This window comes from Musa acuminata, chromosome BXJ3-7 (genome assembly GCF_036884655.1).
Source record: "Musa acuminata AAA Group cultivar baxijiao chromosome BXJ3-7, Cavendish_Baxijiao_AAA, whole genome shotgun sequence".
NCBI lineage: Eukaryota > Viridiplantae > Streptophyta > Magnoliopsida > Zingiberales > Musaceae > Musa > Musa acuminata.
This window is the reverse complement of record NC_088355.1, coordinates 9,801,357-9,864,119: the sequence shown is the minus strand read 5'-3', so window position 1 is coordinate 9,864,119 and position 62,763 is coordinate 9,801,357. Positions and strand designations below refer to the sequence as shown.

Below are 62,763 nucleotides of genomic sequence, written 5' to 3'. Positions count from 1 at the left end.
CTTGTATATTTTCTTAAGAGCAATTAGCGATTGCTATTCGGTTTAAAGGTGGTATACTTGTTAGAATTGTTTGGACTGTCATACATAAGCCCGCCCAGTTGCTGCTGGTTAAACAATAATGACTTTGTGATTAATGTATGTATGGCCTTATATGTGACAAAAGATTGGATTATGTTTATGTGAAATTGCATGCTTAGTTTAATCTAATATGATTTGGATGGGTACATTCTCACTTGTGCCTTATAGGCAATGCCACTAGTAGGAATGAAAGTAACTTAAAGTACTAAGATCTAATCGACCTAATTAAAGAGGGTTCAGGTAACTTAAATCAGGTTCGAAAGGGATTCAAGTGGGCTTTGAATACAGATAATAGATGTCTTACTCATTGCCATTCCAATCCTGAACTTTAAATGATAGTGTGTGAGATGTTTCATGTATATGGTTTATTGATATAACTCGAACTGTTCCGAAAAAATCTTGCTTGTAAATTTCAACAGGACACAGATTCGTTATATGTATGCCTTCTTGCAGTAGATGATGGTATGAGTAAATCTCGAACGAGAGTTTACTTGTGATGTTTCCAATGATTCGTTGGTCTGTAATGCAATGCATAAGGCAAAGGTACTACTTTGCCAGGCTCATACTGACCGTATCGACAAGGTGAAATGACAGGAAGAACATCTTTGTTCTCGTGCGCACAGAACTCACCCTCTCGCTCCACGTGACGCGGTCTCAATATTTGTTGAACATGATACGTTGGACCGGAACCCTGACGTGACTCCAGGCATCGTAGATGGGTGCTGCGTGTTAAGGCCTTCGCATGTGCTTTTACTTCTTCTTTCTCGTTTGACATCATTCGGTCTCCCCATAAGTTCCCTTTCCTTTTCTTGTTCTTTTGGGCGTCCATGGCACCGAGAAGGCCGCCAGCCTACATGGAGTCCACTCCCAATCTTTAATCTGGTCAACTTTAATCACCCCTTAGTCCCTTTACAACATACGATAAAGCGGGTTGGCGACAGGTATTGCGTTTACGGCACAAGGCATTCCCGGGTCAATGGCCCCCGTAATTGGAGCTCGGGGCAAGAGAAAGGTAAAGAGGAAGAAAGCGAACCCAATGAGCCCACAAAGAAAGACTCGCGGTATATCATCAAAACCTTAAAGGTGGTAGAAAAAGAGGCAATGGCGTGTTGCTGCTCCAGCAAGGACAGCCTCCAACTTCACACTGCCCGACAGAGTATGTGATCTCAACCTTAGTGATGATTCATTGCATCGCTAGAAGCTTCAACTGGAGCATGGGAAAAGAAGGGAATTATCCGAAATATATGGCTTTAGAAGCGTAGAAATAGTAGCACGTTGTGTGTGCAGTGTGCATCGTGCATCGTCCTCTTCATGGCAGCGGCCTCAAAATCATCACAGCCATCGATCGTTGCATGGGCCACACCGCGTTCTCCCTGCGCGTTCTTGTTGCTTTGTTCCTTGTCATTTTATGTGGAGAAGCAAGTGGGTCAGCGTGCAGTCTGTCTGCATGGCAGCACGAGGACGGGGAATCTCTGACAACGATCACGTTCCCAGTAGTTTTGAGCAAGAAGAAGAAGAAGGAGAAGAAGACACCGTTCTCTTCTTTCTGCTGCTGCTTACACTTCTCTACGGCTGCCCATCCATGCTCCAGGTTTCTGGATTGGATCGCCGATTTAGACTGCTTTTTCCTGGATTTATTTTTTTGTTCCATGGCGTCATGCTCTGCTTGACCAACTCGGAGGAGACTGTCTCCCTCAGACACTTCACTCGCTTCTTTTCAGAGGTCAAGAAGAATAAGTTGCTTTCATGGACTCGACTCGTATACAGTGACGTGAAAAGTACACCAAGTCCATTAGATCGGATTATTTACATTAATTCTCGACAGCAACTGAGAAGGCAACTACAAAATTAGCGAAGCTGGAAAGAGAAACAACGACAAGGAGTCTAGAGCAGTAGATGATGAGAGAAGGGATGGGATGGGATGGGTGTGTTAACAGGCAGGGGGAGAAGATGGCGTTAGATTGAGACTCAAGTCCTCCTTGTCTAACACCAAACGCGGTCTGGTGAAGGGCGAGGTTGGCTCGTGGAGATGAAATCCTCGCTTGTTGCTGCTGCTAGAACAGCCGTGAAGTGACACCCCAAAGAGCTTGGGTCTCGCACTGCTGCTCTCTTCGTTGCAGCCAATGTCCTTGTCATTTGTTGCGTTGTCGAGTGGAGAAGGCGATGGATCCTCGGCAATGGTGAGCGAGCTGCTGGAGGTGGGACTGCCGGAGTTGTGACACCCTCTCCGTTGATAGGCTGAGGACAGGAAGAAGTTGGCAGAAGCTGCGGCGGAGCTGGGGGCGACGGGGCGGACGTGGTTCTGCACAAAGTAGATGATGTCGTTATAAAGCTTCCGCATGTGGAACAACTCCGACAGCAGGGCCGCGTTGCTCCGCCGCAACCTCTCGTTCTCCTCCAACAACGCCGCCGCAGTCGGCTGCCCTCCTCCTCCGCAGCCGCCGCCGATCCGAATAGCATTAGTAGAATTAACATCATTGCCGCCGAGAAGGAGGAAGCGCGACGAGGAGGCGTCGTGCCAGTGTGGGGAGGCCAGGCGGTAGTCTTCCAAGTGGTGGAAGGGAGGGAACAAGGGAAGAGACGAAGCCAATGGAAACGAGGAAGAAGAGGAAGAGCAGGTCTTGCGGCGGTGGATCTCGCACAAGAGCTCCTTCTCGCCTTTCCTAAAGAACTCGTTCGCGAACTCCCATCTCTCCGGCACCACCTTCCGGAACCCCTGTGCCACCGTCGTCGCCACCAAAGTAAAAAAAAGGAGAGTTCAGTCACAAGCACTACAAACAACGAAACGAGGACAGAGAGTCGGGGAAGAGGACAACACGTACATAGGTATTGAGCTGGCGGACGAAGCTGGAGAAGTTGTTGTGCTTGAAGTAGTTGGGGAGGACGTCCCGGGCGAACTCAGAAGGGCGCCACACCACGAAGGTGGAGACACGGTCGTCACCCCAGGAGACGATATGGTCCGTGGCGGGGTCGTCCACCAGCTGATACGTCTTCGTCAGGAAGGGCGCCGGGACTGGCTTGTGCGGCTCCGACACCGCCGCCGCCACTCCTGCTGCTGCTGCTCCTCCTCCTCCTCCTCCCCAACACCTCTCCATTTTACTGCAGACTACAGCGGACGGTGTGGGAGTGGGAGTGGGAGTGTGTAGGTGGAGTTTTAATTGGCGAGGGGGTTTAATGCATACTTCATAGCCTCGAGGTGTGAGGGGGAGAATATGTGTCGGTCGGTGTTGGGGGGTAAGCAAAGACGAAATGTTATATGGACTTGGAGGTTTTCGTTTCAACTTTCAAGGTAAACCCGTGACTCCCTCCTTTCCATCTTTTGCTTCATTCCTCTGTTCCCTTCTCATCATCTACTCGACAAATCATTACCATCACTATACCTTTCAACTGTTTCATTAACTTACACATCAATGTAATATTTTTGTTCCAGAGAAAATTTAAGCTTTATGTGTTATCAATATATATATATATATGAACATGATTGGCAATGGGTTCCCCTGTCAGCAAGGGCATGCACTGACCATGGGTCGTCGTCCTGGCGTCTCTGTTCCTCTTTTCTATACCCTGCAGTGAAGGTATTCCGTCAAGCCATTGATATCTTTCCTGCAACCAAGGTCATCATTGCCTCCAATCACTGTGCCTAATGATCGAAGTGATGATTCTCGGAACGTATACATGACTCTCGAGCTGCAGCTGCTGCTGCCTCATCCATCCATTACTTCCACTGGCAGGACAGGCATGGAATGGAAAATGCATGGAAAGATTTGCCGATGGTTATATCGAGGATTGTCTTAGACATACAGAGGTCGTCATCAGAAAGACAGACTATATTTCTCTTCTCGTCGCCATTAATTCATAAATCCATGTAAACAGCAAGCTTTGCTTGCACAACCGCCGTCGCATTGACAAATTTCATGCGGTGGAAACCTGGCGCAGGTGACGTGAACTCATCGCCAAAAGAAAGAGAAAAAGAGAAGATAGAGAATTGTGGTGCCGTACTGGTGCGAGTTCAACAACTGTAGAGTAGGCCGTCTTTACCAGCGTTTCCTCTGCCGTCGTCAGCGTTGATGCATCGAGAAGGGGGACGACGGCAGAGAGCGCATAGGGCGAGAATTTTGGTGATTGGGTGGCCAAGGAAAAGGACGACTCTCTTTTCCATGGTCAAACGCGCCACGTTACGCTCCACAGACCAGTTAACATGACGCGGGTCCCACCCATCTCCTCTGCGCTTGCAGCAGCACAAGTATTAATGGGTTTCCAAAAACACATCGATCCTTAGTATACTTCCTTTTCCAGAGTCATTAATAAACTGTCATCTTAATATCTCGATGATGATTGTTACGAACAGGTCATCGATGTGGATCTCCATGAAGCCATTAATGAGTTCATCTCACAAACTCCCATTTCGATAGCGATAGAGAATGTTATGATGACAAATCAACGTACTTCTATATTTAGTAAAATTTGGTTTTTACCAAATTAGGTTAGTCATGAATCGACCATAATCTATAGAATTATTTACGTACACTGTTCTTCATGTTTGCATAATCACTATCGATCTCTATCTTATTGTTATATGCATATTAATACCATTAGTTCTTCGATACCTCAGGTTGTATATGGATAATGCAACGACCGATACATAATTAGTCCAAGGTGAATAATCAACATGTAAAATATCCTGATGAACAAGAATGTCTTTATTTGCTACGATACAAATTAGGTCATTTTAGAGAAAGAAAAGAAATCAAACAAAACTTGCTTCCAGAATCTTTCTATCATTCAGTTCATCGTCATCTTTTATCATCGTTATCATCGTCATCATCTTTTATCATCGTTCATATTCTCGGCAGATGTCCAAAATCAAGGAGTACCATAAATGTGCCAAATGCAACTTCATTCATTATTCTTAAAATTTAATATTCATGATTTTTCCATAGGACCGGCGATGATGGGATGCTTTTTTCATTGTTATGACTGAAACTGGAAATTATCTCCTCGTGTGGATGTCTCTTTTTTTTTTTTGTGTTTTATAAAGATGATATTAGATCACAAGAGGGTGTTTTATTGAAGTCTTTACAAGCTAATAAAGGTATTATGTTTCATGGATTATTTCTGGGAAAGAAATAACAATTACTATAATAAGCTAATGACAATCAAGATAGTTAAGGATGATAAGTATTTTATGAGGTTTAATGGAGTTCTAATTAAATTTAAATTTCTTGACAAAATATAGATTTAAATTAGTAATTCAAATAGAAAGAGTTCTAATTAGGGTTTATTCTTATAAATAAAGTCTCAAAGTTTTAATGGGAGAAAGAGATATAGAAAGATATTTTGAGCATTTTTGGATTTTTTTTTCTAAGATGTCGAAAGTTGTGAATGAGCGAGGATAACTCAAATATCTAATAATTGATATCATATATTGAAATTTTTAGTTTTCTTCATGGATCTAGGTAAGAGTTGTCAAACCACATTATATCTAGCATCAATTTTCTAATATATTCTCTTGTTTGTAATCTTTGAGTTATTAGGTTTATGTGAAAGGGTATATAGGGGGAGTCATAATTGAGTGTGAATGTCTTGTAATCGATCTCATATATTAAAGAATCTATATTATTTTTCGTTGATATAGGTAAAAGCTACCAAATCACGTTACATTTTGTATCAATTTTTTAGTGTGCTCCTTATTTATTGATCTTTGAGTTTATTCTTTTGATTTCAATTTTTCTCTCTCTTTCTAACTAAGTGTATTATAGTTCAAAACATCTAGTGATCCAATATTCAACAAAAAATCATTAGTTGTATTTGTTGATTTTAATATCAAAAAAATTAATAGAAATAATAGTATCACCCTATCAGAGAAGTACGACAAAAATCTTCTTATTTAGTAAAACCTAACAAGAACATTAAAAGAATAAACAAATAAGCTAAAAAAGATAAACAATAAAAATTAGAAAGAGCTTGAGGCAAAGTAAGTGTATTATCAATAATGATATTGATGATGACTAAGCTATGATTATTTGGGATAAATTAAAAAAATTATTTGGCTAAGAACTTAATTAACAAATTGTATCTAAAAATGTTAGAGGAAGACGAAGACTTAGTTTAGCATCTAAATATATTCATATCAAATGAAGAAAGTTGATATGAAGATTGATGAAAATGATAATGCGTTGTTACGTCTTATATTGTTCGTCAACTCTTATAACAATTTTGTAAGACGTTATTATATGGAAATGATACAATAACTATGAAATAAGTAGAAGAAGATTTACTATCTCATGCTATTAGGAAAAATGATAAATATGAATTATGAGATATTAACATATCTTTGTGCTACTAAGAGTGAATCTCAACATGACAAATCCAGATCATGAGTAGGATCTTTAGATAATATGGGTGTTCTCTTATAATATATAATAATAAAATTGAATCATAATATCTAAAAGTAATTATTTATCTTTTCAAAAGGCTTGTGTTACTCATGTTTGTATGTGTTTGAAATGATTATTTTAATTTACTAAATGACAAGATGACTAGTAAATTTAAATATGGGTGAGGATTTGACGATGGTAGTCATTCATGTCGGTAAGATGAAGATCAAAATATTTGATGGAATAGTCGCTTATGTTCCAATGATGCAAAAGAATTTTTTTTGAGTTTTTTTTAGATATTAGGGTTATGGCTACAACGCTGAAGGTATAGTTTTAAATGTTATTCGGAGTTGTATAGTCTTGATAAAAAGGAGATTGCATCAAGGTATCTACCATATGGAAGAAAGTACAGTGAAGATCACAAAGGGTTGAAGAGAGGTTGCATATGCAACGAATGGTAGGTACCTATTATAGTAAGCTTCATTTGTAGCGTAAAAAATAAAAAACTAATATTTATGGTTTCCAAGATACAAATAATAATAAGAAAAAAAATTACGCTAGTGATAAGATGTTGAGATGAAAGTTTCTCCCCATAATCAAATAGCATCATTGATTCAATTACAGCAATGCAAGATGTATTGACAAATTTGTTAAAATCATTTATGGGATCATGAATTGATTCAATTTGTGTAGCTATCGTCAATTCTTTAAGCCAATAATTGAAAGAAGCACAAAGTAAGAAAATACTGAACAAGGTGAAAATTGTTAAGATTGACAAGCAACATTTTATAAGGTTCAAACTATTTGAAGAAGTTCTAATTAAATTTAAACATCTTAATGAATTTAAATTTAGATTAGAGATTAAAGTAGAAAGAGTCATTAGAAAATTATGATTTGTTCTTATGAATATATATTGATTTTTAAGGTCGTGGTGAAAGGTAGAGACATAAATAAGATATTTTAGACGTTTTTTAGTTTCTCTTTAGGATGTCTAAAGAAGATATTCTTCATCCGATATACAAAGGGTTAAGACGAGAAGAGTTGTTATGATAATTTTTTGTTCGAGTGAGGATAACCCAAGAATCTTATAATTGATATGATAAATTAAAAAGTTTGATTTTATCAATAAATATAAATAGATGTTATTAAATTACCCTACATCTTGCATCAAATTTTGAATATATTTTAAATTTATTAATCTCTAATTTATTCTTTTAATTTTAATTTTTTCTTCACTTCCTTCCCGACAAACATGAATTTCCGTATACGCTTTTGAAAGGCAATCATGTTGCAGTTACTTTTTCATTCAATAGATTCGATATAAATAAATAAATAAATTCATGTTGCAATTGATGATTATTTTTATTATTTCTAAAGTTACTCTCATCCCCTTATCGCTTATTATTTCGATATCTCTTATGTTGTAGAGGAGGAAAAATCATTGTGCTGATGGGTTGCATTAGATCAACCAAAACTTTTCCTTTTTTTTGGTTTCAGTCGGATCATTGGTTTGATCCACTTATGTCTCGTTGAGTGCTAATACTTTGATTTTTTTTCTTAATAGATTTTTTTTTCTTCTTTTTTGAAGAAAAACTTCGATTTATTTGAAGCTCAAATATGTTTAAGTATCACGATAATGTTTACGATTTCCGATCAACTCCCAGCTTGACCTCATCCGATTCGGTCTCAGATGATGGCATCACGGCGACGGACAAAAAAGGTTGCACGAATTTTCATGCACCAAAGCCAAGGGGAAGCCGCTCCTCCGCTTTCGTGCCCAACAGGACAGGGATCGGCATCCGCTTCGATGACCACGTACGCCTCCGATGATGCTGGCAGGGATTCGGCACACCGGACGCCACGGATCGGTGGGGGCAGCAGACACAAGTGGCTGTGGGTGATCGCCAGTGAGCATTGATTACGATACGAAGACAGATGCCGAGCGAGCGGAAGCTGGGCGGGTGGGGGGGGGGATGGCAGAGGAGCTCCATCTCCCGATGGATGCTTCCTATGGATTCCTTTTTCGAGAGCTGTATCAACGAGACGTAGACGTATGCATGTATCTTGCGCACTTGAGGAAAGGAAGGGCGCCATTTCCAAACGGCTCATGCGTCCCTTTTGTCATTGCGTGTATCCATCCGACTGTTCTGCCTCATGTGTGCTTTCTTCCCCGGCAGTAGCCTGTCGATGAGATGTATGTAAATGTTCCACAGATCTCTGACAAGCGAAAGTGACCTTTTAAGGGCTAATGCTCATGCATCCATCCTTACTGTCTCGCTTCAGGCTCAGTACTACAGCGCGGATGAGATTGAATGCACAAGAATAGTGGTTTTGGAAAGGGTTCATGCATTCTTCCTACTGTCATCTGCGGTATTTGCATCTACAGCACCGCAGCTGCAGGTAGTACATTTATGTATCTGACATCCCGTTGGCAGCATATGCTTGGCTACATCATTCCCCTCTACTATATTCAATTAGAATATAAAGCTCAAAACGTTGATGTGATGTTCTGATCCGATCGTATACCGATTCTCATTTCCAAAGGTTAGAATGTTCAATAAACTTAAATATAGTTTTTTTTTGCTAGATTTAAATATTTTGTCTTTATTTTACGTATAGTTTGGTTATTATATTATCTTATCATGTTAATAACAAGATTATATTAGCATATAATTATTAACCTGTGGGACTAATCTATCCCTACATGTTCCAATAGAATGCGAAGTTCCATGTACAGAGTCTCCAAACACGACAGTATACTACGACACTCATCGTCTCTGTCGTCACTGTGAGATAGAAGAGAAGATTTCTAGAACCCAACAAAATTGCCTTCCCGCCTCTCTCTCTCTCTCTATCTATCTGTTTGTGTGCTGCAGGACACAGTGAGTGACAGAGATTACTAGAAAGAACAAACGCAAACAAGGTGGTAGAAAGCATCAATCGAAAGGAGGAGGATGAGTTTGGACTGTGCTGAAAAGGCTGATTTAGAAGGATGATGGCTCTGTTGTCGTGGTGGCTGTGGACTCACAGTAGGTGGGAGTGGATGGAATCCCACCAGGGATATCTTTTCCGCCACGGAGTCCTTCACAGGTTCTCATCCCTGCCTTCTTCCCCACTCACCTCTGCTCCCTGCCCGGGCGCGGAACACGAGATCTGCACCAGTTTTCTATATAGTTTGTGTCGTGTCTGCATCGGTAGATGCCCACTCTGTGTGTTTGGTATCTGAAGCCGCGCGCGCGCGGAGGGAGAGCCGAATAATGGATGGTCACGAGATCAAAAGTCGCTCCGATGGTTCTCGTCTTTCATTGTCAGGAGGACGGAGTGGCATCAAAGCAGAAGGATCTGTTTGATGCGGTTCTCTTCTGTTTGTTTGTGATGGGAACGATCCTTCTCATACGGTTCATACTTCTCGTGATCACGATGAAAGATTCAGACGTCGAGAGATCATGTGTAATTAAGAACTTGCTCGTTTCAGAGTTTGGTTAGCATAATCTTTTGGGTGTTCTCCGAGATATAAACAGTGAGATGATTGGAACATTTGGCGACCACTGTGGTGTCAGATCCAGCATTAAGAGGCTAGTAGGAATGCAGAAAAGAAGAAGGAAATAACAGTCGAGATGCTGTGGGCTCTGATGCCGAGGGGACACAAAGGCTGTTCCCATCACATGCTCTCTCCACCTTGTTCTCGTCTTCTCTTCTTTTTATTCTGTCACTCGAGATGATCCCATCACCAGCCCCCCTTCCCTTTGGATCAAAGTAGGGAGCTTTTGCATGTATGGATGGTCCTTATTCTGTGAAACTGCTTATTTATGTATTGGATCGCCTCTCCAAAATGTCACCTCTTCTCATAACGGCACGTCCCAAGTCTTTCCATCAACCTTCTCTGACGCAAGAGGATAAAACGGATTTATTTTTAGTACAGCCTCACAACTTTGTGGTTCACAATAAAAATGGTTAGGATTGTTTGAGTTTTTTTTTTATTATATTTAATTTTTTTTGATAAATTAAAATTATTTATTATAAATACACATTGAATCTTTAGGTTTTGACGAGAGACTAAGACTAACATTTTTTTATGATGCTCCTAAGAGTTTTTTATAATATTTTAAATTTTTTTAGGATTTATACGATAGGATATATAAAGGAAGTCATGTGGGATGTTTTACGTCAACACCGGAGGATAAAACGTATTTATTCTTAGTTCAATCTCACAACTTTGTGGTTGACAATAAAAATGGTTATGATTGTTTGAGTTTTTTTTTAAATTATATTTACATTATTTTTTTGATAAATTAAAATTATTTATTATAAATACACATTGAATCTTAAGGTTTTGACAAGAGACTAAGACTAAAAAAAAAAATTTGATGCTCTTAAGAGTTTTTTATAATATTTTAAAAAAAATTTAGGATTTATACGATAGGATATATAAAGGAAGTCATGTGGGATGTTTTACGTCAACCTTTATTGGTTCGGGAGGATAAAACGTATTTATTCTTAGTTCAATCTCATGACTTTGTGGTTGACAATAAAAATGATTAGGATTGTTAAATATTTTTTTAAAAATATTAATTATATTTAATTTTATTTTTTTTATAAACTAATATCTTTTACTATAAATACACATTCGGTTTTAAGGTTTTGATGAGAGATAAAGATATAAAGAAAATATTTTTTGATGCTTCTAAGAGTTTTTCGATAATTTTTCTAAAAAGGATAGAAATTTTTTTTTTTCAATATTTCTATAGGAGGATAAAAAAAATCGTTCAGGATAACCCAAGGATCTTGATCTTTATGTATTGAAAATTTTAATTTTCTTCGATAAATGTAGATGAGAGTTATTGAATCACATTAATCTTATGTTGATCCGTAAAAGTTTTATCAAAATACTAATGCATGAGATTGATTTATCATTAGTTATTATAACAAAGACTTTCCGACATTACCACAACATCTATTAAGTGAATGTGACCATGTCAAGCTCAAACATAAGTTCATAAATCCCAGACTACATTAGACGTATGTAAAGTACGATAAAGAGAAGTTGATTACACTCTCATTTCCATCATCAATGATCCTTGAGAGAGAGAGAGAGAGAGAGGTTGGGATGTCCTCATGCTATTGTGGTTCTCCAAGCTGTGTGGAGGCTTCTCTCCCTCAGTGACATTGGGCCTTGGAAAGATCCCATCTCCGACTCATCATCCCCCACAATGGCAGTGAGATAGATAGTCTTGCTAGTGAGTCGAACGAGTTGTCTTGCTATTCCGGCATGGATGGCTGCAAAAGAACTTACTGATGGATCGAGTGATGTCTCAATCACACTTCACATCAAGGATGGACCGAAGCCTGCAGGTTCGATCGGGTGCTGATGACATAATTCTGTCTCCTCCATTTTGCCAATCAAATCAAAACTTTAGAGAGAAGAAAAGGAGGGACTGTTTCCCACTATTGGATTCAGTGGTTTTAAGTCAGATAAAAAAAAAGGGGGGCAAAAATATCTTTCTAACCTTTTCTCCCTCATCAATAAATAGCTGAATACATATAAAACAGTACTATTTAGAACCACTACATGATTGGATAGACATTCTCAATTTTTGATGCCTTCATTTTTGTATTTAATTGGTATCAGTTGGATGGTATAGTAGACAATCTGGCAAGACATATGCAACACATAAAGCCCAGTGGATTACAGTGATAACGGCCCAATAAAGGCAATCAATGTCGACGTCTAAAGTGGGTAATAAGTGCAAAGCCTGCTTGTGTTAGGATGGGTAAATATTTGTAGATGCTTTACTATAAACCATATTGTTTAGTGTGCCCAAATTAATTGAATAAGAATTTTAACTAGAAACATGTCTTACGAATCTCCAAACTTTAATGGAGGGAGAATGTAAACACTCGGTCAACTCAGGCTTTAATTTGAATTAATTTAAGGAAGAATTTTATTTTGATTCTAATAAATTGAAGTGTTCGACCAATCTATCGCTTCGTATTAATCAGACTTGGAGAGCAAGCAAGCATGATGAGAAAGGTGTGTATGAATGATGGAGCAAAGCATGAGAGAATCGGCAGTGTTAGAGGGTTCATAAGTAAAGATCTGATCTCTCTCTCTCTCGTACTTATCATGAGATCTATGTGCTGGTATCCGTGGAACCTGCAAGATTTCTTTCTGTCGAGGTTCCTGTGAACCAAAAAAGAGAGCTGCTGATCCATGTTTAGGTGAGCTTGAGCTGCTGAGGACGCTGCTCGCTCACATACTGTAATCCTTGGACTCGGAATCAGTGAACATTTGCTGCCGCCTATCGAAGCAGTGGCCCAGGCGACAAGAGTAACCAGTGGGAGTCTTTCCCAGTGTCCTCCTGTCATCATGCTTTATCCTACAACACAAGGAAAAAGTAAAGGCTTCTCTTCTCTCCCATGAGGCATCATCAGACAAGCAAAATGCGTTGGTTCAACTTTATATTGTGCCTTGGAGAAGGCATCATGTTGCATCTCCGCACGAACGCACAACCCTCCCTTTTAATTTATCAGTAGCCCCCCTAAAGGTAACTCGGCATCTTCCTTTGTCTTTGATCAGGTTTTGTTTTCTCTGCCCGATGGTGAAGTCTCTCTTTCCCATTCGTAAGGCTTGTTCGATGTGAACAGTCCCTGGTACTCACTCCTCAGACACCCCCATCTCCATCCACACCTTTTCTTGGATGCTAACATAATTTGGTTTGTAATGGGGTGCTGATGATGCCCCTACTCTACTGCACCTTTAGTAGGGATATAGGCTTCATGTTCTCCTATCCTCGCCGAAGTAAGTAGAACAAGGACAAACGAATGGTGTCGAATGTCCACGAAGAAGTAAACTTGGAAAAGCCTTTCGACTCCCATTAAATTTTAGCGCTGCCCATAACACGTTCGAGGAAAAGAAGAAAAAGAAATCAAGTGATGTTTTCTTCAACCTTCAAAAGCTTCATGAGACGTTTAATTACCCGACTGCGAAGAAAGTGGAAGAAGGCAATCGAGAATCTGCAAGCTTTACTGCGAGATGCTAAAGTTCTGACGCCACAAGCCCGGGGTAACTTGATCTTCTCCGAGGAACAAAGTGAAATGATGCTGTTGGCCTCACTTACAACCGGTGCAAACCTCCGTCTCTCGCTATTTGTAAGCGGACATCAGTAGCTGCATGGAATTGATGACCGCTTCATCTTAGAATGAGAAGTTGCTGTCGATCGTTTTAGTAGGTTCTATGTTTGCTGCATGCATGTTCGGTCAATATATGGCCACCACAAAGCTCAAATTCCTCGGCTTTCCTGTAGCACAGCCCATTCTTCTCTGTAGGATCGCCTAAGTGAGAGTATCGAAGCCCTTCTTTGCTTTAACATGAGAGAGAGAGAGAGAGAGCAAGCAAGTTTGTCAGGTGTCATCTCGGGAAGATTGCAGCCTGTTTCCACCAACTCGTTTTACCTGGCCACAACATTTTCCAGACATCTTTTTCAGTGCCTCAATTCTGATGGGGGAGAATCTATGGAGTACATTTTATTTGTTTTGTCGACGGTTCATTTTGAAGAGCTTGAGGTCATTAGTCGTATTAAAAATTATTTCAAGCTGGCATGGCATATAGTTAATGCGATGCTGTTGACTATATGAGTGCAACTGAGTAATCTCCCACAAGCTAAGCTCTTCTACGAGTCATGCTTTACCACGTGAGTTGAGTTGGAATCCTACTGTGTGTGTGCGTCGATTACTATAACATTTTACTTTCTTGGCTGTCACTCTTTTAGGAACTAAGGGGAGACAACATATTGATGGGTGCTTGACATGCGGCAGACATTTAATGTCAACATCAAACGTCAACATTAGTATATGATGCTATTGTTTTCATTTTAGTTGGAACCATTAACGAGTTCAACATATAAAATCGAGCCATTAACGAAGCATCGCAGCAGCAAAAGCCATAATGATGAGTATTGACATATGACATTTTATTCTCTCTCCCTCAACTTGAGTCAGTCTCTTCGAATGGTATCCACTTCTTCCCTACTTACTGTACATCGAAATTTGATTTAAATATCGATAAGGTTGTGCTTCACACCGATCCAAATCAAGGCCTAGTGCCTTACTCTCTGCAGTCTTTTGCAAGGTCGAGATTTCAATATGTATATACACATACATGGGTGGTGATGGCAGAGGAGAGGTGCTAAGTTGGGGGTTGACTTCCGAGGGTATCTGAAAAGATACGAACCGTTGACTTGTTTCTATTTCAATCATTCAAAGCATAAATTACACCAATTAGATGTCGCAAATTCTAGTTCATTTCCTAAATATCACTTCTTTATCTACCGACTTTTGCATACTTAGCTAAGTCAAATTTGCATCACGCTTTATAGAAGAAAATTGGTGTTGGAAATTCTTGATAGAAGTACTAGTTAGAGGCCATGTCGAAGTCCAATGTTACTAGGGCTAGGGGTGCTTAAATCCATTTGAACCAACCCGTTAAGGTTAAATCGATTTGAACTGATTTTTTTATTCCAAAAATCAATTATGTTTAGTTAAAAAGTAAGCTAAATTAAACCAAAATTGTTTCATATATACTTAATCGAATTTATTCAAAACTGATTAATCGATTTATAATTTTAAATATTATATATATATATATATATATATATATATATATATATATATATATATATATATATATACATTAATCAGCTCAATTGAATTGAATCAAAGTTTTGGTCCAATTGTATCGATAGGATAATATTTATAAAATTGAGCTCACATTATTTATAAAATTATGACATTGAAATTATGCTAACGGGGCCTTTCGGTCGATTTGATTAATCTAATTTGATCCAATAAAAACTTAAGATAGTGAATCTGAGTGAGTTAATAATTTTTAAATTAAGATCGATTTGATTTGATCCGAATTGATTAATCGAACGAAAGAAGAATACTCTAATATATTTATAGTCTTCAAAATTAAAATATTAATGAATCAATTCAAATCAAATCAATTTTAGATTGATTGAGCTCTAGTTTGACTTTGAGTCCAATTTAGATTTTTGATTCAATTTGAACATCTCCAATTAAGGCTTAGAGATTTAATTAAAAATTTATTTAATAATTGGAGTAATGATGTAATTTACCGTTCATATATTTATCATTATCCACTGCGTCTGATGACATATAAGATCTCAAATTTTCAATGTTTAAAATGTGATATTCCTGCACAATAATAGCATGTAGAGTGGGAAACGGATTTGCAATGGGAGCGCCGCTCCCAAAGCAAAGGGCGTTTCCGTGGGAACATGTCTTATCGTGTCATTGGAACCCATTCATGGTCCCAAACTACCAAGTCACTCCTGCACTCGCTGCTTCCTTGCCCTCCTCCTGCTCAGCCTATATAATGCCACACTAACGACTCTGGCTTCCTCCTCCACCTGCGCCCCCTTCAGAAGCCTACACTAAAGTATCGCCATTTGGTGCTCACCCGAGCAACAATGGCGGACGTCGACCGTTGGGTGCCAACCCTGACCCCGGCCAACGCCGCAGGCCTCCGCCGCCTCTCGGCCCGCGCCGCCGCCAGCCCCCGCGCCTCCTCCTCCTTCCGCCGCCTCGGCCTCCTCTCCCTCCGCCCCCTCGCCGAGGCCGTCCTCTCCCACCTCCGCGCCGCTTCCGTCACCTTCCGCCCCGGCCTCTCCGAGCCGGAGCTCGCCCGGCTCGAGGCCGACCTCGCCTTCTCCTTCCCGCCCGACCTCCGTGCCCTCCTCGCCCTCGCTCTTCCCTCCGGCCCTGGCTTTCCGGACTGGCGCGCCCCCCGTCCCACCCTCCTCCTGCGCCTCCCCCTAGCCGCTGCCGCCGTCCAGGTCGCCCGCGGTGCCCTCTGGCCCCGCTCCTGGGGCCACCGGCCTGCCGACGCCGCTCGCGCCCTTCGCCGCGCCCGTGCCGCTCTCCGCCACGCCCCGCTCCTCCTTCCCCTCTTCGGCCGCTGCTACCTCCCCTGCTCCCCGTCCCTCGCCGGGAACCCTGTTTTCTATGTCGACGACGCCCGCGTTTTCTGCTGTGCCCTCGACCTTACCGACTTCTTCCAGCGCCACTCAGCCGTTCTCGGGCACCCGGAGCCCTCCTCGCCCCTCCGGAGTCTGGACGCCGCCTCCGCCGCCGGCATGAGCCCTCGCTGGATCGAATTCTGGAGCGACGCTGCCTCCGACCACCGCCGCCGTAGCTCTTCTTCTTCGTCGTCCTCCTCCTCCTCCTCGTTCTCTTCCTCTGCTTCGGAGACAGCTTCCACGTCCTCGTCATCGCCTCCGCCGGATCCGAAGCGGTTCGTGGAGATCCGGTCACCGAGGTTGCCGGACTGGGTCGGAAGCTACCTGGACCGCGTCGGATCAGTCCTGAGGCAAGGTGGGTGGCCCGAATCGGAAGTCAGGGAGATGGTCCACGTTCCGGCATCGCGGGTCTTCGCCGGCGGCGACGAGCTTGCCGCAACGGCCGAACTGGTCGACGCAGATGCGGTGCTGGACGCGCTGCTTGTGAAGGCGGATAGGTGCTCCGACTCGCTCCGCCGGGCTGGCTGGACCACCGACGAGGTCTCCGACGCGCTGGGACTAGATCTCCGGCGGCGGCGTGGGAAGGACCACCGCCCACCAGTGAAACTACCCCCAGGGATCGCCCTTAAGCTCGCGAAGCTCGCGGAGGCGGTGGCCCGATCCTGAGTGGCGGTGTCCAGATACAAAAGCGCGTCTGCTTCTTTTCTTTTTGTTCTGTTTCTCGAGTGGCTTTTGCAACGTTCAATTTAGTATAAAGTTCGGGAGGGCGATATACAAGAGAGTGAAAGGGGGTATAGCGTACTCAATATACATATGTCAGCTGTGTATGTGATCGTAAGTGGACAATAAAATGTTTCACGTTACGGAGTATGTTACAAATGCTACAACATTACTCGTTGCTGTTTTCTTGTGTCCTCCTCGAGGTATATATAATCTCCAGACGCTGATCACTCGCTCCATCTCATGAGAGAAAACGATATTCGTATATACTTCCATATCTATTATATATGTTTCTATGAAAATCCCAATCCATCAGCACACCATATGCGAAACATAATGTTGTTGGGAAGGGAATTCATGTACTCAATTTTGTTAGGAAGATGGTGTGCTCTGCTCGGTGGTAGTCTGCACTTGTTTTACTTGTCGTGGCTGGCAAAGGCAACCACACGCGCGGGGATCGCCTCATCTCCAAAAGGCGGAGCCCCCAAGGAAACCCCACTTTGTGCAAAAGCGTGCGTGTGGCTGCCGCTGCTTTCCTTTTCCCTCTCCTCCTGTGTTTTCTGATGCACCTGTTTTCTTTGTTGGGGTGACAGCTTTGGAAGCTGTGGAGGATACTCGAAGTGGATGGGAGCGCAGTGGCACGCTGTCCGTGAACTAAACAAAGAGACAATAGGGAGGGAGGGAGGGAGGTAGAGAGAGAGAGAGAGAGACATGACAGCGAGACTTCATGTTGTTGGGTCATGGGTGGTTGGGTGTGCTCACGCCCGAATCAAAAGCTCTTGCTTTGCTTCAACAGTGTTGGCTGCTGTACAAGACCGATGTACTAAAAGTTTCTTTATTGCAAGTAGAATGAATCATAGGCTCTTTGGATTTGTTGGCCGGGAGCTAACACTATTTGGCCCGGCCAGTTGGACATGTAGATGACATCGAATTCCATTTGAACCATGTTGGATGGGAATTATCAAGCAAGCCATGCACTGTGCTGCCACAGAATGGTCTCCTGGGTCCGTGGAGATGATTTCATGAATGTAGAGGCAACACTGTTGTCTTTTGTAATGACCGTACTCTTGTACTTCCTATCGAGAAGCTTTTAACATGTACTGAAACAGATAACGATTGGGAGAGGTGGCCTCTCCCTCTTCTGCAGTGCCTCTCGAGCGTGCTCCTCATCTCCTCCGTCTCCCTTCCTCCTGCTGTGGATGCCGAGGACCCTAAGGAGGCAGTCAAGACCGCTTCCGAAGGATAGGAGAGCATGCACGAAGGCTACAGCAGCCCTAGGAAAGGTGCGATAGGGCAGGGACATCATCAGCGACCCGTATAGCCAAATTATAGTACACGGCATGAAAAGGAGCGGATGGAGATTGGAATCTGTGGAGTAGCAAAGCTTATTCACATCCACTATGCATTGGAAGTGGGAAAGAGAGATTTCACCATCAGACAGGCAAAACAAACCCGATCAGAGACAAAGGAAGATGCCAAGTTACTTTTGGATGGTTGCTGATAAAATTAAAGGGGAGATGTGTGCCCGTGCGGGGCTGCAACATGATACCTTCTCCAAGGCCTGAGATAAAGTCGAACGGAGGCATTTTACCTTCTGTACGTAATGATGCTTCTGGGAGAGAAGAGAAGCTTTTTCTTTTTCTTTATGGTCTCGAGGATAAAAGCAAGATGAGGGTAGGACACTGCTTCGGACTCCCACTGGTTACTTCTGTCACCTATGCGAAGGCCCACCCATTCCAACTCCTCCATGCATGCTTATCTTCAATTCCCAGGATAAAACCATGCGAAGAGGGTGAAGACCTCATGACACCGGCCGGTTTGAGGTCCCAGCAAATTGTCAATCATGTGTATACGTAAACTTCGATCAGTAACTTGGCTAATTTGGATTTAGAAAGATAAATACCGAAATTAAATTACTTTAATTAACATATATCCATAAATAATTTCGCCTTTCTTAATTGCAAGATTGCATGGCTACCTTTCGGATGCATTGAGACCAATGAACAGCCCTCTCTTATCCGTTCGTTGCTCTAACAGCAGCCGCGGGAAACATAAGCAGCAGATAGGAGTCGGCTTTTGGACGCCGCAAAAAAAAAGCCATGGCATTCGCAGTCTCGACCACAGTCGCCGGAATCCACGCCGGCAAGGCTCCTCTCGCCTTCGCAAGCTCTTCCCTCAACTTCCCCGCCGGAGGGAGAAGAAGAGGCCCATTTCATTCCACCTTCTCCTCCCGTCCACCACCGCGACCAGTGGCGACTCGGCTCCTCGCCCGAGCCCAGCTGCAGCGCGCGACATGGCTCCCCGGCCTCGACCCGCCTCCCCATCTCGATGGCACGTCTGTTCTCATGCTCCTTCCCTGCCTGCTCTCTGGGTTTTCATTCGAGTAGCTCCTCCGTAGCTCTACGTGATCAAATTCGTGGTTCAGGCTCGTCGGAGACTTCGGTTTCGATCCGTTGGGGCTCGGCGAGGATCCACAGAGCTTGAAATGGTACGTCCAGGCCGAGCTTGTGCACTGTCGGTTCGCGATGGCTGGCGTCGCCGGCATTCTGGTCACAGATGTATGCAACTCGCCATCTGCACCTGTGCACTTCAGATTGTTTCGTTGCTGTAGGTTTTGCACAATCAAATCGAGGTTTGTTTGGATGGATTAGTTTATGGAGGAGTCTTCTGCGGGTCTGTGGTTTGGGGGTGTATCACTGTGTCAAGTTTAGCTGACTGTGGGACACTAATAACAGCATTTTGCAATAGGCGATAAACACTGCAAATGTCTAAGGTTTGCATTCTAATCCATGACGTGCTGCTTCTAGCTACTACGCGTGACAGGATTCGGCAACATTCCAGTATGGTTCGAAGCAGGTGCCGTAAAGTTCGAGTTCGCCAGCACAGAGGCACTCTTCGTTGTCCAACTCCTCTTGATGGGGTAAGATTCACTGACAAATAAACAAAAGAACCTTTTCTTCTGTGATCACAACATATAAATCAATAGCCATCTATTGTTTTCAGATCTCATGTTCCGTCCTCATTATGATGCAGATTTGTTGAGACCAAACGGTATATGGATTTTATTAAACCTGGATCACAAGCCCAAGAAGGCAGCTTTCTGGGGTTGGAAGCTGCACTGGAAGGCTTACAACCTGGGTGAGTGTCGAAATCTCTGATTCCTCGAGCAGCTGCTATTATACCTTGTAATTAAGTGTCATTCGTGCTTGTTTCACACGTCTGTTTCTATTGCATCGTTTGAAGTAGAAGTTCTAGCTATAAGCTTATTTGATCGGTCTTTGAGAAAGCTATCCAGGTGGACCACTGTTTAACCCTCTGGGACTGGCCAAAGATATTGAGAATGCCAGTGAACTGAAGCTGAAAGAGATCAAGAACGGTAATGGTGATCCGCAATTCTGTTTGCTTCCGAGTACGAGATGTGTTGCTACTGACGGGGATTTGCTGCCACAGGGAGGCTAGCGATGGTTGCGATGGTGGGCTTCTTCGTGCAAGCGAACGTCACTCACGTCGGACCAATCGACAACCTCACATCACACCTCGCGGATCCATTCAAGAACACCATTATCCACAACGTTTTTGACTCTGCTTCTTGAGAAAAGATGTTTGATGTGGCCCTTCATGCAAGCTTGGGTCGTATAAGAATCCCACTGATTGATTCAATGGCACTGTCATTCATCATGTTATTATTTCTTGAGTTCACCAAACCTAAACGATCATCTTCTTACTGCTATGACTGTATTGATGTCTTGGATACTCGAGGTTTCCTCCCCAAGGAGTGGTGCCTATTTGGGTTACTTTTGGGTCAACGATGAGCTTCTATTATTAAGAGAGAGAGAGAAGAATTTATGATGTTTTTCAATATTTTAGGGAATAAAAGAAACAACATATTATTAGCACTGATGAGGTGGCAGAGTCTTCACAGGAACGGACTAATTAAGGTCACCTATAAACGAACAAATCAGAGAAAGCAGAGGCTGATAAGAACAAGCAACAAAAAGATAAAAAATTGATGGCTCAGAGGCAGAGAGAGTTTCCAGAATAGGGTTCTTTACGAGAGCGGTGCCAATTCTGGACATTATTTCCTCCTCTCCTCCCCCTTCTTTTCTGTTCCCTCCGAAACCATTGCATCCTCCAAGTCTTGAAAGGGGAATCAGAAAAGAAGAGGAGAACTATCTAATAATGTAAGTTCTCTTTGTTTCCTTCAGTATCATTCTTCGTTAACGTATCGATCGATTCAGCAGAGGTTTTCTTTTCGGATTCAATTTCTCCATTGTTTTCTTCTCTCTTTCCTATCTCGTTTGATATAGGAAATGCCTTTTATGATGTTTCTTTCAAGTAGTTTTTGGGCTTAGGAAGATATGCATGTTTCTCTGCAAGTTTCTCACCTTTAGGTAAGCATTTATTTGAGATGTAGCAAAAGAAATGATAACAAATGAAGAAGCTCGATGTTGATATATGATTGGGAGACATCGACTATGCTGAATTTTTATTTTCTTCATAAATACAACAAGAGCATGGTTGGCATAATTGAGAATTCGAATGCTGCACCAAACAATAGAAATATTTTGGATCAGTGATGAGTAGGATTCTCCTTGAAGTGTTGGTGATGCTTCAGAAGAGTAGTTGTTCTTTGTAGCGTTTTCACGTCTCAATCATTTGCTTCTTGATCTTCTATTTATCTCGCAGAGGAAGTAGCCAGGGAATTATATATACATCCATTCATGGAGGAAGCACATATAATCGAAGAAAGCTCTTCCCGTGCTAATTCGTTTTCGTCGTCCGAAGGTTCCTCTGATCTAGAATCCATGACATTCCCTATCATCGAGGACGGCAGTCATCACCATGGAGAATCAGAGAAGGATGACGACGCCTTGTTTCTCGTTGATGTTCCCAACGCTCCACCAATCATCGACCAAAAAGGACTGGTTGTGCCGGAGAAAAAACTGGGAGCCGAGCTTGAGGACGCCAACTTCGACTCACCAAAACTGCAACGCATTCTGACGCCTCATTCTTTCGACGAATCAAAAGAGCTCGGAACACCCAAAAATGAGAAACAAGATGACGTGAACAGAAGGCTGGTTGACACTGCAGCACCTTTCGAGTCTGTTCGGGCGGCCGTGACGAAGTTTCGAGGTATTGCCGACGGAAAAACTGAAGACTCCAAGACCGTCGAGGTAAATCTTACTTTTCTGGGTTAATTTTTCTGTTCATTTTCGCATGAATCCTGTCATTTTCCTGTTGAAAGAAGAGTAATTACATGCTGTGTGAAATATAGGACCTCGTTACTAAGTAGATCTTTTATATACACAGAGGCAAAAGAGTGTCCAACTTGAACTCAAGAAAGTACAAGATGAAGTTCTAAGGTATCAAAAACAATATGAAGATGCCAAGACGCTGGAAGGACGAGCGCTGAAGGAACGAGATCGGGTGATAGGACTCGTGGAAGAGCTAAAACTTCAATTGGAGACAACAGAGGCTGAGGAGGCACAAGCAAAGCAAGACTGCGAGCTCGCTAATCTAAGGTTGAAAGAAATGGAGCAGAGAATCGCTGACAATGCAAGCGCCGCAGCCATGGAACAAATGGAGTTAGCCAAAGAACGACATGCGAGCGAGACTGCAGAATTGAAATCGGTCAAACAGGAGCTGGAGTCCATGCAAAGACGGTATGTTGCACTGGTTCTGGAAAGAGACATCGCGATCGGGAGAGCGGCAGATTCTATTTCTGCATCGAAGCAGATCGAGAAGACCATTCAGGATCTGACCCTCGATCTGATCACGACCAAGGAATTGCTCGAGTCAGCTCATTCCGCACGTCTTGCAGCGGAAGAACGAAGAATCGGTGCAGCCTTGAGCTTGGAACTAGAAAATTTGATCTGGGAAATGTTGATGAAGCAAGCTGAAGGAGAACTACGGCAAGCTAGTGAGCAAGTCCTATCGACGAATGATGTGAAGTCAAAATTAGATAGAGCTTCAACATTGCTAGCCAGTCTAAAAGCTGAAGTAGCTTCGCACATTCAAGTAGCAGCATCCACGACCGGAGATGAACTTGAGGAAGTGAGGACTAACATTGAGAAGACTAAAGATAGCATCAAATGCTTGAGAGATGCGATTTCTTCACTCACGTCTGAGCTAGAAAGGGAGAAAGAAGCCCTGACGACGGAGAGACAGAAGGAAGCTTTGACATCCGCAGTAGTCTCGTCTCTTGAAGCTGAACTCGAAAGCATCAACAATGAGTTGCAACTGGTTCTGAGGAGGGAGAAGGAGGCCAGAGAAAAGGTGGAAATACCGAAGGCACTAGAACAAGCAAATGCGGAAGCAGAGCAAGCCAAATTAGCAGCTGCCTCGGCACGCGAGGAGCTAAGGAAGGCAGAGGAAGAAGCAGAAGTGGCCAAGGCAGGAGCCAGCAGAGTGGAGATGAGATTAGACGCCGCTCTTAAGGAGATTGAGGCAGCTGAAGCCTCGGAAAAGTTGGCTAGCTCAGAAGTCGAAGCATCGAAAGAGAGTGAACAAGCGAGAATGGAGTGCGAGGACCCGTCGAACAGAGTAACGTTGCCACTCGAAGTGTACCGGAGACTTCGCAAGAACGTCGACGAATCAAAGGAGCTTGCTAACAAGCGACTGATTTCAGCCACCGAGCAAATCGATGCAGCCAAGGAGTCCGAGTCGAGGAGATTACAAGAACTGGAGGAGGCAAACAAGACGATCGAAGAAAGGAAGAAAGCACTGAAAGCCGCACTAGAGGTGGTGGAGAAGGCCAACGAAGTGAAACTGGATGCAGAGCAGGAGATGCAGACATGGAGAGGCGAGCATGGACAACCGAGGAAACCGACCGGCACGCGAAGCTTGTCTGACTTTTCTGATCTTGGTGGTGCCATTGGAGAATCGGAGAGCTCCGAGAGCGACTTAGATGCTGCAATCGAAGAGAGCTTCACTCCCAGGTCCTGTATGGGGCGGTCAAAGACAACCAATGCCGTACCCGAGCCAAGACGGAGGAAGAGGTTGTTCTTCGCACGGATAGTCATGTTCTTGGCGAGGAAGAAGGTTCAGTCCTTGAAGTAAGAGAAGCGCGTCTTGCAGTGTCCGTATAATTCTCTGCGTTATACCATGCAGAACCACAAGTAATCCTGCTGTTGCTGCTGGGACTTCTGCGGTCTACAACTCACGGAGCATGGTGTTTTAATCTTTTTTTCCTTTGATTGATTCATATCGTCATTTCCAATGTAAACGTTTATAAGCTTTCAGAATAATCCTTTTAATTCCCTAAGAACCTAAATGAGTTCTTTCGTCATTTATGTTGTTCAGTGTTGATGGACTTTCTGCTACTAATCGAACTATAAACCAAGGAAAACTATTATATGACGCAAAGTTGATCTTAGTAGTAATGGACCAAAGTTTGGGCCATATGAATCTGTTGAATGCTGATTACAAACATGCAGTAGTGTTCGCCTAATCAAACAACCTCACACCACGGGGGAAATCTTCGCAGTGTCTCAGGTACGGGGCCACCGATCCTATATCGACTTTCTTTCTTGCTTTGCAGTCGTAAGACGGAGGAAAATGGAAGCAGGGCTCCATCGACATGGAGTGGAGGCAAAGATCATGGTCATCCGGCCTCACCAGAAGCCACGGCCTCAAACCGCCCAGCCCCTGCGCCACATACCCGAACGTAGAGAATGGGCTGGTGATCAGTGCGTCGCTCAGGCTCAACAGGTAAATCTCTGCAAAAGCTTTCATGTTGTGGTTGAGCTTCTCCGAATGCTGCTTCTCTTCATGGCTTGGTTGGTGGACGCTGATCACTTCTCCGGTGGTCGTCGCGTGCTCGTAGTACATGTTCCTGAGCTTCTCAAAGTACCCACTGCGCAAACTGGTCACAAGTACTGATCTCGGCTTCGCCCCGGTGATGGTAGGAAGAGCAGTATCTGTTAGATTAACGTTGGGCAATAACCTTTTGGTCAGTGCGCAGTCGATGATGTAGTCTGAGTGGCTATCGAAGTCAGCCTTTCCGAACAGTCTGATCTGGATTCCCAACCTTGATTTTGCATTGGCAAGATAAGCTTCATAGTACCTCGTTATGTAGCCCCAAACGGTGTTGGATGGATGGAAAAGATACGTTCCCAGATGGTGGAAGACGGCCGTCTTCTCCGGGAAGAGCAGACTCAGTTCCGTGTCGAACTCCGGGACGAGAAAGAAAGCGGGCGCGAAGTACTGGTTCGATCTCAGCAGCAACCAAGAGAACTTGCGGAGTAGCTGCTGACCCTCTTCGCAGTAGAACATCCTATCGAATTCGTCGTTGGAATGTACCAGGTGGAGATAGAGAAACGCCGGCAACGAAGCGTTTGCGGTGTCCATATCGTTGCTAAGCAGCTTGTTCTTGAGCAAATTTCCATAGCCGTGATCCTTCTCCAAGACCCAGCTGTACCTGACGGGGAAATCGGAAGGGAGAACCCACGACGTCTCAGGAAATGGCTCGCAGAAGAGGTCGCCCATGTCATCGGTGAGGTGGAGCAGTAAGACCTTGTCGTTGAGCAGAGCGTAGAGGAAGGCGGAGGCGATACTTATGATCCTGTTGCCTAAGCCGTCGGATGGCACCCACACCACGTAGTTGCACTCCGCGGCTGCTGTGCCGGTGTCGGACACCAACTGTTCGACGGCCTTCCTGTAGAGCTCGGTGTTCGGACCACATTTCTTGTGGAGGGCTTCGTACCTTCGAAGCCTTCGGATGAGGTAGGGCGAAGGAGTGTGGTTTGATGGTTTCCTCCGGTACCATGCGGACTGGTGGCGGCTCAGGCAGGAAGCGCTGTCGAATGCGACGGACAAGAGATCTCCGAGAAGCTCGTCCTTTGGTGGTTCAGCAGTGGAAGATCCAGCAGAACAGCTCCTGTTGGTGACTGCGGAATGATGAACAGAGTATGCAACAAAAATGTCATCACGTCGGGTGAAGGATGAGAGAGGCGGAATTGCTAAACGAGGATGAGGAATCTGGTCAAATAATAGTAATCTGACATATTATAGGGTGCTTATACGGGTCAACATCCAAACAGGGCCAATTATATTCTATATTTGTATAACGTGTCGTATACAACAAGTAGTTAACTTAAAATCAAGCTTAATGACCCAAAAATTCAACTAGAATGAACAATGATGGAAGGAATCTGATCCAAGACTGACTGATACATTTAGATGCTAAACTCTTATGCCTTCCATTTTTTACGTCTCCCAGTTGGATTAATCAGCCAAAGCTAAGAAATCATATCACTTTCCGAAGCCACACAAACAGATTCAACACGAGTGGGTTGAATCTTCACCCAGAAAGACATGCATGAAGAGCGTGTCTTTCTCGTCCATTCTTCACCCAGAAAGAACGATATGTAAAGGGAAAGATCCCCGTCGAGATCTGCAGAAGCGAAGAGGCTCACCTTCGCCCGGTACCGCATAGCTTGAGAGGAGGAGATCAGGCGACAAACTGCGATGGGCTCCCGACAGTACAATGAGAAGCAGGGCAAGCGCGAGGAAGGGGAAGACGAAGAGTGACCTTGCGAGTGCGTAGCCAAGAGTTCTTTCTTCGAACATGGCGCCACGATTCACCTCCCGGTGGCTCGTCGCGAGGCTGCCTTCGGATCTGCTTTATTTGTCACCTCTTCGACGGGCGGACGACTTCACAGCACGTCTCTTTCCAGAATCCGAAGACGAGACTGCCCCATCCAACTTTTGTAGGACAAATGATCAGGTCGTGCGGTGCAGTTCGTGTTTTGTTTCGATGGGCTTAAATAGAATACTCGTTCCAATTTGAGCTACAAAATTAATAGTAAGAAGATACAAATTGCCATCATAATGAATGTTAGCATATTAGGTCATCACAATCGTGGGAAGTCGTGGCGCTTTACGTGATGGTCTTCTTTTCTTGGTGTCACAAACTATTTCTCTATGAATTACGACGAGTGCTTAATGATCAAAACTCATCATTTATCCTTACTTCAGCTGTCACATACATTATTATCCTGTGGTAGGGCGAGAATACAAGGATTTTCTAGTGATCATGCTGCATTAGGATTGTCAATAGATCAATTTAAGGCAGGGATTAATAGCAGTATCCTTCACATAGCTTTCCAAAATTCCTCACATTTTTTGTCATTATATCCAAGCATAGCTTATGCAACGTAAACACCGTGGCTCATGGCGTATTTGAGACTGCCATTAAAGAAGGTTCCATTTGCAAATGCATTTACCATGTATGAGGCCGAGTGTTTTGTTGATCATGACACCATCATCACCCGAAGGTAACAATCTGAATCCAAATACTGTTCTTAGTGTTATGGTAAGTAACATTTTTAGCCGTGGCCTCGGGGCCGTCGCGGCTTGGTTCGGGTCCGGAAGGCGGTGATCTCCGTGGGGGCGCTCCTCGAGCCCACTGGATCTCCGAAGGCGATGATCTCCGAAGGCTTCCTACCTGCACAAAGGTCGGGTCAGGGTGCTCGACCCGACCCCTCCGACGATCAAGTGAGAGAAAGATGTGGAGGGGGTTTAGGAGGAGGAAAAACCTCCGTGTGTCGAGTGTGTGATCCCCCCCTTTTGCTTAGGACTCAGGGGTATGTATAGAGGAGGTTTGATGTTACCTGACGTAGCTGTCTGCAGGGCAGGACTATACCTTTGGTGGCGTCTGACATTACCACTGGGGTTGTGTGGGAGGCCGAGCTGCTGCAGGGTATGGAGAGCCTCGGGTAGTGTGTCGCTCGGGGGATGCTGTCATGGCGTGTCATATCGCCATTTTTGCCCCTATCATATGCCCCCCCCCGAAAGGAGCTATGCGTCGGTTCTTGCATGCAGGGGGTCCGATGCATGGCTTCTTACTTCAGGTGGGCTGGTCATGCAGATCCGAGGTGTATGACGTAGGCGGGCTAGCCGCGCGGACGCGTCTCGTGCAACATGGGGCCGAGGTGCGCAACTCAGTCAGGAAGCCGAGCAGGGTTGGACTCGGGGCCGATGGAGCCGATGAGGGCCGAGGAGCACAGCGTAGGCGGGGTGACCGCGCAGGTGTGGTCCCGGGATGGCGTAGAGCCGAGGGCTGAGGAGTACAACGTAAGCGGGGTGACCGCGCAGGTGTGGTCTCGGGATGGCGTAGAGCCGAGGGCCGAGGAGCACAACGCAGGCGGGGTGACCGCGCAGGTGTGGTCTCGAGATGGCGTAGAGCCGAGGGCCGAGGAGCACAACGCAGGCGGGGTGACCGCGCAGGTGTGGTCTCGGGATGGCGTAGAGCCGAGGGGGTGTCCTCGAGCATTAAGCGACCGAGGAGGCCTCGGGCATTATGCGACCGAGGTGGCGGCCTCGGGCATTACGCGACCGAGGTGGTGGCCTCGGTAAGCATGGAGCCGAGGCACTCGGCGCAGGCTGGCTGCGGCCGAGGGACGTAACTCAGGTGGGCAAGGTAGTGGATATGGCCGAGGAGTTCGGCGCGGGCAGGCTAGCCGCACAGGCGTGTCTCGGGGTTTATGGAGCCGAGGGGCACGACGCAGACGTACTGGAGGTGCTGGTTTGTCTCGGGAACATGGAGCCAAGGAGCACGACGCAGGCGGTCTGGTCGCGCAGGTGTGTCTCGGGGATGATGGAAGCGAGGAGCACGACGCAGGCGGGCAGGCCGCGCAGGTGTGGTCTCGGTCATCATGCTGCCGAGGAGCACGACGCAGGCGAGCAGACCGCGCAGGCGTGGTCGCGAGGGCCATGCGGCTGAGTAGCACGATCAGGCGAGCAGGACGCGAGGACGTGGCCTCGGGCACCACGCGGCCGAGGAACACGACAGGCGGTCGGGCCGCGCCGAGGTGGGTCTCGGTAGAGATTGGCCGAGGTGCTCGGTGCAGGCAGGCTGCGACCGAGGGACACCGCTCAGGCGGGCAGGCCGCGCTGAGGTGGGATTTCGGCAGAGAGTTGCCGAGGTTCTCGGTGCAGGCAGGCTGCGACCGAGGTGGTGGGCTTGGCAAGCATGGAGCTGAGGGGTTCGGCACAGGCAAGCCGCGACCGAGGGGCGTGAACCAGGTGGATAGGGCCGTGGAGTTCGGCGCGGGCAGGCTGGCCGTGCAGACGTGTCTCGGGGTTTATGGAGCCGAGGGGCACGACGCGGGCGTACTGGCGGCACTGGTCTATCTCGGGAACATGGAGCCAAGGAGCACGACGCAGGCAGGGTGACCGCGCAGGCGTGGTCGCGAGAGTCATGCGACCGAGTAGCACGATCAGGCGGGCAGGACGCGAGGACGCGACCTCGGGCACCACGCGGCCGAGGAACATGACAGGCGGTCGGGCCGCGCCGAGGTAGATCTCGGCAGTGATTGGCCGAGGTGCTCGGTGTAGGCGGATAGACCGCGCATGGGGCCGAGGCGCCGAGGCAGCGTGCGGCCTGCAGCGTGTTGGCTGCGCATGAGGCCGAGGGGCCGAGGCAGCGTGTTGCTTGCTGCGCATGAGGCCGAGGAGCCGAGGCAGCGCGTTGGCTGTGAATGAGGCCGAGGAGCCGAGGCAGCGCGCTGCTTGCCGCGCATGAGGACGAGTGGCCGAGGCAGCGTGTTGGCTGCAGCGTATTGCTGCGCATGGTGCCGAGGAGCCGAGACAACGTGCAGCGTGTTGACTACGCATGAGGCCGAGTGGCCGAGGCAGCATGTTGGCTGCAGCGTATTGCTGCGCATGTGGCCGAGGGGCCGAGGCAGCGTGCAGCGTGTTGGTTGCGCATGAGGCCGAGGAGCCGAGGGGCCGAGGCAGTGTGCTGTTTGCTGCGCATGGGGCCGAGGGGCCGAGGCAGCGTGCTAGCTGCAGCGTGTTGGCTGCGCATGGGGCCAAGGAGCCGAGGCAGCGGGCTGCTTGCTGCGCATGGGGCCGAGTGGCCGAGGCAGCGTGCTGGCCGCAGCGTGTTGGCTGCGCATGAGGCCGAGGGGCCGAGGCAGCGGGCTGCTTGCTGCGCATGGGGCTGAGGAGCCGAGGTAGCGTGCAGCGTATTGCTGCGCATGGTGCTGAGGAGCCGAGGCAGCGTGCAGCGTATTGCTGCGCATGGTGCTGAGGAGCCGAGGCAGCGTGCAGCGTGTTGGCTGCGCATGAGGCCGAGGAGCCGAGGCAGCGTGTTGCTTGCTGCGCATGAGGCCGAGTGGCCGAGGCAGCGTGTTGGCTGCATACGGGGCCGAGGGGCCGAGGCAGCGCGGAGCGTGTTGGCTGCGCATGAGGCCGAGGAGCCGAGGTAGCGTGCAGCGTGTTGGCTGCGCATGAGGCCGAGGAGCCGAGGCAGCGCGCTGCTTGCTGCGCATGAGGCCGAGTGGCCGAGGCGGGCGGCCGCGCACAGGGCCGAAGGGTCAAGGCGTGAGGGCTAGTCGCGCGCGTGGGGCCGACGCGGGTCGTGGGGCCGAGGCGCGCGGGTTGGCCGCGCGCGTGGGGTCGTGGGGCCGAGGCGCGCGGGTTGGCCGCGCGCATGGGGCCGAGTGGCCGAGACGCGCTGGCTGGTCGCGCGCATGAGGCCGAGCGGCGTGCATGGCCGAGGAGCCGAGGCACACTGGCTGGTCGCGCGCGTGGGGCCGACGCGGGCGTTTCGGCCGTGAGGTCGAGGCGCGCTGGTTGGCCGCGCGCGTGGGACCGAGGGGTCGAGGCGCGTGGTGCCGAGGAGCCGAGACCGGCCCCAGAAGTTGCTGCTGGTGGTGCAGGTCGGCTGCAGCGGAGCAACCAAGGAGAAAGCTAACATACCGTCATTTCGGGCCCTCCTTCTAGCGCCAATCTGTTACGGTAAGTAACTTTTTTAGCCGTGGCCTCGGGGCCGTCGCGGCTTGGTTCGGGTCCGGAAGGCGATGATCTCCGTGGGGGCGCTCCTCGAGCCCACTGGATCTCCGAAGGCGATGATCTCCGAAGGCTTCCTACCTGCATAAAGGTCGGGTCGGGGTGCTCGACCCGACCCCTCCGACGATCAAGTGAGAGAAAGATGTGGAGGGGGTTTAGGAGGAGGAAAAACCTCAGTGTGTCGAGTGTGTGATCCCCCCCTTTTGCTTAGGACTCAGGGGTATGTATAGAGGAGGTTTGATGTTACCTGACGTAGGTGTTTGCAGGGTAGGACTGTACCTTTGGTGGCGTCTGACATTACCACTAGGGTTGCGTGGGAGGCCGAGCTGCTGCAGGGTATGGAGAGCCGCGGGTAGTGTGTCGCTCGGGGGATGCTGTCATGGCGTGTCACATCGCCATTTTTGCCCCTATCACTTAGTAATAAGTCAAATGAGCCAGCGACAGGCTTATATATATATATATATATATATATATATATATATATATATATATATATATATATATATATATATATATATATATATATATATATATATATATATCAGGTGTTACGGTCAGTAACTTTTTTAGCCATGGCGTCGGGGCCGTCGCGGCTTGGTTCGGGTCCGGAAGGCGGTGGTCTCCGTGGGGGTGCTCCTCGAGCCTACTGAATCTCCGAAAGCGGTGATCTCCGAAGGCTTCGCACCTGCACAAAGGTCGGGTCGGGGTGCTCGACCCGACCCCTCCGACGATCAAGTTAGAGGAAGATGTGGAGGGAGTTTAGGAGGAGGAGAAGCCTCCGTGTGCTGGGTGCGTCCCCCGCTGTTCCGTTTAGGACTCATGGGTATTTATAGATGAGATTAGATATTACCTAACGCAGCTGTCTGCAGGGCAGGACTGTACCTTTGGTGGCGTCTGACATTGCCGCTGGGGTTGCGTGGGGGGCCGAGCTGCTGCAGGGTATGGCGAGCCTCGGGCAGTGTGTTGCTCAGGGGGATGCTGTCATGACGTGTCACACCGTCATTTTTGCCCCTATCATCGGGTATCCTGAAGACTATCCATCATCCTTTTTTTATAGAGTAAAATGGTCATCTTGACTGGACTTTTTGAAGTGTTTTTATAACAGTTGAATTTAGTTAATGAAGTTTAGCTGGTTTTACGGTTAAATGAAAAGGTTACCCCTCTCTCTCTCTCTCTCTCTCTCTCCTTTGACAATTCGAGTTAATAGATCTTGACTTGGTCAAACTTGAGAAACTATAAAAAAGAATGCAACCAAGCTCAAGCCACTGTTAGGCTAACAACTGAAATGGTACAAATGGGACCCTCAAAATAAACAATACAAATTGGAGGCACTTGAAACTTCGAAACAACGAAGTTCTTTTCCAAGCACACGCAGTACTAGTGGCTGCGTATTAATAGCGTCTCATCGACTATCTTATCGCCCCATGCAAAGTCTTCGCAGTGCTTCACGTAAGGGACGACTGCCCCTTTGTCAACGTTGCTTGGTTTTGCAGTCGTAAGAGGAACCTAAGTGGAAGCATGGCTCCGCCGACAGGGTTTCAGGAGAAGCTACGGCCTCACACGTCGAAGGCCATACGCCACATACCCGAACGTGGAGAATGTAGTGGTGAGCAGTACGTCACTGAAGATCAACAGGTATATTTCTGATCGAGCCTGCTTCTTTGGCTGGGTTGATCACCTCTCCCGTGGTTGTCAGAGTGCTCGTAATTAGTTTGAGCAGCAGATTTATAGATATATGTGATTTCAATAACTAACTCATCTAGTAGTTATAGGATGGTTATTACTAGATCCTATAAATAGGATCATAGTTCATGAAACAAAGAGATAGAGTCTGTATGCATTTGGTAACAAGGAGATAGAGTCTGTATGCATTTGGTATCTTGTAAGTGTTCTTATCAATTCTTCTGTTTTTAAATACTATATCAGTTTTGTTGAATTGAAAGGATTCTTTTACTTGCATCGTAGTATTTTGTTTTTTTTCTTGCTCCTCCATCCTCAATATTTGTGGTATCAAAGCCTAGTTTCAATCTGAACTGGGCATTATGGCTTCCAATGGCAATTCCATGTCTAACCCCTTATCCCCATCTTCTTAGGCAAAAACTATGAATTTTGGAATATCTTTTTCGAGTGACTGAAATTGTTAGTTAAATGAAATCTTATGGTGAACATATTCCTGATCATATAATTATTGCAAAAGTTTTGAGAAGTTTAACTCCGAAATTTAATCATGTTGTTGCCGCAATTGAGGAATCAAAAGATTTATTGAACATGTCACTTGAAAAAAGTGAAGAAAAAATATTTCAGGTTAAGGAGGAGTCTTCTACTTCAAAAGAAACAAAAAATCAACAGAAAAAGGACGTGACAGAGGAGGATTTCGTGGTAGAGGAAATGGAAGAGGAAGAGGACACTTTGATAGGCATGATGAACAAATGCAATCAAATTATGATCAAAGGAATTACAAGAGTGGAATTCAATGTCACTATTATAAAATGTTTGGTCACATGTAGGCAGATTGTTGGAAAAGAGAAAAGTAAGCAAGTTATGTGGAGAAAAATGAAGAAAATAATAAGTTATTTATGACTTATTCACAAGTTCATAATATCTCAAATGATATTTGGTTTATGGACAGTGGATGTTCTAATCATATATCAGGCATAAAATCAATATTTAGAGATATTGATGAAACTCACAAGTTGAAAGTTAGACTTAGAAATAGCAAGCAAATCCAAATGGAAGGGAAAGAAACAATTGAGATGAAGACAAATCAAGGGAAGGTAAAATATCTTGATAATGTTTTCTTTGTTCCTACTTTATCACATAATTTGTTGAGTGTTGGACAATTAGTAGATGATGGATATTCAGTAATATTTGATGATGGTTCATACACTATTAGAGATAAAAAATCTGGTTTGATTATAGTAAATATTTGCATGACACAAAATAAGATGTTTCCGCTTGATGTGTCAAATATTGAAAGGCATGCGCTTATCACAACTCAAAAGAATGAGTCTAATTTATAACATTTAAGATATGGATACCTTAACATTAAGGGTTTAAGGTTGTTAAGTCAAAAAGGAATGGTTTTCGGATTGCCCAAGATTAATACACTTGATGTATGTGAAGGATGTATTTATGACAAACAAATTAAAAAACCATTTCCTATTGGAAAAGCATGGAAAGCATCCAATTATCTTGAATTAATTCATGCTGACTTATGTGGACCTATGAATGCAAAATCATTTAGTGGAAGTCAATATTTTTTATTATTTACTGATAATTATAGTCGCATGAGTTGGGTATATTTTTTGAAATTGAAATCTGAAACATTTGATAATTTTCGAAAATTCAAAGCACTTATAGAAAGACAAAGTGGTAGATATATAAAAACACTTCGAACAGATAAAAGTGGTAAATTTTTATCTAATAAGTTTAATTCTTTTTATGAAGAAAATGATATTTACAGAGAATTGACAACACCATATACACCGGAGCAAAATGGTGTAGCTAAACGTAAGAATCGAACTGTCGTTGAAATGGCAAGAAGTTTGCTTAAAGGAAAACATCTTCCAAATCAGTTTTGGGTAGAAGCAGTTGTAACAGCAGTTTATTTGTTGAATATTTCACCAACAAAGGTTGTTATGAATTGAACTCTTTTTGAGGCTTGGTATGGTATGAAACCAAGTGTTAGACATCTAAGAATTTTTGGTTGTATTGCTTATGCTTTGGTGAATTCACAAAATCATCACAAGCTTGATGAAAAATCTAAAAAATATATTTTAATTGGTTATTCTTTACAATTGAAAGTATATCGATTATATAACCCTATTAGTGGCAAAGTTATTATTAATAGAAATGTTATGTTTGATGAAAAGACAAGTTGGAATTGGGAGACCAATAAAGGTGGAACACAAATACAGATTCTAATAGAACTAGACACTCCATAGAATCAAGTGACAGATCCTGCTCCAACAAGTTCATCGTCAACCTCACCCAATAGTAGTTCAAATTCGGATTCCTCATATGAAACCCCTCGAAGAAATTTCAGATTATTAACAGAAATTTATAACTCAACATTTGCTTTGTTTATTTCAGATCCAACAACCTTCGAGGAACCAGTTAAAAAAGAGGAATGAAGAAAAACAAATAATGAAGGAGAAAATCAAGTCAATTAAGAAGAATGAAACTTGAGAGTTATTGGATCTACCGAAAGAAAAGAAATCTATTGGATTAAAATGGGTATTCAAAACAAAGTTTAAATGTAAATTATTTGGTAGATCCATTAGCTCCGATTTCCTCCTTCTCAATTGACTTGATTTCCTCCTTCATTGCTTTTCTCCATTCCTCTTTTTTAACTGCTTCCTCAAAGGTTGTTGGATCTCAAATAAACAAAGCAAATATTGAGTTATAAATTTCTGTTAATGATCTGAAATTTCTTGGAAGGGTTTCATACGAGGAATCTAAATTTGAACTGCTATTGGGTAAGGTTGACAATGAACTTGTTGGAGCAGGATCTGTCACTTGATTCTACAGAGTGTCTAGTTCTATTAGAATCTATATTTGTGTTCCACCTTTATTGGTATCCCAATTCCAACTTACCCTTTCATCAAACATAACATTTCTGTTAATAATAACTTTGCCACTAACAAGGTTATATAATCGATATGCTTTCGATTGTAAAGAACAACCAATTAAAATATATTTTTCAGATTTTTTATCAAGCTTGTGATGATTTTGTGAATTCACCAAAGCATAAGCAATACAATCAAAAATTCTTATATGTCTAACACTTGGTTTCATATCATACCAAGCCTCAAAAGGAGTTCGATTCATAATAGCCTTTGTTGGTAAAATATTCAACAAATAAACTGCTGTTGCAACTACTTCTACCCAAAACTGATTTGGAAGATGTTTTCTTTTAAGCAAACTTCTTACCATTTCAACGACAGTTCGATTCTTACGTTCAGCTACACCATTTTACTCCGATGTATATGGTGTTGTCAATTCTCTGTGAATACCATTTTCTTTACAAAAAGAATTAAACTCATTAGATAAAAATTCACCACCTCTATATGTCCGAAGTGTCGTTATATATCTATCACTTTACCTTTCTACAAGTGCCTTAAATTTTCAAAAATTATCAAATGTTTCAGATTTTAATTTAAAAAAATATACCCAACTCATGCGACTATAATCATCCGTAAACAATAGAAAATATTGACTTCCACCAAATGATTTTGCATTCATAGGTCCACATAAGTCAGCATGAATTAATTCAAGACAATTAAATGTTCTCCATGCTTTTCGGAAATGATTTTTTACTTTGTTTGTCATAAATGCATCATTCACATACATCAAGTGTATTAATCTTGGGCAATCCGAAAACCATTCCTTTTTGACTTAACAACCTTAAACCCTTAATGTTAAGGTGTCCATATCTTAAATATCATAAACTAGACTCATTCTTTTGAGTTGTGATAAGCACATGTCTTTCAATATTTGACACATCAAGTGGAAACATCTTGTTTTGTGTCATGCAAACATTTACTATAATCAAATCAGATTTTTTTATCTCTAATATTGCATGAACCATTATTAAATATTACTGAATATCCATCATCTACTAATTGTCCAAGACTCAACAAATTATGTGATAAAGTAGGAACAAAGAAAACATTATCAAAGTATTTTACCTTCCTTTGATTTGTCTTCATCTCAATTGTTACTTTCCCATCCACTTGGATTTGCTTGCTATCTCCAAGTCTAACTTTCAACTTATGAGTTTCATTAATATATCTAAATATTGATTTTATGCCTGACATATGATTAGAACATCCACTATCCAGAAACCAAATATCATTTGAGATATTATGAACTTGTGAATGAGTCATAAACAACTTACTATTTTCTTCATTTTTCTCCACATAGCTTGCTTGCTTTTCTCTTTTCCAACAATCTGCCTTCATGTAATCAAACTTTTTACAGTAGTGACATTGAATTCCACTCTTGTAATTTTTTTTATCATAATTTGATTGCCCTTGTTCATCATGCCCATCAAAGTGTCATCTTCCTCTTCCATTTCCTCTATCACGAAATCCTCCTCTGTCACGTCCTCTTCCTGTTGATTTTTTGTTTCTTTTGAAGTAGAAGACTCCTCCTTAACCTGAAATATTTTTTCTTCACTTTTTTCAAGTGACCTGTTCAGATAAATCTTGACTCCTCAATTGCGGCAACAACATGATTAAATTTCGGAGTTAAACTTCTCAAAACTTTTGCAACAATTATATGATCAGGAAGATGTTCATCATAAGATTTCATTTGACTAACAATTTCAGTAACTCGAGAAAGAAAATCTTGCATCGATTCATTGCTTTTAATGAACAAAATTTTAAACTCACGGCGGAGGGTTTGAAGTTTTACCATAATCACCCTTAATGAGCCTTGAAATTCATTTTGAAGTATCAACCAAGCTTGCTTTGAGTTTATCGCTGTTGTAATTTTTGAGAAGATCATCTCATATACAGCTTTGTTGAATGAAAAACAATGCCTTTGAGTCCTTTTTTCTATTCTCCCTCAGCCTGATTTCGTCATCTGGATCCTCATATCCATTCTCTATTAAGTCCCGAAGATCTTGAGACTTGAATAGAGTCTTCATCTTGATACTCCAAAATTCATAGCTTTTGCCCGAGAAGGCTCTGATACCACAAATGTTGGGGATTGAGGAGCAAGAAAAAAACAGAATACTACGATACCAGTAAAAAGAATCGTTTCGACTCAAGAAAACTGATGTAATATTTAAAAACAGGAGGATTGATAAGAATACTTACAAGATACCAAATGTACTACAGTTTTATTTATAGGACCTAGTGACAATCATCACCAACATATAACTACTATATCAAGATTGAGGTAGTTATTGAAATTATCATATAACCACTAGATCATGATAACTATCTAGATAGATAACTATGAATCAAATCTAAGTAGGGTGAAGAATGTATCTGCTCAGATGGAGAACGGCTTTCTCAGGAAGAGCAAACTTAGTTCGTAGCATGTCTCCGTAACTCTGAGGATGACTAATATCGAACCCGTCGAGGTCTTGAATAGGAAAGTCTGAAGATAGAAGCCACGAGGTCCCGGGGAATGGCTCGCAGAAGATGCCATGGAAGTCATCAGGAAGTTTGAGGAGGAATACCTTGTCGTTGAGGAGGGCATACAGGAATGTGGAGACCATACTGATGACCCTGTTGCCGATGCCTCCGGATTCCAGCCACACCACGTAGTTGCACTCCGAAGGCCCTGCGCTGGCATTGGACTTCAGCTGCTCTATGGACTTGTTGTAGAGCTCGGTGTTGGGGGCACATCTTCTGTGTAGGGATTCATAGTTTCGAAGCTTCCGCAGGAGGTATGGAGAAGGGGTGTGGTCTGATTGCTTCCAGTACAGTGCCGACTGGTAGCGGCTCAGGCAAGAAGCCTCGTCGAATTCAGGGCTTAGCAGCCCTCCAAGAAGCCTGTCCTTTGGACGTTCATCTCTGAACGACGCAGAACAATCAACTCGGAGATCTGAATGATCAACAAACAATACATGCAAAAGATGACTTCACATTAGCTGAATGCATCGGCTAATTATGAATCCACCATAAAGTAATAGCCTCTTTTTTAATTATAGTAAAATCATAAAAGAAAGCATAAGAAAAAAAGAAGAGAGGAAAAAGCAAAAGAAAAAGTGACCTCCTCTTTGCTGGTTGCATTAAGCAGCACATCAGGGGACAAGCCTCTATAGGTGCCGGACATCTCCACTAGCAGCAGCACCATCGCCACTAATGCCACTGCCAAAAGTGGCCTGGTAATCTCCTGCCCACCAAGTGTTTCCACATCGCCATGGCTTCCAGTTCCTCGCCTCCTCTTCTACAGCTGCTGCAGCCTTCGTATCCGCTTCAGCTCCGTCGACACGTCCTCTTCAAATGAAGGTGGGAGGGGGCCGAACACAATTGGCGGCATGAAAACAAACCTCGAACTTGGTCCAAAACATGATGCCTTCTTCGCGTGAAGAGCAGCTGTCAGTGGGAAGGAAGAAGCACGTCAGCCCTCTGGTGTCGATACAAAGTTTTTGATCTGTTCTGTTTGCTAGCTCAGCATTGAAGTCCGTGAGCTCTTACTTTAATCTTACTTAGGAAACTGTGGGAAGAAAAGAACAGTCGCAGGTCTTCCAAGAGAAACAAGCAATCAGTTTGGCTAAGCAGGATGTGAAACGGCCAACTTCAAAGAGGATTTCAGTGTTATCAATCAGATCTTTACGCGTCTCTCAAAGAACGATCGACGGAGATCGCAAAAGGGCGTGCCGTGCACGGCAGTATTCGTCTTCGCTTCCTTCCCATGCTTGTGTAAATGTAACAACCTGTGTTCAGTACCGGGGAATAATGTATTTGGGCTCAAACGGTTCCGCATCTTGGATTGTTTGATCGAGCAGATTCGAGCTTTGTTTATTAGCAGGTGGCTGTTGACTTTGGTTGTGGAGCAGAAGAGTCATCTGATCAATGAACCACAACACACAGAATCCTTAGGAAAAAATGACGATGATAATATGATCAAAATAGACAAACATTTTGAATAGATATATATGTCCAAAATAAATGATTTTGGTATAATCTCTAAGTAAAACTAAAAACAAATTAGCATTGTGGAAACATCGCGTCACTATGTAACCAGTAGCTAATTCCAGTAAAAATGCATAAATGTATGTTTGACGACAGGGAGTAGAAGTCAAAATATGGCTTAAGAAAATGACTGGTGACGAAGAAATCATCATTCTCAACGCAAAATTCGTGCAAAGTTTGACACATTCATTAATGATACGTTTTCAGCAATGGAACAGTTGTAAATCAAATGAATTTTTGAGGTAGAATTCGAGAACGTCGAGTCTAATCTACAAGTTTGAGTCCCCCGGGAACATCTTCACACTCCCTCACATGCCCGACAGCCTCGTTGCTGCTGCTCCTCTCTGCTATGCATTGGTATCCCTGAGGGGAATGGAAACAGGGCTCCATCGACGTCGCGCGAAGGCAAGAAGAACTCCCTTTGTCAGGCCGTAGCAGAATCCACGGCCGCAGTCCACCCAGAGCTTGTGCCACATACCCGAACGTCGAATACCCGCTTGTGATCAACGCGCCGCTGCAGCTCAAGAGGTACATCTCCATCAGAGCCTTCTTGTTATGGTTCTGCTTCTCCGTGTGCTGCTGCTCCTCGTGACTCGGTTGATAAACCGCGATGGCCTCCCCGGTGGTCGTCGCGTACTGGTAGTACATGTTCCTCAGCTTCTCAAAGTAACCCGAGTATAGTGTGGTCAAGAGCACAGCTTTGGGTTGTGTTCTCTGTGTGATCGGTTGAGCAGGCTCTGTGAGATTAATCTCCGGCAGCAACCCCTCATGTATTGAACAGTTGAGGATTTGGGCTATCATCTGATCCGAAGATATCGGTGCAGCTTCAAAAATCCTTATTTGTAAGCCTACCATTTCTTTTGCATTGCCCAGATAAGCATCATAGTACCTCGTAATGTAACCCCAGACTGGGTTAGCTGGGTGGAGCAGGTACCTTCCCAAGTGGTGGAAGACGACTGATTTCATCGGGAAGAGCAAGCTTAGTTCCTTTTCGTACTGCGAGGCGCGAAAGAGAGCAGGCACGAAGTACTGATTCGATCTTAGCAACAACCAAGGTGTTCTTTGAAGCAGTGGCTGCGCCTCTTCACAGAAGAACATGTGATCGGAAAATCTCTGATCATGTGTCAGGTGGAGATAGAGATAAGATGGAAGTGAACCATCTGTGGCGTCCAACTTTTTACCCAGCACATCTCTGAATCTCAAAGGAGCATTCAAGAACAAGCTTTCGAGGTTGTTGACTGGAAAATCCGAAGGTAGAATCCACGAGGTACCAGGAAACGGCTCACAGAAGAGGTCGCGAAGGTCATCGGAAAGGTCCACCAACAGGACCTTGTCAGTAAGGACGGCGTAGAGGAACGCTGAGACAATAGTTATGATTCTGTTGCCTAGGCCATCGGAGGGCACCCATACCACGTAGTTGCACTCCGTAGGCTCTGTGCTGCGGTTTGACTTCAGCTGTTCTATAGCCTTCTGGTAGAGCTCGGTGTTTGGGCCACATCTTCTGTGGAGAGCTTCGTATCTTCGGAGCCTGGAGACGAGGTAAGGTGAAGGAGTGTGGTTCGATTGCTTCCGGTACAGTGCGGACTGGTAGCGGCTGAGGCAAGAAGCTTCATCGAATCCAGCAGAGAGTAGACCTCCAAGAAGCTTGTCATTTGGGGGCTCAGAGAAGGATGCCGAAGAACCATATTTGGAACCTGCTGTGGACACACGAATAAATACGATGATTGGCATAGATCCGATGCAAGAGCAGAACAGAGCCAAGTAGATATTTGCTAGAATTATACGATCAAAATTAATGATGAAACTCATGTTCTCTGACTCTACTAACTGCGGCCCGAAATCTAAACTCGAGTTTTCGACTCGGATCAATGGGTTGATTCACATGAAAACGTAGAACATGGAAACACCGTTGCATGTTTGCGGAAATCTCTCCTTCCATCAACAGAAGAAACAGTATACGCCCTTGTTACAATCGCAGATCCGAAGGAAACAGTGCGGCAAATGGGGGTTACCTTTTCCCGCTGTGATTTCAACACCAAGAAGCCACTCGAAAGATGGGTTCCTGTTGGCTCCAAGAAGAAGCACCATCAGCGGCAAGAACATGAAACAGGTGAAGATCATCATCCCGGGCGTCAAGATGGTTGAGGTGCTTCTCTTCTGGAGCTCAGGTTTAGAACCACCTTGCAACTCCAGATCAACGGAGCTTCTGACTCGCTTCCCATCCATCCTGTCACTTCTTCGGATGCCTGAGGCCACCGGGGACTCCGGTTTTCTCAGCAGATCCTGAAGCAAGAGTTGGAGACTTCCAAGTGACGTCGTCGAAGTCTGTGTGTTTGGTGAAAACCCACACTGACCTCCATTTCTAAGTTCTTCCAAGCCACGAGGAATCGAATTAAAAGTAAACGCTTCGAAAGCGGGCTACTGATCTCAAAGGTCAAAACCTTCCACGAGAAAAAGAACTCGACTTCGATAAGCGTGACGGAAAAAACGTGATCACATGGTGGAGTTGAGTCGCCATTAAGTCAGTCAACCCTGATTTCTCTGCTGCGAACCTCTCACATGGTCCAAGGTGACGAGAAGAGTCTTTACCGGAACCAGCTTGACGAGTCAAACTCATCAATTCCAAAGCAGCAGTAGCTTTGACCTTTTATTTTGCACGTCTAATCGACGACGCAACCTTCCAACATACCAAAAAAAATCAAAGTGAGAATAATTTGTTATGACGGTGATAGTCGCCGGAAAATAAATGAATTCGGCAATCCTTGCGAGTAATTTTGCATCTACTGATGAGCTATGCAACCATTTTTGCTTGCTAACTTATCAACTTCAGGTTCCTTGAATCTGTTCTTCTCAGTCCATCGTTTCTCTTGTCGGCACCCGTGTCTGGCAAATCAGTGGGAGAAATATAAATCAAGCACTATGGAGCGCAGTCAACGCAAGAACGAGGAAAAGACGCTGCCTAAGTGATTTAAAGAGAAGAGACGCCTACACTGACTGATTTATATCCTCGTCCAATTCCTGGACGTGGTGCGCGCATCGCAGAGGAGGTTTTCTCCCAACCTGTTCGTGCTTGTTGTGCCGACCACTTTTCAATCTCTTCGTGCTTCTATACCTAACACGTTTCCGCCCTCTTGTGCTAGTAGAAGGTGACATGGTTTGCTGTCATCGGATGGAAATGGAGTCGATATATCAGTCTGCTGCATTCGTTTTGTGTCATAGTTTGTCCGACATATACGTAGCATCTCCCCATGGATCTGCATTGCTTCATCGGTGTTGTCTGAGTAAATACTGCAATTGGAGGAAACTCAACAAAAGGTAAACATGTGCCTCGCTTTGCACTGCTTATAGGATTAGGTTTCAGTGCCGCTCCCAGCTAATCATGGATGACTTTGCTGAAGAATTCACAGGGTTTGTAAGAGAAAGAAATTATCTATCATGTCTAACTGCTTATTAATCCTAGAAGAAAATTATCCTTTAAGTCCTCCTACAATTAACAGTGATCACACAAGTTCTTTTCTCTCAATCAGATATCTTATGTCACTCATAAGACTAGTAATACCACATATATCCATTGATCCGAAAGTCATCAAATAATATCAATATCACAAATCATATCCTAAATAATCATCAATTGACCAATTAATTCGATCCAGACTTAATTCAACTAGAACCTAAGTGAACCAACTCATAATCCTCATCATATTAGTCCAAAATCATCCTAAACTGATCTAATTTAAACTTAATTAAGTCTAATTTAGGTCCAACCAGCTTGTACCGGTCTAGGGATTAATTGAGCTCAAAATCATGATATAAGCCAAAACATGGATAATGGGCTATTTCAGGACCGAATCCAACTCATTACAGGACTGAATGCCAACCCACAATGCACTTACGTGCCAAGCAAGGGCGTCAAAGCGGGAATAGGTTCACTGGTTTCTGGGCTGGGCCGCTTTAGGGCTATGTATGAGCTGGTGTCTATCTGTCTCTAGTGGGCCAAAGTGCTGAGACACACGCCACAAGCCATTCCAGCCCGTTACTAAGCCGTCGGCCTGGTCCAGTCGAGCTACTGAATCCGAGTCGAACCCGAACCCAGGCTCAATGTAGCGCAGGTCTGCACCTGTTCGAGCCCGACCGCGTGGTCTGACTCAGATACGATTTGGGCCAGATCAATTTTAATTCTAATTTTCTATTTTGTTTTTTTCACAGATATCTAAAATTCTACTGTAAGTCAAATAATTGATAAAAATTCCAGAAAAGAAGGGAATTAAGTTTTAGTTATGCATAATCATTTAAATAAAATAGAAGCATGATTTACAGAATCTTAACACTACTATTCATGAATTAAAATTATAGACAAACAATAAAACTGAGTTAAAAATTATCTAAATCATGAAAAATATAGATGCAACCTACATAATTAATAGTAAATCAGGTCAACGATTTTACAATCTATAATTTGGGTTTTGAATAATTTCTAATGTTTAATTTCATGTTTTGCATTCTAAAAAATTATCACGATTAATAGAAAATTCCATAAAATTAACATTAATCTCAAAAATATTTTTTATTACTAATACTAAAATAATTGGGATCGAGACCTCTTGCTATCCTAACTTAAATGTATTTTATTTGATCTCAATTACTTCTTATCATCAATTCAAAACAGAAAATGATAGAATAGGATGAAACATTCTCTTAGAGATGGAATATATTCCTAAAATCTTATTATTTTCTGAATTACCAAATTTTAGGAGACAACATTTTTTTTTCACCAACATGTTTTTGGGAACATCTTCCAAATTTGCCACCTGCAAAAGTTACACGTGACATTTTCTCTAATATATATATATATATATATATATATATATATATATATATATATATATATATATATATATATATATATATATATATATATATATATAAGATTTTTTCTATAATCTTTTTCAACATATGTTATTAGAATACTACATGGATTCTAATCTTCGTATCTTGTTTAGGTTATATGGCCCATAATAGCAGGAAGTAGGCAAATATTTTAGTGTGTGCGGTGGAAGATATACATACATAGTCATTGGATACTTCCTTTATCGAAGCATCTATCAACTTTACACTCGTACGTATTGCTGCCTGAAGCAGTGAGCATAAGATGTATTGCTTCGAATTCATGCATGTTCTAGCTTTCTTGATCTTGTTGATCTGACCTTACGTAAAAGAGAAGCATTAAAGGAAGCTTTTTGCACTCGTGAACGTTGCCAAAGATTCTTATGCTTGTCCCCATGTCAGCTTGTTTTACCTTTGAACCCACCTTTCGGTTTGGCCATGTAGGGAGGCATCGAGAGGTGTCATCCCTTTGTGCGGCGGATAAGAATCTCCAAACTTTATGCTTCTTTCAAGAATCTGGAGACTGAGCCATTCAGGCACTACAAATCTGAGGGGCCAAATCCCCAGTATGCCTTCATCTTGCAGGTGCTACCACATTTCATTACGTGGAAACATGCGACAGATGAGGATTCTTGAATTCCGCTACAACGTAGAGAAGCTGAAGGAAAAGAAGTGGATATCAAGGAAGGACAGCCAAGCCTCAGACCTGAAACCCACGTTTGAGCCCGACAAGGAGGACATGGAGCAGGTATTCAGGAAGATATCGAATGGCAAAGAGATGATCGAGTTCAGCGACCTGCGGCAGCTGCTGCACAAGATGAACGTTGCCGACGCCGACCGTGAGGCCAAGCAGATGATGCAGGCGGCCGACTTCAACAATGATGGCTTTCTGGACTTCGACGAGTTCATGAAGGTGACCAAGGACGTAAGCATGAGAGAATTGAAAGACGCATTTGGCATGTTCGACGAGAACCGCGATGGACGTATAAGCGCCGAAGATATAAAGAGAATGATGCAGAAACTTGGCGAAAGTTGTACCTTGGAGGACTGCGCGAGGATGGTGAAGCATGTGGACAAGAACGGGGACGGGCTCGTCGACATGGATGAGTTCGTAGCGATGATGACCGGCACCAGGAAACCAATCTGATCGAGCATTAATCTTACTATATATCTCCAATGCAACATGCTCGATAATTTCTACCTCGCAACGGGAAATATATAATTAGTCTCCATAATGCTTTTTATGCGACGTTTGGCAGGCAACGAATAATAGACCGACAGAAGTAGATGATGCCGATGAACTGTTCTACCACGTACGGATCTTGAAACGCATGCTCGGAAGAAGCATAGAACAGAATGTGCTACTGACAAATAGACTGTAATGGATAGAGCTATAAACCCCAAAATTTATGACGTGGGGTTCTTGTCAATTTTGTGTTTTGCTCACGTCCAAAGATTATGCACTTCTTACGCGTAGAACAACATTTCATTTTTTTTAAATGGTGAATGTGATTTCTAATTCCAAGTTCTGATCTCACAAAAATCATTATCAACCAATCTAACTAGTACTCCGATTATATTGAAGTCCTCAATCTTCTCCATTGATGTGGTTTTATCCTTTCGAAGTATATAAACTCTAAAAAATATCTCTAAAAATAAGAGATCTAATGGATTTATAAGTCCTTGATTCCCATACTCCTCAATTAATGTGGGACTAAATGACCATATATATATATATATATATATATATAACATTATCAATGTGGGACTAAATGACCTTATCAATATAATATTGTCATCTATTAATCCTGATAGGGGTAAAAACAGATTTGACGTAACACACCAGATTTGACGTAATACACCCCCACATCAGACACCCTTGGGGGAGCGAGCATTAACACCAACATAGTATGCACCCACACCCACCGTACCAAGACGACCTCATCGTCTGATCCCTCATGACCGGCCGAAACAGGGGAAGACGTCGACTGACGCTCCCCATACCTTGCAGCAGCTCGGCCTTCCATGCAACGCTCACGACGACGACAGACGCCATCAGAGGTACGACCCTGCTCCGGTAGGATGGCAAATCAGGTAACATCAAATTCACTTATAAATACCCCCAGGCTCCCAACGGGCAAGGGGGGAATCTCACCCAAAAACTCCACTCCAAATCACTGATTGAATCGTCGGAGGGGTCGGGCCGAGCTACCGACCCGACCTGTGCGCAGGTACTCGACCAAAGCTAACTCTACTCGGAGTCACGGAACTTTCCAGCCAGACCCCCTGCAGCGGCCGCCACGAGATACCAAGGGGAGCCACGTATGATCCCAGCCATTCGGAGCCCTGAACCAGCCGCGTCGACCTCGAGGTCGCGGCTAAAAAAGTTACTTACCGTAACAGATTGACGCTAGAAGGAGGGCCATCCGAATGTCAAGAGATCAGCGAACCCACATCGGCGGGCCCACAACTGCTAGGCTCCCCACCCCGGGGGAACACCCCCCGCATGATGAATTCCGTGACGAACGCCTCGCAGCGACGTCAGAACGCTACTAGCAATTGTTCAATAACCCAGGCTTGTCGCCTCCCGACGGCGCACCCGCCGGCCCGTCGCCAGTGTCACCCGAGGCCTTTCACGACCTCGCTCATCAGGTCCGAGCCCTGACAAGCATGGTGCAGACTATCATTCCGATCATCTCCCAGTGGACCCCTCCGCATGCAACCCGGCCTTCGCAGCGACGGGAGACCCCCGTCCAGACTCACGTACCACTTCCCGAGCTTCCTGGCTCACCTCGAAACCCGATAACTCGGCCCGGGAGCCGGGAAGCAGAAGACACGGCGAGCTGCCCCGAGCCCGAGGCTCCAACCGTCGACTCAACAAATGCCCTACGAGCTCAATTGCGCCTCGTCAGTCAAAGACTCGACGAAGTACAACAGGAAGTTCGTAAGTCAAGAGGAGAGCTCGGGGCGGACAGACAGCAAGGATCCCCGTTCACCCCCGAGATACAAGACCAGGCGATCCCCCCACACTTCCGTCTTCCCTTGCTGGATGTGTATGACGGCGCCGCTGACCCAGCAGACCACGTGGCCGCTTTTCGCGCCCAGATGGCGCTATACGGGACTTCTGACACCTTAATGTGCAGGGCATTCCCAACAACTCTACGGGGGCCGGACCGCGCGTGGTACAACAGCTTGAAGGCCGGGACCGTCGCCTCCTTCGATCAACTCGCCAAAGATTTCGAGCTTAAATTCCTGGCTTATGCCCGACCAAAGCTGTCCGTGGCATTGCTCCTCGGGCTCAACCAGAGGGAGGACGAGCCCCTCTCCCAATTTGTGAACCGCTTTACGACACAAATCCGCGGATTGTCGGATGCTCACCCCTCTCTCTTGATGCAGGCATTCATGACAGGCCTGCGGCCCTCAAAGTTCTTCTGGTCTCTCGTGAAGCGGCCCCCCGCCGCGGTCCCCGAGATGCTTCAGCGTGCTAGTCAGTTCATCGCCGCAGAGACTTGGATGACTGGGAAGCGGGAGGAGCACAAAAAGGTCAAGTCGGAGCCACCCCGACAGCAACAGCCCGCCTCCTCCCGGCAAAAGTTGGACAGATCCGACCTAAGGCTTCCTCTCCCCGCCTTGAATTCGCCCCGAACCGAAATATTCCTTCACGAGAAGGGGAAAGGGCTACTCAAGGACCCTCACCCGATGAGGAACCCGCAGGAGCTCGCAGACCATTCAAAGTATTGCCGATTCCATCGGCAGCACGGGCACGACACTGAGCAGTGCCGCGAGTTGAAGAGGCAAATTGAGAAGCTCATCCTCAGAGGTCACCTCGGCCAATATCTCCGGCCGAACAAAGAGCTGTCACCTCGCTCGGAGGGCCCCATCGAGCGAAACATCGATGTTAGGGGGAGGCTCCATGTCGGGCAGAAAGGCGTATGCCCAAGCCGCTCCAGATGAAGCCTCGGGACACGAGCCTGAGCCCGAGATAACCTTCCCGACCGGAGTGTCCAACGCGCAGGTGAGAAGGATCATGGTTGACACGGGGAGCTCGGCCGAATACTTTACTTCGACGCCTTCCAAAAGCTTGGCTTGGCTAGGGAGAATCTGAGCCCAATGTGCTCGGCGCTCACCGGGTTCACAAGAGATTCGATATCGCCCCTGGGGGCTATCACTCTGCCCCTGACCCTAGGGGCCCCACCGAGGTCGAAGACGGTGATGACCACCTTCCTGGTGGTCGACCTTCCCACTACTTACAATGCCATACTCGGTCGGCCGACCCTCAACAAGGTAAGAGCCGTCGTCTCGAACCTCAACAAGGTCAGACGGTGATGACTCAGGCTGGAGTCGGAGAAGTTACGGGAAGCCCCCGAGAGTCCAGGCGGTGCTACCTGACCGCCGTTTTTTTACGCAAGAGGGCCAGGACTGAGCCACCACTGGAAGATCCGCGGGAAACAAAGAAACTGGCCCCTCATCCCGAGCCAAGGGGATCCACCATTGACATACCTCTGCGAGAAGCTCGGCCGGACCAGACGGTGAAGATCGGTTCAGAACTGCCCGAGCAGGAACGAGAGCAGCTCGTTAGACTCCTGCGGGAAAATGCCGACGTCTTCGCCTGGTCCCCATCGGACATGACGGGTGTCGACCCAGGGATCGCACAGCATCATCTAAAAATCCCATCGGACGCTCGCCCGGTGAAGCAAAAACCCAGGCGGCAGGCCCCTGACCGACAACGCGCCATACAAGAAGAGTTGGGCCGACTCTTAGCAGCAGGCTTCATAGAAGAAGCCAAATACACACAATGGCTGTCCAATGTAGTTCTCGTGAAAAAACACAATGGAAGCTGGAGGATGTGCGTTGACTACAACAGTCTCAACAATGCATGCCCTAAAGACTGGTACCCCCTCCCGAAGATCGACCAGTCGGTCGACGCAACGGCCGGACACGCACGCCTCACTTTTATGGACGCCTATTCGGGGTACAACCAGATCAGGATGGCGCCCAAAGACAGAGAGCATACGACTTTCCTCACCGATCAAGGGGTATACTTCTATAAGGTCATGTCGTTCGGGCTAAAAAATGCTGGGGCCACATACCAGAGGACGGTGAACAAGATGTTTGCCCGTCAGATCGGGAGGAACATGGAAGTTTACGTGGAAAATATGATTGTGAAAAGCCAAGAGGCTGGAACGCACCTTGCCGACCTGGCCGAGGCATTCGCCACACTGCGCAAGTTCGACATGCGACTCAACCCCACAAAGTGCGCTTTCGGCGTCACCTCCGGGAAATTCCTTGGGTTCATCGTGCACGAAAGAGGAATTGACGCTAACCCGGAGAAGGTTCAGGCGATAATCAATATGCAGTCCCCCCGGACGATTAAAGACCTACAACAACTTAATGGAAGGTTTGTCGCCCTGTCTCGCTTCCTCGCCCGATCGGGTGATCGCTGCCTCACATTCTTCAAGGCACACAAAAACCCGAAGAACTTCTAATGGACGTCGGAATCCGAGGAAGCTTTCAAACAAATGAAGCAGCACCTGGCCTGCCTCCCTCGACTCGCCTCTGTCTCTCCCGGGGAGAAGCTGGGCCTCTATTTGGGGGCCTCCCCGCATGCAGTCAGTTCCGTCCTGACCAGGGAAAGCTCCGGCCAACAACTCCCGATCTACTACGTCAGCCACGTCCTGAGCGTACCCGAGGAGCGTTACCCGCCGATAGAAAAACTTGATCTCGCCCTAGTGCTCTCAGCTCAGAAGTTGCGCCCCTACTTCCAGGCACACCCGGTGGAGGTCATCACCGACCAACCTCTTCGGTAGGTCTTAACAAAATTTGATGTTGCAGGGTGGCTCCTCAAATGGGCGGTGGAGCTCGGCGAACATGATATAAGATACGTGCCCAGGACCGCCATCAAGGCCCAGGCAGTAGCTGACTTCATCGCGAAGTTAACTCAGATGGAGGACAGAGATCTCGAGCGAACCCCCGAGGCTTGGACCTTGTACGTAGATGGCTTGGCCAGCTTAAGGGGCGCCGGCGCGGGGTTGGTTCTTCTAGCCCCCGACGGACGCTCGTTCGAGCGCTCCCTCCGTTTCGGGTTTAAGGCCACTAACAATGAAGCGGAGTACGAGGCGCTCCTAGCTAGACTAAGGCTGGCCCTCGAGATGCAGGTGGCCGCTATACACGTCCTCACTGACTCGCAGCTCGTGGCTGAGCAGCTCCGCAGGGGATACGAAGCTAGGGAACCAACCATGGCGAAATACCTAGCACAGGTAAAGGACCTGAGTACCAAATTCCCTTATTTTACATTATCTAATGTTCCGAGGGAGGAAAACGAGCGAGCCGACGCGCTAGCTAAGCTGGCGTCGAGACCAACCCCCGAAGCATGGCCGGAGATCGAGGAGCTCCCCGCCCGGGCCGTCGAAGTATCGACTATGGCCCCACACAGTGCGCCGATCACATGGGTACAAGAGCTACTACGCTTCAAGCAGGATGGGACCCTTCCCCACGACGAAGTTGCAGCCCGGCGCCTACGTCGTACACACGCGTGGTACACCGAGGAGAGTGGGCGGCTTTATAAGCGGTCCTTCACCTACCCCCTTCTACGATGCTTAGAGCCTGATGAAGCCAAGACGGTCTTGGCCGAGATCCACGAAGGAGTCTGCGGAGAACACATCGGCGGGCGAAACTTAGCACACAAAATACTCCGCCAAGGTTACTACTGGCCGACCATGTGCCGGGACGCGAAAGCTTACGTGCAGCGGTGCGGTTCGTGCCAGGAACACGCCCGCGCACCCCAGAAGCCGGCGGTCCCGCTCAGCCCCATCGATTGCGCATGGTCGTTCGCGCAATGGGGTTTGAACCTGATTGGACCTTTCCCACCGGCTTCGGGGCAGCGGAGGTACATCATCGCAGGAGTGGACTATTTCACAAAGTGGGTCGAGGCCGAGCCGCTGGCGGCAATCACGGAACAACAAATGGAGAAGTTCGTGTGGAGAAACCTAGTAACTAAGAGGGGGGGGGGGGTGAATTAGTGCAGCGGAAATCTTTCAGCGATTAAAAACGAAAGCTGCGTTCGTTCGATAAAAACTATTTTGATGCAAAAGCCGATTCTAAGATTACTTATGATTAAGTGCAGTTTCCGTTTAAACACAGTTAGCGTCTAAACGCAGTTTGCGTCTAAATGCAGATTGCATCTAAACTCAGATTGCGTCTAAGCGCAGTTTGCGTCTAAGCGCAGTTTGCGTCTAAACACAGTTTGCGTCTAAGCGCAGTTTAAGCAGAAGTATAAAGACAATGTGCTGCTATTGTACAGCTCAAAAAGTAATCTGCAAAAAGCAGATTTACGTCTAAACGCAAATTTACGTCTAAACGTAGATTTACTTCTAAACGCATATTTACGTCTTAAACGTAGATTTACGTCTGAACTTTGAAACTCGTTTGTATATTCGCAGAAGGCAGTATGCAATTGAAATCAAGACGTAAACGTAAACTGAAATCTAATGATTGTGCGAGGAAAGCCGATTTACGTCTAAATGCAGTTTTACGTATAAATGTTGAAACTCGTTGGTAAAATTGCAGAAGACAGTTTGCAGTTATAAATAGAATCAAAATGTAACTGCAAAGAAACTCGTTCGTAAAAGCGCAGAAGATAGTTCGCAGTTATAAACAGATTCAAGACGTAAATGTAAGCTGCAATGGGTGGGGTATTTATAGGCCCCAACCCAATTCAAATTTGGAGCTCAAAACGATCAAATCCCGGAATTCCGGGATCAGGCAGTTGCACCTCTTGACTGGAGAGGTTGCACCGCCTGGCAGAGCTCGAAGACTGAGCCCAGGCGGTGCCACCTCTTGACTGAGGCGGTTGCACCTCTCTGCTAGAGCTCGAAGACCGAGCTCAGGCGGTGCCACCTCTTTGTCAGGGAGGTTGCATCGCCCAGTCTTGCTCGAAGACTGAGCTCAGGCGGTGCCACCTCCTGGCTGGGGAGGTTGCACCGCCCAGTCTCGCTGGGAGGCTTAGCCCAGGCGGTGCCACCTCCTGGCCTAGGCGGTTGCACCTCCTGGTGCAATCAGGGTCCGAATGGTTAGCTCCATTCGGCCCAATTTCAGTCTTTCAGGGGCCCAATTGCCCCAAGATTAAGCTAATGGGATCACTTCCCATTTTCCAACTTAATCAATGTGTAACTACGATTAGATCTAAGACAATTTCTGCAGCTTTGTTTCGGTGCGTCAATCGCTTCTTCCGGCGAGTTTCCGGCAAACTTCCGTCGATCATCCGATGAACCCTCGGTGATGCTCCTGCGGACTTCCGGCAAACTCCTGGACTTTGCGACGATCCACTTGGCAAGTTCCGACGAGCTTCGCTTGGCAAGCTTCTGGACTTCTCGGATCTGTTCTCGCAGAACCTCCGACGACCGTCCGAACTTCCGTCGAACTCCCGAACTCCCAACGTGATCATGAACTTGACTCCGGCGCAACTCCTGCTGCTTGTCTAACTTTCATCGTAGTTAATCCTGCACATTTATCTCAACACATAGATTAGACAACAAATGACAATTGACTTCATCATCAAAATCCGAGATTCAACAGGTTCGGGTTGCCCAAAGCCATTATCACGGATAACAGACCTTAGTTCGCCGGCAAAAGGTTCCGGGAGTTCTGTGCCGGTCATGGCATCCAGCTAAGGTTCAGCTTGGTGGCCCACCCTCAGACGAACGGGCTGGCCGAGGTAACCAATCGGTCCATCTTGGATGGACTCAAAAGAAGAGTGTCCGCGGCCCGATCGTCCTGGACGGATGAGCTCCCTAGCGTCCTATGGGCCCTGCGCACTACTCCTAAGACCGCGACTGGTGAGTCCCCGTACAGCATGACGTTCGGAACTGAAGTTGTCCTGCCACCCGAGGTAGCCATCGCCACCCTTCGGACAGAAGGCTACGACGAGAGAGCCTCGGACGAGGGACTTCGAGCCAACCTCGACATGCTCGAAGAGCGACACACCGAGGCCCACTTGAAAGCCCTCTCTAACAAGAAGGCTGTCGCAAGGGTCTACAACAGGAAGATACGACCCCGACCGATCAAGTTGAGCGACCTGGTCTTACGCAAGACCTAGGTGAGTGAGCCGACCCGAGCGATAAGAAAGTTGGCCCCCAAATGGGAAGGACCTTATCGGGTCGTCGAGGTAGTCCGACCGGGTACTTACAGGCTCGCGATAATGGACGGTTCCTCCTTGCCGAGAACATGGAACATCCATAACCTTAAAAGGTTTTTCATCTGAAGAAGACTTTGCCTAAGGGGAATTGTTCGGCTAAAAAAAAGTCTCTTCCGAGTAGGGAGCTTTGCATTTTTTGGAGCTGAACGACATACTGGAGAAAAAAGTCTTCTTTATTTCAGAAACATGGAATTACAAGAATCATCTGCGACAGGACTCGAGGATTACAAAAGAAATTACAGGACTTAACCCAGCTCAACCGAGCCGACCTCAAAACTCTATCCTAACCGTCGGAACCCCCGACGCCATCGTCGAAAGGAACTTCATCCGGCATATCTACATCTAAATCCTCGGATGCGAGGCAAACGGATCCACCTCGACTTCCAACCTGGGATGGCGCGTCTGGAACCGGCCTAGGGAAATCCGGTACCCGTACTCGTAGGTGACCTGCCGTGACCGAACCAGCCCGAGCTGGAAGCCTAAGGATTGCTTATCGACTTCAATTATTTCTGTCTTTTTCTGGCTGTCGCTCTCGCTCGGCCACCAGAGCTTCCGAGGCCCCCTTCGCCTCAACTAGGGCCCCCTCCAATCTCTGGGTCAGGGTGGCCACCTCGCCTCGGACCAGGCGAGCCTCGGTCTGCAACCCCCCTCAAGAGCCCTTGGAGACCGTCTTTCTCCTCCTCAGCCGCCTTCGTCTCGAACTTCAAGCGAAGGACCTCAGCCTCCAACGCCGACATGCGTTGGTCGGTTGCCCCTGCCTCAGTCCGGAGGCGCATCACCTCTGCCTCCAGCTCCAAAGAGCGCTGCTCGACCGCCGCAATCGCCTCCGGAGCCGCCCCAGCTCGGCATTTCGGTCGGACAAGATGCCCAAGGCCCGACCCGCGTCACGTACGCGATCCGCCAACGCCATCGCCTAGTGCTGGCCCTGCAGAAGAATGGTCAGGACCACCCTCGGACAAACCGTAGGTCGGGAACCAACAGCGGGACGCTTACCCACAGCAATGACTTCATGGATTTACCGAGCAGGACATCCGAGGGCATGGTGTAAAGCTCTCGAGCCATATCTGGATGAAGCCCTCCTCGGTTGAACGCGGCTGCAGTCTCCCCATCAGTCCACACCCGAGTCCCGCGGGTCAGCCCCCCCCAGCGGGCTACCAACCGGTAGGAGGGTTGGCCCTCCGAAAGCTCGCCCATCAGGCGCGCCTGGTAGGAGTCGTTCAGCGGCCCCGCGGGCAGACGACACAAATCCCTGATCGAGGGCTCCCTGGGCGCCTTCCCCGCCCTCTAATTGCTCGGGCCGGCCTCGCCCCGACCTCACACTCCTCGCCGATCACGCGAGCCCGACTCCGCCGCCCCTTCGCATTCCTGAGCCTTCGGAGGAGTTGGTTTCTTTGGGGCGACAGCCTTAGCCTTCTTTCGAGGACGGTCGCCCTCGAGCAACACTAGCGCCTCCCTTGTGCCGATTCCCTGGCCGATTGGCCGCCACGGTGATGCAGCCGACGGAGCACATCCTCTGCGCACCGCAGCAAGGTTCACCATTTCTACACGTACATATCGAGCTTGGCTAGTATTCCAAAAGAGAAAAATAAGACAGGAAGGCCTGCCGCCACCTCTTTTTTAAGGCATACCTCGAGGTACCGGGCTCAAACCCGCCTCGACCAACCACGCCTCGGTCATCTTCCGGATGACTCTGGAGGGCGGGAGGATCTCCTTCAATCTTCGAAGGGCTTGGAGCTCCCCTTCATCCAAGACCGGGGCGGTATTGTCGACGGTGCGCGCCGCCCACCGGAGCCCGAAATCCCAACTCTCCGGATGGCATACGTAGAAGAAACGCTCCTTCCAACCCTTGTTGCTGGAAGGAGCCCCGCTGACCCAGAAACCCGGTCGGGTGGACAGGTAATAACCCCCCGACCCCCTGGATAGGCGAAAGCAAGAAAGGAAAAGAGATTGGCTCGAGGGAATTTTGGCATAGTAGCATTCCCCTAGGAATGCCACCAGATAGCGCTAGGAATTTGGCGCCATCTGAGAAGGAGAGATGCGCCACCACGAGACTTAGGAGGTTATGACTGGATGGAATGAGAGGCGTAGCCCGGCCTCGAAGGCATCCACGGTTAGGGCGAAGCCCCTTGGTATGGGATCATACGCCCGCTGCCCCGACTCGAGGGCAATAAGCGTGAATTCCGCCGGGATACCGTAACGATCCCGAAGGGAGCCGAGCGACGACTCGCTCACGGTGGAGTCGAGTTCGTGCGGCCACATCAGCAATTCAAGGGCTTTGGTGGCCCTTTCCTCGGACGACGAGCGGGAGCTCGCCAACACTGCCCCCTCGCCGACGTCACCAGAAACAGGAGGCGAAGAAGGAGAGAACAAAGAAGGAGAAGCCATCCTTACCGAGCTTTGGAAAAGAAGGTAGGGCGGCTGATGGGTGCAAGGTTAGGTCTCCTAAAGAAGGGGTCGAGAGAATGCAGGTATCAGAGCGTGAGGGAAGCCAACGGTGCGCTATTTATAGCCTACTGCCCGCCAAAACAGCGACCTTTCCTCTCCTGAGGTGCGCTGCGAAGACGCAACCGTCACACCGCCATAACTATGGTCTGACACGACATTTAATCTCAGCGCGGTGCAAAGTACGGAGCCGCTAATCATGTCAGCCTCGAAAACCGGCGACTCCCAAAAGGGGCGGCCCTTTGATCTTCCCCAGGAAAAATGCAACCTAGCCGCCCGCGCCCACGCACAGTCGAACGACCAATCTCCTCGGTTGTGCAACACCCGCGGCCACCACCTCGGTCGCGCAACGCCCGAGGCCACCACCTCGGTCGCATAATGCCGAGGCCATCACCTCGGTCGCGTGACACCCGAGGCCGCCACCTCGGTCGCTCGACACCCGAGACCACGCCTACGCGGCCAGCCCACCTGCGTTGTGCTCCTCGGCTCTTCGGCTTTATGCCACCCACGTCACGCCTACGCGGCCAGCCCGCCTGCGTCGTGTTCCTCGGCTCTTCGGCTTTACGCCACCTAGGTCACGCTTGCGCGGCCAGCCCGCCTACACGCATACGTCGTGCTCCTCGGCTCTTCGGCTTTACGCCACCCAGGACACGCCTGCGCGGCCAGCACGCCTGCGTCGTGCTCCTCGGCTCTTCGGCTTCACGACACCCGGGACACGCCTGCACGGCCAACCGCCTACGTCGTGCTCCTCGGCTGCGCGTTGCCCGAGACTACACTTGCGCGGCCAGCCCCATCTATGTCGTGCTCCTCGGCCCTCATCGGCTCCGTGACCCCCGAGTCCAACTCTACTCGGCCTGCCCGATTGAGTCGAGTCCCTCGGCCGCATGCTACCCGGAACCACGCTTGCGCCGTCAGCCCGCCTGCGTCGTTCTCCTCCGCTGCGCGTTGCCCGAGACCACACCTGCGCGGCCTGCCCGCCTGCGCCGTGCTCTTCGATCGCACGCTATCCGAGATCCCGATCTCTGCTCGGTTTCCTAACTGAGTCGTGCACTACGGCCCCATGCTGCACGAGACGCGTCCGCGCGGCTATCCCGCCTGTGTTGTGCGCCTCGATCCGCGTGACCAGCCCACCGGAAGTAAGAAGCCATGCGTCGGACCCCCTGCATGCAAGAACCGACGCATAGCTCCTTTCGGGGGGGGGGAATATTATAGGGGTAAAAACGGATTTGACGTAACACACCAGATTTGACGTAATACACCCCCACGTCAAACACCCCTGGGTGGCACACTGCCCCAGGGAGCGAGCATTAACACCAACATAGTGTGCACCCACACCCACCGTACCTAGACGACCTCATCATCTGATCCCTCATGACCGGCCGAAACAGGGGAAGACGTCGACTGACGCTCCCCATATCCTGTAGCAGCTTGGCCTTCCACGCAACACCCATGACGACGACAGACGCCATCAAAGGTATGGCCCTGCTCCGGCAGGATGGTACATCAGGTAACATCAAATTCACTTATAAATACCCACAGGCTCCCAACGGGCAAGGGGGGAATCTCACCCAAAAACTCCACTCCAAATCACTGACTGGATCGTCGAAGGGGTCGAGCCGAGCTACTGACCCGACCTGTGCACAGGTACTCGACCAAAGCTGACTCTACTCGGCGTCGCGGAACTTTCCAGCCAGACCCCCTGCAGCGGCCGCCACGAGATACCAAGGGGAGCCACGTCTGATCCCAGCCATTCGGAGCCCTGAACCAGCCGCGTCGACCCCGAGGTCACGGCTAAAAAAGTTACTTACCATAACAAATCCCTTTTATTATATATATATATACATTTATATATGTATATATATACATGTATATATAATATTATCAATGTATATATGTATATATATATATATATATATATATATATATATATATATATAACATTATCAATGTGGGACTAAATGACTTTATCAATATAATATTATCATCTATTAATCCCTTTTATTATATATATATATATATATATACATTTATATATGTATATATATACATGTATATATATACATATATATATATATATATATACATGTATATATATACATATATATTTATATATATATATACATGTATATATATATATATATATATATATATATATATATATATATATATATATATATATATATACTATATTCTATATCTATAATAATGCTGATTATTATATTTTAAAAGATTAACATAATAGAAATAATGAATAAAAGATTAATACATTAGAAAATATCTATTTTATACATTCAAGTCACTTTTTTTTTCCCTAATACTAGCTTTCATCTATTCCAAATGATATATATTGAACATCAAAATGCACCTCCAATCCTAAACGAATCATACGTACTTTGATGACTTACCTATGGAGATGAAAGGGGATGAGTATTTAAATAAAATACCCAATAAAGTGATCAAAAATTTAAAACACATTATAACTGTTCATATCCATTAAAAAAAAATAACGCATGCATATTATACATGCAAATCAATAAGTACAACAATAAGGAATAACTCTAATTCATCACATTTATTATGCACTTGTATTCATGTGATAATGCCTTTTTTTTACTCTCTTCCTATTATACATATATATATATATATATATATATATATATATATATATATATATATATATATATATATATATATATCATATATTCTTTTCATATTCTTTTAAAAATATAATAACTAGATAATCTGACATGGAATAAATTCAAGAGAATCGACCCCACCTTATGGACGATATCTTTGAAGGATTTAAACGTCATCCCATGAATCAAATCACGAGTTTATCGACCAAAAAATATATTTTTCATAGGATGATAATCCATTACCTCAAAGAATTATTTGATAATATATTTTTTCTATAATTCTCACTACAAGGCTATTACTAGGTTTCACTCATATAATCTCATTGCCTTTGTCTCGATAGACTTAATATTCTTTTATTAATCGAAAGGTTTACCATCTTTAAAATTCACAATGAGGTATAAATCTTTACAGTTAAATTTAAGAGAACTAACTTGAGAATATATAAATATATATAATGTTTTACCACTCATCTTCATTGTCACTTGTTATAAACACATATGATAATTTAATAATTTATGATAAATAATCATGGATAACAGTTCAATAATTGGTTGGCTTCTCATATAGGTAATGCACACCAATTACCTCATCCCAACAACGTTCTGGGGGTAGAAGCAGTAGTGTTCATTCCTGTTATGCTTGACTTCTCATATAGGTATCAAATTAATGAAATTTATGGACCAAAAACGTCGATTCAATTGGATCTGATCCAAACTTCATAGATCGTAGCAAGAAGCATTATTATATGCCTCATGCTAACCTGCATTAGCAGGCATCCAACTCAACAACATCTTCTCCGGGACGTCAAAAGCACGTAAAGGGATTACAGAACACGACCGGTGAAGGAGTCCCTCGGGGAGAGCCGCGGCAGTCCAAACTTGCTGTTACTATTGAGTAAAAGGAGGAAACAAGAGGCGCCCACTTGAGAAGGAGGAGAGGGTGTCAGCGGCGGTGGCCAGCCTTTTTCCTTGGGAGACTAATAACTAAAGGAATCCTAATATAAAAAATATATAATCATCCTCTTGTAAAATAAAACAAACTATTTTTTGAATAAAAAATAGTTTATATTTAGTTATAGTAAACATTATTAATAATTTAATTAATTGCTAATCGAGTAAATTATATTACACTAGTCATTCATAAATTTGGAGGATTTAATAAATACCAACGAATAATGATTAAATGATTTAAATCACTGAGTGAATAATAATAAATAAAATATTATGTTATAAAATCATTACTAAAAAAAAGTCAACCCTCTCATGATTAAAATATGAAAGTCATTTTAATAAATCACTATCAAGGGAGAAAAAGGAAACTTCTAAACTACTCTTCTGAGCGTACAGTATCCAATTTAATATGGCTGAGGCGTCCGTAAATGCCAAGAAAATTCCTTCAAGAGAGACCCAGCAATGATTACATGATCATGAGGACAAATATCTTAGATCAGATAAGGTGATGCCCATGGAGCCTGCACGAAGCTTGCAGAAACCCATACTTGCCGAGGAGGGAATGAAACATGAGAACTACTGCTTGGCTAGTTCAAGTAGATTCGCGAAAAGAAGCCAGAGAACTTGGTACAAACACACATCATATCATCGTCTTCTATCGCATACTGTCTTCGTATTTATCATTTACTAAGAGCTACATTCATAGTATAAACATATAGCTAGCATATATATCCAGAGGAGCATCCCAGAGTGAGAGACTATTTCCCTCTCTCTCTCTCTCTCTCTCTCTCTCTCTCTCTCTCTCTCTCTCTCTCTCTATTTAACGATGATGTTCCAGTTCTGCTCCGCATAACGCAAAAGCTTCTCCTGTTCACGGTCGCCGTCGATGACGCCATTCCGGTTAAGATCAAATTTTCTCAACGATAACCATGCCCTAAACCATGCGAAACCGATACCTGTGACCTTGAGAGCTTTCCAGAGCTCAGCCTGGCTTAAGCCTCCATCCTTGTTTGCATCAGCTCCTCGGAGAAGTTGCTTGAACTCATCTAGCCCCATCGGCTTATGGATCATGGGCATAAAATACATGTTGAAACTTGAGAGAGAAGAGCCAAGTACGTAACTGGTGTGTGCGGTGATCAGCTCGGCAAGCGAGAAGGGCTATTTATAGAGAGAGCTCCCTCCAACCTGATGAATGTTCATCCTTATCTCGGATGCATAATATCACCAACAGCTTAACCATGAAGCCTTCTTCAATGTTCTTGCAATCATACCACCTATCATTATTCCCATCCAAGTTTATTGGCCGACGTTGCAGCACCTCCAAAATGGTGTGGCGAACAAAGAAAAGGCAGATCCTGGTCTGAGGACAGTCCATGGATGGAGTGAATTGTCCCTTCACAGTTTCGTGAAGCAAAGCACACCGGAAGAAATCAATTAAGAGTATGATCCCATAAATCTGGCTCGTGCAGGTTTACCAATTGTCGCTGCTGAAGCTCTCCTGAATGGTGCAAATTCCACTACTAAAAGAATGAGTATTTTCTTCTGTCCTCACGAGAACGACGACAAAATGGTAATGAGGAAAAAAGGAAAAACAACACCAAGACATAATAAACTAAATAAAAAATATCTATCTTGCATGAGCATAATGAACTCAAGCAGATTTGACCCCTTTTTTATCGAGATTAGTGGCACGATCGGTTGACGATCAAATCTATTCTGCTGCATCCAACCATGTTGCCGCAAAACAGAACAAATGTTGTGGGCCTTTTTAGTGTCAAGATGGTGCTTTTGATGCCAAAGAAAACACAAAGAATGCATTCCCTTTCATCACTACAGAAATGTCGAAATGATCGTAGGAAGTGATGCTAAAACATCATGATTATGAGAACCATTGTTTGGATCATGTGAGTATCCTTTCTAAGCTTTTATTTTGCCACAGACATAGAAATGTTCTTTTTTCTTTTGTCAAAGATTGTTCTGTTTCTTCTTATCTTTGAACTTTTAATCTATATTTTATCATATCACTAAATGTGAAGGTTTTGATCGGAAAATTCAAAAGAATTCTAAAATAATAGGAAATTCAAACATCTAAAATGTAAGCTTATGTTATAATGTGGACCATAATTTGAAACTCATAATTGATATTAGGTAGCTCGGTCGACAAAGATAATTGACATCGACGTCCTAAGCATCAAAGTTCATCTTACCTTTGGTAATAAAAAATAAAGAATATTATTTAACATGAGATAAATGAACATCAAATTTCCTTCACTTCACTTTCCTAATCTATAGGGATTAATAAGAAATTGAAAGTTGATCATACATACTCTTGTTTAAGAAACCAAAATAAGAGATCAATGCTGGAAACCAAAGAGGTAATCTAACTAGGATTGATTGGTAGATCAAAAATGTTAATGTCTATGATTTTTATTAGATAAAGTCGATTATTCTGGAAAAACAACCCATTCTTTCCATTTGTTATATCCTAATCCAAGTAAGACTTAACACTTCATAGTTGATTTCATTAATCCTCAAATTTACATTTAATTAGGAATATAATTACTCCATTTCTCACTCCATCTAGCCCTCCAACACCATGGATTTGCAGATTCCTCTCGATGGAGAGAGGACAAGGCAATGTATTTGAAGATTTCATCAAGTGATGTTTACTAACATGGATCGAGTCCATTACACTTCCCATAAACAGACAGGAGGAACCAACGCCATCTATGATCCAAAGAGAATAATTTGGATAGACACGCTACTGATGAGCTTCACCATCAACATCTCAGTAGAGGATAATATATGGAGGAATCATCACTATTCATCATTTCAAGAGAAGGATAGGGACACTTATTGGTATCACTCACCACCAAGCCACGATATCAGACGTGGGAATCCCCATCAAATTGCAAGGTAGCCTTTTTCTTCTTAATCATTCAGTAGCAACATAATTTGGACATGGAAATTGCATTTGTTTGACATACATTTATT

General features: G+C 45.5%; 7 protein-coding genes and 1 long non-coding RNA gene across 9 annotated transcripts; 4 read left to right on the top strand and 4 right to left on the bottom strand.

Annotated features, from left to right (window-relative positions):
* Positions 1-1,845: 1,845 nt before the first annotated feature.
* On the bottom strand, positions 1,846-3,355 carry LOC103991546 (heat stress transcription factor B-4c). Its single transcript, XM_009411037.3, has 2 exons — positions 2,901-3,355; positions 1,846-2,794 (listed from the first exon to the last, which is right to left on the bottom strand). Exons 1-2 carry the CDS (start codon positions 3,171-3,173, stop codon positions 2,009-2,011), a joined length of 1,059 nt encoding a protein of 352 aa, XP_009409312.1. The 5' UTR covers positions 3,174-3,355; the 3' UTR covers positions 1,846-2,008.
* Positions 3,356-15,780: 12,425 nt separating this feature from the next.
* LOC135642120 (uncharacterized) lies at positions 15,781-17,362 on the top strand. Its single transcript, XM_065157989.1, has one exon. The coding sequence runs from the start codon at positions 15,944-15,946 to the stop codon at positions 17,156-17,158; it is 1,215 nt and encodes a 404-aa protein (XP_065014061.1). The 5' UTR covers positions 15,781-15,943; the 3' UTR covers positions 17,159-17,362.
* Positions 17,363-19,256: 1,894 nt separating this feature from the next.
* On the top strand, positions 19,257-20,942 carry LOC135642315 (photosystem I chlorophyll a/b-binding protein 5, chloroplastic-like). The gene is made up of 6 exons (XM_065158358.1): positions 19,257-19,547; positions 19,638-19,770; positions 20,020-20,132; positions 20,246-20,350; positions 20,500-20,588; positions 20,663-20,942. The coding sequence occupies exons 1-6, from the start codon at positions 19,312-19,314 to the stop codon at positions 20,803-20,805; spliced, it is 819 nt and encodes a 272-aa protein (XP_065014430.1). The 5' UTR covers positions 19,257-19,311; the 3' UTR covers positions 20,806-20,942.
* Positions 20,943-21,089: 147 nt separating this feature from the next.
* Positions 21,090-24,411, top strand: LOC103991859 (protein WEAK CHLOROPLAST MOVEMENT UNDER BLUE LIGHT 1-like). The gene is made up of 3 exons (XM_065158356.1): positions 21,090-21,393; positions 21,899-22,386; positions 22,523-24,411. The coding sequence occupies exons 2-3, from the start codon at positions 21,934-21,936 to the stop codon at positions 24,269-24,271; spliced, it is 2,202 nt and encodes a 733-aa protein (XP_065014428.1). The 5' UTR covers positions 21,090-21,393; positions 21,899-21,933; the 3' UTR covers positions 24,272-24,411.
* Positions 24,412-24,527: 116 nt separating this feature from the next.
* LOC135642314 (galactoside 2-alpha-L-fucosyltransferase-like) lies at positions 24,528-26,912 on the bottom strand. Its single transcript, XM_065158357.1, has 2 exons — positions 26,629-26,912; positions 24,528-26,100 (listed from the first exon to the last, which is right to left on the bottom strand). Exons 1-2 carry the CDS (start codon positions 26,780-26,782, stop codon positions 24,659-24,661), a joined length of 1,596 nt encoding a protein of 531 aa, XP_065014429.1. The 5' UTR covers positions 26,783-26,912; the 3' UTR covers positions 24,528-24,658.
* A 9,915-nt stretch (positions 26,913-36,827) lies between these two features.
* LOC103991858 (uncharacterized) lies at positions 36,828-39,112 on the bottom strand. Its single transcript, XR_010498023.1, has 3 exons — positions 38,738-39,112; positions 37,427-38,569; positions 36,828-37,203 (listed from the first exon to the last, which is right to left on the bottom strand). It is a non-coding gene; the product is annotated as an uncharacterized LOC103991858 (long non-coding RNA).
* A 665-nt stretch (positions 39,113-39,777) lies between these two features.
* On the bottom strand, positions 39,778-42,061 carry LOC135642251 (galactoside 2-alpha-L-fucosyltransferase-like). 2 transcript variants are annotated; one of them, XM_065158235.1, is made up of 2 exons: positions 41,676-42,061; positions 39,778-41,360 (listed from the first exon to the last, which is right to left on the bottom strand). In XM_065158235.1, exons 1-2 carry the CDS (start codon positions 41,887-41,889, stop codon positions 39,928-39,930), a joined length of 1,647 nt encoding a protein of 548 aa, XP_065014307.1. In that variant the 5' UTR covers positions 41,890-42,061; the 3' UTR covers positions 39,778-39,927. The 2 variants fall into 2 exon arrangements, with proteins under 2 accessions (XP_065014307.1, XP_065014308.1); XM_065158236.1 differs by having other exon boundaries at positions 39,778-41,357.
* A 3,108-nt stretch (positions 42,062-45,169) lies between these two features.
* LOC135643787 (probable calcium-binding protein CML23) lies at positions 45,170-45,694 on the top strand. Its single transcript, XM_065161143.1, has one exon. It carries the CDS (start codon positions 45,170-45,172, stop codon positions 45,692-45,694), a length of 525 nt encoding a protein of 174 aa, XP_065017215.1.
* Positions 45,695-62,763: the final 17,069 nt, after the last annotated feature.

Excerpts from the sequence above, each read along its gene's own strand:
- LOC103991546 (XM_009411037.3), bottom strand. The coding sequence starts at position 3,173 with ATGGAGAGGTGTTGGGGAGGAGGAGGAGGAGGAGCAGCAGCAGCAGGA. Across the intron at positions 2,795-2,900 it reads TCCGCCAGCTCAATACCTAT|GGGTTCCGGAAGGTGGTGCC; the intron begins GTACGTGTTGTC and ends ACGGTGGCACAG.
- LOC135642120 (XM_065157989.1), top strand. The coding sequence starts at position 15,944 with ATGGCGGACGTCGACCGTTGGGTGCCAACCCTGACCCCGGCCAACGCC.
- LOC135642315 (XM_065158358.1), top strand. The coding sequence starts at position 19,312 with ATGGCATTCGCAGTCTCGACCACAGTCGCCGGAATCCACGCCGGCAAG. Across the intron at positions 20,133-20,245 it reads GTCCAACTCCTCTTGATGGG|ATTTGTTGAGACCAAACGGT; the intron begins GTAAGATTCACT and ends ATTATGATGCAG. Across the intron at positions 20,589-20,662 it reads GCTGAAAGAGATCAAGAACG|GGAGGCTAGCGATGGTTGCG; the intron begins GTAATGGTGATC and ends TTGCTGCCACAG.
- LOC103991859 (XM_065158356.1), top strand. The coding sequence starts at position 21,934 with ATGGAGGAAGCACATATAATCGAAGAAAGCTCTTCCCGTGCTAATTCG. Across the intron at positions 22,387-22,522 it reads AAGACTCCAAGACCGTCGAG|AGGCAAAAGAGTGTCCAACT; the intron begins GTAAATCTTACT and ends TTATATACACAG.
- LOC135642314 (XM_065158357.1), bottom strand. The coding sequence starts at position 26,782 with ATGTTCGAAGAAAGAACTCTTGGCTACGCACTCGCAAGGTCACTCTTC. Across the intron at positions 26,101-26,628 it reads CTATGCGGTACCGGGCGAAG|TCACCAACAGGAGCTGTTCT; the intron begins GTGAGCCTCTTC and ends ATCATTCCGCAG.
- LOC135642251 (XM_065158235.1), bottom strand. The coding sequence starts at position 41,889 with ATGGATGGGAAGCGAGTCAGAAGCTCCGTTGATCTGGAGTTGCAAGGT. Across the intron at positions 41,361-41,675 it reads TGAAATCACAGCGGGAAAAG|CAGGTTCCAAATATGGTTCT; the intron begins GTAACCCCCATT and ends GTGTGTCCACAG.
- LOC135643787 (XM_065161143.1), top strand. The coding sequence starts at position 45,170 with ATGAGGATTCTTGAATTCCGCTACAACGTAGAGAAGCTGAAGGAAAAG.